This window comes from Nesoenas mayeri (assembly GCF_963082525.1).
Source record: "Nesoenas mayeri genome assembly, chromosome: 2".
In the NCBI taxonomy this organism is placed as follows: Eukaryota; Metazoa; Chordata; class Aves; order Columbiformes; family Columbidae; genus Nesoenas; species Nesoenas mayeri.
The window spans coordinates 2,145,958-2,217,647 of NC_137543.1; the positions used below are offsets into that span (position 1 = coordinate 2,145,958).

Genomic DNA, 71,690 nt, shown 5'->3' on the forward strand with positions numbered 1-71,690 from the left:
AACACACCCTCCTCATTCCTGGCCAGGCTGTGGCATCAGACAGCTGCTGGCTGCAAAATGCCGCCATGCGCAAAGCCTGTCCCGCCCCTCGGGGACCGGCATAAAAGCCGGCCCAGCGCCTCTCTCCCTCACACACTCTCCTGACGCCTTCTCCTCCCTCCGCGCTCCACAAGGTGAGCCTCAAGCCCCTTCCCCTCCTTCTCCTGCCCCGCCTGGCCCCTCTCTTCCAGCACGCTCTGCCCCCAGCCTCAGCAGCCCTCACGCCTCCCCACCGCCACGCTCCCCACAGCCCCACACCAGCCTCCCCACTCCCTCGCCCTCCTGCAGCACCGCTCCTCGCACCCTCAGACCCCTGCGCTTGCTCTACAGCCTCTCGTCCCTTCCAGGGCCCCTCCACACCACACACATGGCCTGCTACGACGCCTGCCGCCCCTGCGGACCCACCCCGCTGGCCAACAGCTGCAACGAGCCCTGTTCCCTGCAGTGCCAGGACTCCCGCGTCGTCATCCAGCCTTCCGCCGTGCTGGTCACGCTGCCAGGACCCATCCTCACCTCCCACCCCCAGAGCACCGCCGTCGGATCCTCCGCATCGGCTGCCGTGGGCAACGAACTCGGTGCCCAGGGAGTTGCCATCAACTCCGGTGCCTTCGGCTACGGCAACGGCTATGGCTTTGGAGGCCTGGGTGGGTTCGGAGGCCTGGGCTGCTTCGGTGGCAGAAGGAGCCGCTACATCTGCTAAGGGCCCTCGCCACCACCCCTGATGCCAACCACACACACCCTGGAAGCCACAGCACGGATTGAGGATACACAACTCTAGGCCCTTCCTGGCCTATGGACCTGCTGTCCATGGCTCCTCCTCTCCCAGCATCAGGCATGGAAGCAGGGAAAGGGCCAGCCTGAGCTGCCTTGAGACATGGCCAAAGGACCTTCTCCTTTTCTCCCACATCTGTCTTTGCACCTCAGACTTGCTCTCTTCCACTTGGTACTCCTACTTTTGCACTCTTTTTGCTCCTCAATAAAGTTCTCTTGCATGCCACCCAGAGACGCCTCTTCTTGCTTTCTTCTGCCACGATTTGTCTAATCTGACTGAGTGTCCTGGTTTTGTTAAAAACAAGTTTCTCTTTCAGTGAATTTTGCCTGTCAGCTAAAGCCTTCATATTAACTGCATTTTCCTGGAGAACCAGACACATGTTTTGGTAAAACTTAGCAATGGAATGCAAACTTATTGATAAGCATGGATGGACATCTCGCGAGAGGGGCGACGAGGAACAACTGACCAACTGTGTATAACATTCCATTCACGTGAATACTTCATATAAAATGGGAGATCACAAGGATCTCGGCCCTTTTTCCTTTTTTCCCTATGGCCGACATTAGGAGAGGACCTTGCTAGTCGTCCCTGCGAACTGAGGCCTAGTGACAGACTGAATCCAGCTCTGGTTGGCTGTGGAGTCTAATCCAGGACTTTGGGTGCTGGCTCTGCAGTTGCTGAGACTTTCAAGATTGGTTTTGTATATTTTGTATTATTTTCTCTATTCTTATTAGTAGCATTAGTAAAACATCTTTAATTTTTCCAACTCTCTTCTCTCTGTCCTTCTTTTTCTCTTCCGATCGCCTGTCCCGAGTGGAAGGGGGGAGAGGGAGGGGCAAAAGGGGGAAAGTGGGGGGAAGAGGGGGTTAACAATACATCTGCCAGGGTTTTATTGTCACCCCGCAATCTTAACCCTCGACAGATAATTGGCGCCCAACGTGGGACTAGAGAAAGGGGTAAATCTGGAGATTTTTGGCTTTTCTGCTGCTCTGACGTACCTTTCAATTTTCTTGGCACGGTGCCAACTCATAGAGTTGTGATACTCGCGTGTCTGTTTGCTTCGGATATTATTTAGTGGTATTAAGGCAAAGTGAATTACACTGATTTAAAGATGTTATGGCATAAGTTGTATCAGTTATTTTCTACATTGTGCTCACTGATTCCATATCTGTGTTGGGCTTTCTTTTTAAATCGAAGTATTCATTATATAACAACAAGGAACTGGACAATGCTCATGATGATACTGTGTGGTTTGTCACTGGTTTATTTCATTATACTGCAGCCGCTAATGAATTTCTACTCGCTTCTGCTTTACCTTGAAAAGCCTCCAGGAGAGATTAAAGAGCCGTACGGCTCTGTGTTTGCTAATTGGTCAAGTGAACCTTTAGAAAGGCTGACTAACAATACTTTCGTTTTTTCGCTAGGACAGTTCGCAAATGTTTTAGAGAGCTTTGAATATCCTTGGAGTTTTGATAGAACTGTGATGGTGTTATCTGGTTTGCTGAATGTGTGTCAGTTTGTGCTTCTGTTAAGAGAAATGGCGTTTAACAGGAGGTTTGCGTCTCTTTTTAGTCCTGAGATTTGCGGTGCGTCTTCGGAAGCTTTAGCAAAAAGCACTCCTGGCCGCTCGAGAAAGAGCAAAACAGTGAAAGCTGCCGTTGCAGCTGCTGCCCCCGCCACGGCGGCTTCGCAGGCTGAAGGTACAGCTCCTACACAGAGTTCTTCTGCCAAGGTCACTTCTGATAACACTAATTCTGCAGCCTTAAAGGCAGCCCCCCCTTCTTCACACACTGGGCACTGTTGCTGCTGTAACCATAGCGATCCCTGTGACAGTCATTCAGACTCTGGGAATGAATCAAATGATGGTAAACCCATATCAGCATCAGTTGCTGGTTGTAAGAAAGTCACTAGAAAGACTACCCGTGCAGCAGATGATGGCACAGGGCCAACATCAACTCAAGGGGCACCATCAGGACAGGGAGGAGATGAAGTGACCACCACTCGGTCCTTTTCTCCAGGTGAGCTGAGAGATCTGCGAAAAGACTTTAGTCGTCGTGAAGGCGAGAATATTTTAACCTGGCTGCTCCGATGCTGGGACAATGGGGCAGATACAATTGAACTGGAAGGTGGTGAAGCCAGGCAGCTGGGATCTCTGTCAAGAGATTCCACCATTGATAGGGCAATTTCAAGAGAGTCTAACGCCACTACTCTCTGGACCCGACTCTTGGCAGCTATGAAAATAAGATTTCCCTACAAGGAAGATTGTATATCCAGGTTAGGGAAATGGAATACCATGGAGAAAGGTATTCAGTTCCTGAGAGAATTAGCTGTGCGAGAGATCATCTATTTTGGACCAAACAGCCAAGAGGGAACAGATCCAGATAGAATCAATTGTTCACGACCTCTGTGGCGCAGATTTGTACAAAGTGCATCACCTGCATATGCTAAGTCATTGGCAGGAATGCTCTGGTCGTCTAGAGTTGGACAAGATATTACTGAAGTGATTGAGCAGCTCCGTGAGTTTGAGGACAGCCTTGCTGGTTCTCTACGGGCTTGTGTCTCTGCCGTAGAGAGACTGTGTGAAAAATCTGGTGACCGGTTTGAAAAGCTATTGCAAGAAATCAAAGAACTCAGAGAGGACACATACCATTCACGACCTGCACAAACCTATGTTTCAGCTGTTAGGAAAAGGCATTTCCAATCTCGAGAGAGAGGACAGAGGCAGCCCACAAAAAGAGGTTCACTGTGGTTCTTCCTGCATGAGCAGGGAGAAAACATGAATAAGTGGCATGGGAGGCCTACCTCAGAACTTCAAGAACGAGTACGTGAGATCAAAGGAAAAACTCCTAGGAAGGTGGCTGCTCCAGTTTACAAAAGGAGCAGAAGAGATTCTGATGCTCTTGAAGGAACCTCTAATTCACACCCAGAGACTGTGCAAAACAGAAATTAGAGGTGCCCTGCCTCCAACCAGGTGGAGGAAAGGGATAACAGAGTTTATTGGACTGTACAAATACGATGGCCTGGTACAACACACCCCCAGGAGTACAAAGCTTTAGTGGACACTGGTGCACAGTGCACAATAATTCCTTCTAATTATAAAGGAACGCAATCCATCAATATTGTTGGAGTGACTGGGGGATCCCAGGAACTGACTGTTGTAGAGGCTGAAATGAGCCTAACTGGAAAAAACTGGGAAAAGCATCCCATTGTGACTGGTCCAGATGCTCCATGCATCCTTGGCATAGACTACCTCAAGAGAGGGTATTTTAAGGACCCAAAAGGGTATAGGTGGGCATTTGGTATAGCAGCTGTGGACACTGAGAAAATTGAACAGCTGTCTGATTTGCCTGGTCTTTCAGATGATCCTTCTGTTGTAGGACTGCTGATGGTTGACGATCAGCAGGTGCCAACTGCTACCACGACAGTGCATCGCCGGCAATATCGCACCAATCGAGACTCTTTGATTCCTATCCAGAAGCTGATCCGTCAATTGGAAAGCCAGGGTGTGATCAGTAAGACTCGCTCACCTTTTAACAGCCCAGTCTGGCCAGTGCGTAAGTCTAGTGACGAGTGGAGACTAACTGTGGACTATCGTGGCCTGAATGAAGTTACGCCACCACTGAGTGCTGCTGTGCCTGACATGCTAGAACTGCAATTTGAACTGGAGTCAAAGGCAGCTAAGTGGTATGCTACAATTGACATTGCTAATGCATTTTTCTCTATTCCTGTAGCAGCAGAGTGCAGGCCGCAGTTTGCTTTCACCTGGAGAGGCATCCAGTACACGTGGAATCGCTTGCCCCAGGGGTGGAAACACAGTCCTACCATCTGCCATGGACTGATCCAGACCACACTGGAGCAAGGTAAAGCTCCAGAACACTTGCAGTATATTGATGACATCATCGTATGGGGCGACACAGCGAAAGAAGTCTTCGAGAAAGGTGAGAGAATAATTCAGATTCTTTTGGATGCTGGTTTTGCCATAAAACGAAGCAAGGTCAAGGGACCTGCACGAGAGATCCAGTTTTTAGGAATAAAATGGCAAGATGGCCGTCGTCAGATCCCAATGGATGTGATCAACAAAATTGCTGCAATGTCTCCACCTACTAATAAAAAGGAGACACAGACTTTCTTGGGCGTTGTAGGTTTTTGGAGAATGCATATTCCTGACTACAGCCAGATTGTGAGCCCTCTCTATCGAGTGACTCGTAAAAAGAACCAATTTGAGTGGGGCCCTGAACAACGACAAGCCTTTGAACAAATTAAGCGTGAGATAACTCATGCGGTGGCCCTTGGACCAGTTCGGACTGGACTAGATGTTAAAAATGTGCTCTACACTGCAGCCAGAGATAATGGACTTACCTGGAGCCTTTGGCAGAAAGCACCAGGAGAAACCCGAGGTCGACCCTTAGGTTTTTGGAGTCGAGGATACAAAGGATCTGAGGCCAACTATACTCCAACTGAAAAAGAGATACTGGCAGCATATGAAGGAGTTCGAGCTGCTTCAGAAGTGATCGGTACTGAAGCACAGCTCCTCCTAGCACCTCGACTGCCGGTGCTGAGCTGGATGTTCAAAGGGACAGTTCCCTCTCCACATCATGCAACCGAAGTTACGTGGAGTAAATGGATTGCATTGATCACGCAACGAGCTCGAATTGGAAGTCCCAACCGTCCAGGAATCTTAGAAGTGATTACAGACTGGCCAGAAAGTAAAGACTTTGGGATGTCTCCAGATGAGGAGGAAGTAAAACGTGCTGAAGAAGCACCACCGTATAATACGCTTTCAGAGACTGATAAGCAGTATGCACTGTTCACTGATGGATCCTGTCGTCTTGTAGGAAAACATCGAAGGTGGAAAGCTGCTGTGTGGAGTCCCACACGACAAGTTACAGAAGCCACTGAAGGACAAGGTGAATCTAGTCAATTTGCAGAAGTGAAAGCCATCCAGCTGGCTTTGGACATTGCTGAACGAGAGAAGTGGCCAATACTTTATCTCTATACTGACTCATGGATGGTAGCAAATGCCTTGTGGGGGTGGCTACAGCAATGGAAGAAAAGTAACTGGCAGCGCAGAGGTAAACCCATTTGGGCTGCCACACTGTGGCAAGACATTGCTGCTCGGCTAGAGAGCCTGCCTGTGAAAGTTCGTCATGTAGATGCTCATGTGCCTAAAAGTCGAGCCACCGAGGAACATCTAAACAACCAACAAGCAGATCAAGCTGCTAAGATTAAAGTAGCTGAGGTGGACTTGGAGTGGCAACATAAAGGTGAACTTTTCCTAACTCGGTGGGCCCATGATGCTTCAGGGCATCAAGGTAGAGATGCAACATATAAATGGGCTCGCGATCGAGGGGTGGATTTAACTATGGACACTATTTCACAGGTTATTCATGAATGTGAAACTTGCGTCGAAATCAAACAAGCAAAACGGTTAAAGCCTGTATGGTATGAGGGGCGATGGTTAAAGTATAAGTATGGAGAAGCTTGGCAAATTGATTATATTACACTTCCACAAACACGTCAAGGTAAGCGTTATGTACTTACAATGGTGGAAGCAACCACAGGATGGTTGGAAACATATGCTGTACCTCATGCTACAGCCCGAAATACTATCTTGGGCCTTGAAAAGCAAGTCCTTTGGCGACATGGTACGCCAGAAAGAATTGAATCAGACAATGGTACTCATTTCAAAAACAGTATTATAGACAATTGGGCCAAAGAACATGGTATTGAGTGGGTATATCATATTCCATATCATGCACCAGCCTCTGGGAAAATTGAAAGGTACAATGGTTTGCTAAAAACTACACTAAAGGCACTTGGTGGTGGAACCTTTAAAAACTGGGATTCACATTTAGCAAAAGCCACTTGGTTGGTCAACACCAGGGGAACAACCAATCGAGCCGGGCCTGCTCAATCAGAAATTCTACAGACTGTAGAAGGAGATAAAGTCCCTGTAGTACACATGAAAAATATGTTAGGAAAGGCAGTCTGGGTTACTCCTGCCTCAGGCAAAGGCAAGCCCATTCGTGGGATTGTTTTTGCCCAGGGACCTGGCAGCACCTGGTGGGTGATGCTTAAGGATGGAGAAGTTCGGTGTGTACCTCAAGGGGATTTGAGCTTAGGCGAAAATATTCAATACTGAACTGCATGATGTGAATTGTCGTACTAACAGTATTTAATAAGTGTCTTTCAGATCAAGACAGCGATGATGAAACTAGAGCTAGCTTCTTCGAGTGGCGCCTGACAACTTCTTCAAAGTTGATGTCTTTAACCCACAAACAGTGGTCATGAAATGCACTTGTACCATTTTTCCTGCCCTGGGAGACTGTTGTGACAAAATGAACTTAATGAACTTTTTAAAGGATGGTCCACTGATTAAGATTAATTACTCCTGGGTATATATGTACATATGTATATATATATATATAGTAGTAGTGATTCATTAGATTGTATTGATAGATTGTATTGATAAGGTCTAAGCATTCAGTGAATGGCATATTATAAGGGGTGGAATGTCCTGGTTTTGTTAAAAACAAGTTTCTCTTTCAGTGAATTTTGCCTGTCAGCTAAAGCCTTCATATTAACTGCATTTTCCTGGAGAACCAGACACATGTTTTGGTAAAACTTAGCAATGGAATGCAAACTTATTGATAAGCATGGATGGACATCTCGCGAGAGGGGCGACGAGGAACAACTGACCAACTGTGTATAACATTCCATTCACGTGAATACTTCATATAAAATGGGAGATCACAAGGATCTCGGCCCTTTTTCCTTTTTTCCCTATGGCCGACATTAGGAGAGGACCTTGCTAGTCGTCCCTGCGAACTGAGGCCTAGTGACAGACTGAATCCAGCTCTGGTTGGCTGTGGAGTCTAATCCAGGACTTTGGGTGCTGGCTCTGCAGTTGCTGAGACTTTCAAGATTGGTTTTGTATATTTTGTATTATTTTCTCTATTCTTATTAGTAGCATTAGTAAAACATCTTTAATTTTTCCAACTCTCTTCTCTCTGTCCTTCTTTTTCTCTTCCGATCGCCTGTCCCGAGTGGAAGGGGGGAGAGGGAGGGGCAAAAGGGGGAAAGTGGGGGGAAGAGGGGGTTAACAATACATCTGCCAGGGTTTTATTGTCACCCCGCGATCTTAACCCTCGACACTGAGCAACAAAACAGGGCTTAAGGGCAGTGAGTGGAAAACGGCCACAGTATCACGATATCACGCTATGTTTGGGATTGGAAGGGACCTCAAAAGATCATCTAGTCCAATCCCCCTGCTGGAGCAGGAACGCCCAGGTGAGGTCACACAGAACATGTCCAGGCGGGTTGGAATGTCTTCAGAGAAGGAGAATCCACAACCCCCCTGGGCAGCCTGGGCCAGGCTCTGTCACCCTTACTGAGAAGAAGTTTCTTCTCAAATTTAAGTGGAACCTCTTGTGTTCCAGCTTGATCCCATTACCCCTTGTCCTATCATTGTTTGCCAACGAGAAGAGCCTGGCTCCATCCTCGTGGCACTCACCCTTTACATATTTATAAACATTAATAAAGTCACCCCTCAGTCCCCTCTTCTCCAAACTAAAGAGACCCAGCTCCCTCAGCCTTTCCTCATAAGGGAGGTGCTCCACTCCCTTAATCATCTTTGTTGTCCTACGCTGGACCCTCTCCAGCAGTTCCCTGTCCTTCTGGAACTGAGGGGCCCAGAACTGGATACAATCTTCCAGATGTGGTCTCACCAGGGCAGAGTAGAGGGGAAGGAGGACCTCTCTTGATCTACTAACCACCCCCCTTCTAATACACCCCAGGATGCCATTTGCCTTCCTGTCCACAAGGGCACAGTGCTGGCTCATGGTCATCCTGTTGTCCACCAGGACCCCCAGGTCCCTTTCCCCTACACTGCTCTCTAATATGTAATTTCCCAACCTAAACAAGAACCTGGGGTTGTTCCTGCCCAGATGCAGGACTCTACACTTTTCCTTGTTAAATTTCATTAGGTTATTCCCTGCCCAACTCTCCAGCCTGTCCAGGTCTCTGATGGCAGCACAGTCTCTGGCGTGTCAGCCACCCCTCCCAGCTTGGTGTCATCAGCAAACTTGCCGATAGTGCACTCTATTCCCTCGTCCAAATCGTTAATGAATATATTGAATAATACCGGCCCCAGTACTGACCCCTGAGGCACTGCACTAGATACTGGCCTCCAACTAGACTCCGCACCATTGACTACCACTCTCTGGCTTCTCTCCTTAAGCCAGTTTGTAACTCACCTCACTACTCTATTGTCTAGACCAAACCCCCTCAACTTGGCAACTAGGATGCTGTGGGAGACTGTGTCAAAGGCTTTACTGAAGTCAAGGTAGACCACATCCACCGCTCTGCCATCATCCATACACCTTGTTACATTCTCATAAAAGGCTATGAGGTTGGTCAAGCATGACTTACCCTTGGTAAAGCCATGCTGACTGCCCCTAATAACCCTCTTATCCTTGATATGCCTTGAGATGGCATCGAGGATAAGCTGTTCCATTACTTTCCCAGGGACAGAGGTGAGGCTGACCGGTCTATAATTACCTGGGTCCTCCTTCTTGCCCTTTTTGAAGACTGGAGTGACATTTGCTTTCCTCCAGTCCTCGGGCACCTCTCCCGTTTCCCAAGACTTGGCAAAGATGATGGAGAGAGGTCCAGCAATGACCTCAGCCAGCTCCCTCAGCACCTGTGGATGCATCCCATCCGGACCCATGGATTCATGGATGTCCGGACTATTTAATTGCTCCTTAACCCAGTCCTCATCGACTAAAGCAAACTCCTCCATTGACCTGGCTTCACCCGGGGTCTCAGGGGTACAGGGCTCCCCAGGACAGCCTCCGGCAGAGTAGACAGAGACAAAGAATCATTCAGTAATTCTGCCTTCTCTGTATCTTCTGCCACCAGGGCACCCACCTCATTCCTGAGTGGGCCTACATTGCCTCTGGTATTAGTTTTATCCGCTATGTATTTGAAAAAGTTCTTTTTGCTGTCCTTGGCCCCTCTCACCAGCTGTAATTCTAAGGAGGCCTTGGCTATCCTACCTGCCTTCCTACATCCTCTAACAGCAGCCTTATATTCTTCCCAAGTGGCCAGCCCCTGCTTCCATGACCTGTAAACTCTCCTCTTCTGCTTGAGCATACCCAACAGATCCCTATTCAACCACACAGGCCTCCTGGCTCCCTTCCTTGACTTCCTACGTGTGGGGATGCTCTGATCCTGAGCGTGGAAGAAGCAATCTCTGAATGCAATCCAGCTCTCTTGGGCCCCTTTTCCTTCAAGCAGTCTTGCCTATGGGATTTCCCCCAACAATTACTTGAAAAGGCCAAAGTTGCCCTGCTAAAGTCCAGGGTTGCAATTCTACTCGCTATTCTGTTCCTGCCACACAAGATGCCGAACTCCACCATCTCGTGGTCACTGCAACCCAGGCAGCCCTCAACCTTTACTGCTTCGACCAGACCCTCCTTGTTAGTGAGGATGAGATCCAGCAGTGCACCTCTCCTAGTCGGCTCCTCCACCATCTGCATGAGGAAGTTCTCATCAATGCACTGGAGGAACCTCCTGGACTGTGGCTGGCTGGCTGAATGGTCCTTCCAGCAAACATCAGGGAAGTTAAAATCACCCACAACAACCAGGGCCTGTGACTGTGAGGCCACTCTCAGCTGCCCATAGAAGGCCTCATCAACTTCCTCAGCCTGATCGGGTGGCCTGTAACAGACGCCCACAACAGTGTCACCCCTGCCAGCCTGCCCCTTGATTCTGACCCATACACTCTCAACTCGCTCATCATCCACTCCTGGGCAGAATTTAGTACATTGTAGTTGCTCTCTCACATAGAGAGCAACTCCAACACCACCCCTGGCCGGCCTGTCTTTTCTGAAAAGGGCATAGCCATCCATGACCCCATTCCAGTCATGTGAACTGTCCCACCATGTTTCTGTAATTGCCACCAGATCATAATCTCCCGACCGAACACAGGATTCTAACTCCTCCTGCTTATTCCCTCATGTCAGAGAAGGAGATCAGGTTGGTCAAGCAGGACCTGCCTTTCATCACCCCATCCTGACTGGGCCTGATCGCCTGGTTGTCCTGTACGTGCTGCATAATGTCACTCAACATGATCTGCTCCATGACCTTCCCTGTCACCAAGGTCACACTGACAGGTCTGCAGATCCTTGGATCCTCCTTCTGTCCCTTCTTCTTACATAAGCAGCACATTTGCCAACCTCCAGCCAACTGGGACCTCCCTGCTGAGCCAGGACTGCAGATAAATGATGCAAAGTGGCTTGGTGAGCACCTCTGCCAGCTCCCTCAGTACCCTTGGCTGGATCCCATCAGGCCCCATAGATTTGTGAGTGTCCAACTGGTGTAGGAGGTTTCCAACCATTTCCCCTTGGATTCTGGGGGCTTCGTTCTGCTCCCTGTCTTCTACATCACAGGCTTGGTGTTCAGAGAACAACTGGTCTTATTAGAAAGACTGAGATGAAGAAAGCATTAAAGCATTTTCCTCATCCTTTGCCCTGTAATTGCCCCCACATCCAGTAAAAGATGGAGATTCTCATTAGCACTCCTTTTGCTGATAATGTATGTCTAGAATCAATTTATTGTATTTAGCAACAGTACTTGGATCACGTTGTAGTAGCACTTCCGCAATTCTAATTTTCCCCCTGTACAACCTCACGACATCCCTGTAGTACTCCTGAGTTATCTGCCCCTTCCTGCAAAATTAATAACCTCTCTTTGTTATCCCGAGATCCAGCTAACGTTCTCTGTTTAGTCAGGATGCTCTTATTCCCCACAGCTTCATACTTTCACACATGCAGACTCTCTTTCGCACGTGACCGAATGTTCTGGAACCTTATCTCAGAAAGCACGCCTGCAGCTCTCTTGCTCCAAAACTTTGTGAAGTATAACAAATCCACCCAGCTACAAGCTTAAAAGAAGGATGGGCACCAAGGCATGCACAAAGTAAACCCAATCTGGAAGCCAGGCCTAAAGACATGATAAGAGACATATTAGCAAAGAGAAACCGAACACCATATAGGAGGCAGGTCCTCAAGCCTGGCACAGCTCCAAAGCCCAGACCAGCCTGATGGAGCTACAAGGAAATCCAGCTCTGTGCTCACAATGCACCTGCAAACCACACTAGTGCCATGGGATGACCTCACTGACGACACCCCACCTCTGCTACGCCATGGCCGCGTTCTCTGCCCACTTAACATGCGCCATCAAAGTCAACTCTTCAGCCTCTAATGCTCGCACTTCAAAGCTGCCGCCAGGGCCAAGTGGACACGTCCTCAAGACAAGCACAAGAAATTGGAGCATTGCGGGAAGGAAAACACACCCTCCTCATTCCTGGCCAGGCTGCGGCATCAGACAGCTGCTGGCTGCAAAATGCGGACATGCGCAAAGCCTGTCCCGCCCCTCGCGGACCGGCATAAAAGCCGGCCCAGCGCCTCTCTCCCTCACACACTCTCCTGACGCCTTCTCCTCCCTCCGCGCTCAATAAGGTGAGCCTCAAACCCCCTTGTCCTCCTTCTCCTGCCCCGCCTGGCCCCTCTCTTCCAACACGCTCTGCCCCCAGCCTCAGCAGCCCTCACGCCTCCCCACCGCCACGCTCCCCACAGCCCCACACCAGCCTCCCCACTCCCTCGCCCTCCTGCAGCACCGCTCCTCGCAACCTCAGCCCCCTGTGCTTGCTCAACAGCCTCTCGTCCCTTCCAGGGCCCCTCCACACCACACACATGGCCTGCTACGACGCCTGCCGCCCCTGCGGACCGACTCCGCTGGCCAACAGCTGCAACGAGCCCTGTTCCCTGCAGTGCCAGGACTCCCGCGTCGTCATCCAGCCTCCCGCCGTGGTGGTCACCCTGCCAGGACCCATCCTCACCTCCCACCCCCAGAGCACCGCCGTCGGATCCTCCGCATCGGCTGCCGTGGGCAACAACCTCGGTGCCCAGGGAGTTGCCACCAACTCTGGCGCCTTTGGCTACGGCTTTGGCTATGGCTTTGGAGGCCTGGGCTGCTTTGGCGGCAGAAGGGCTGGATACATCTGCTAAGGGCCCTTGCCACCTCCCCTGACGCCAACCACACAGACCCTGGAAGCAACGGAATGGATTGAGGACACGCACCTCTGGGCCCTTGCAGGCACATGGACCTGCTGTCCATGGCTCCTCCTCTCCGGGCACCCAGCACCGAAGCAATGAAGGGGACAGCCTGGGCTGCCTTCATTCCTTGCCAAAGGACCTTCTCCTCTTCTCCCATCTCTTTCTCTGTACCTCAGACTTGCTCTCTTCCACTTGGTACTCCTACCTTTGCACTCTTTTTGGTCCCAAATAAAGTTCTCTTGCACTCCAGCCTGAGATGTCTCCTCTTCTTTTTTTCTGCCATGGTTCATCCAATCTGACAGAGCAACAAAACAGGGCTCAAGGGGCCATCAAGCTGGTGGGTGGAAAATGGCCACAAGACTTCTCTTAGCAAGTAAGTCTTCAGGAACATCACTCACGTGCATTTGGTGGCCTTCCAATTTGTCATACAAGCCCTTCACTTACTCCAGAAAAAGGCTTGGAAAGTGTCATGCCCTTCTACCCTGGCCTCTCGCCCAAGCTCCTCGTGGCAGCAGCTACTTCTCCAAATCACTTCCTCAGCACCACTCGCTGCCCATCACAGCAAACAGAATCATCGAGTGCACAAGGAACCTCTGGAGACCATCTCCTTCAAACCAACCTGCTCAAGTATGGTCAGCACGATGAGGCTGTCCATGCAACGTCCAATGAGGTGCTGAGTATCTCCAAGGATGGAGGCTTCACTATCTGACTATGCAACTAGTTCCACTGTTTGACCACCCTCTCACTGAAAAATCATTGCCTCTCCTCCAAGGAAACAGCACAGCTTCTCTGCTTTCTCCATTCTTCCATGGCCTGGCTGTGGGCACCAATGACAAGAGTCACATTCACTTGTCCTTGTTCCCTTTGACTTCTACCTATGCTGCCTTGTCTCCTGTCTTAAAAACCTCATCTACACGTCTTTTAATTACCTCCAGGGATGGTGACTTCACCACTTCCCTGAGCACCCTCTTCCAATGCCCGACAACCCTTCCTGGGAGACATTTTTCTTAATAGCCAATCTACACCTCCAATGGCACTACTTGAAGCCACTTCTTCACCTCTTAGTTTTTGCTACTTGAGAGAAGAGAACAACATCCTCCTCTCTACACCCTCCTTTCAGGCAGTTGCAGAGAGAAAGAAGATCTCCCTTAAGCCTCCTGTTCTCCTGGCAAAACACCCCCAGATCCCTCAGCTTCTCCCCATCCCACTTGTGCTCCAGATCCTTCAACAGATTCGTTGCCCTTCTCTGAACCCCCTCCAGCTCCTCAAAGGTCGTTCTTGTCATGATGGGCTCAAAAGTGAACGCCAGATTCTAGGTGCAGCCTCACCAGCACCAAATACAGGGGGATGCTCACTGCCCTGCTCCTGCTGGCCACACCAGTGATGACACAGGCCAGAATGCTGTTGGCCTTCTTGGACACACGCTGGCTCATGTTCTGCCAGCTGGTCACCAGTAGCCCAGGTTCTTTTCCAACAGGCAGCTTTACAAACTGTCTTCCACCAAGCCTCCAGTGTTGCTTAGCGTGGTGGTGATGCAGCTGCAGAACCCGACACTTGGCCTTGTTGAACCTCAGACAATTGCCATCTTATCATCGATCCAGCCTGCCCAGATCCTTCTCTAGAGAATTCTTAGTGTCCAGCAAATCAATCTTCCTGCCCAACTTGATGTCATCTGCAAACGTACTGAGGATGCACTCCATCCCCTTGTCCAGATCATGGACAAAGATATCAAACAGAACTGGACCCAGTACTGAACCTCAGGGAACCCCTCTTGTGAGCGGCCACCAACTGCATTTAACTTCAGTTACCACAACTCTTTGGGCCCAGTGATCCAGCCAGTGTTTTAGCCGGTGAAGATTATGCCCGTCTAAGCCATGAGAAGACACTTTCTTTAGGAGAAACAGTATAAAGACTCTACTAAAGTCTAGGTAGACAACTTGGACAGCCATTCCCTCATGCACTAAGCAGGTCATCCTGTCATGGCAAGGGTCAGGTTAGTCAGGCACAACTTGTCTTCCATAAACACACGCTGACTGGGCCTGATCTCCTGCTTGTTCTCTGCGTGCGGCGTGATGGCACTCAGCTTATCTTTTCCATAAACTTCCCTGGCACTGAGGTCAGACTGACAGGACTGTAGTTTCCCAGATCCTTCTTCCAGCCCTTCTTCTATATAAGTCTTACATTTGCCAATGTCCAGTCAACAGGGACCTCCTCAGTGAGTCAGAACTGCTGATAAATGATGGAAAGTGGCTTGGTGAGCACCTCCATCAGCTACCTCCGTACACTAGGGTGGATCCCATCAGGCCCAACAGACTGGTGCGTGTCTAACTGGTGGAGCAGGTCACCAACCATTTGTCTTAGATTCCTGGGGCTTCGTTCAGCTGCCCATCCCTCTCTTCCACCCCATGGAGTTGTGTAACTGGAGAACAACTCCTTCTACAATTAAGTGCTAAGGCAAAAAAGGCACTAAGGCATTTTCTTCATCCTTTGTCATTGTGTTTCCCCCTACCACTGCTAAAGAAAGGAGATTGTGTTTAGCCTACCTTTTGGTTCTAATTTCTCTGTACCAACTGTATTCATTGTCTTTTACGTCACTGAAGAGACTAGATTCTAGATGGGCTTCGGCATTTACAGTTTTCACAATAAAAACTTCACAACATCTTTCTGGTCCTCATGAGGCCAGGCCTAAAGACAGGCATAGCAAGGTGACAGGCAGGGAGGGAGTGACTACGGTACAACCAGGAGCCCTCATGCCTGAGAACACTGCAAAGCCACGACCAGGCTGCCAGGGCAGCAAGGAAATGAGGCTTCCTCTTCACAACGCATCCACAAACCACAGCCAGGCAGCTTTCCAGCCACTCCTCCACAAGCCTGTAGCGTTCACGGGATTGTGGTGACCCAACTGCAGGGCCCAGAACTTGGCCTTGTTGAATCTCACGTAATTGGTCTCGACCCATTCATCCAGCCTGTCCAGGGGCCTCTGTAGAGCCCTCCTACCCTCCAGCAGATCAACACTCCCACCTCACTTAGTGGAGTCTGAAAAAAAGGGCACACCTGATAGATCCCTTCATCCAGGTAATGGAGAAAGATATTCAACAGAAATGGGTCAAGTAGGTAGCCCTGGTGAACACCCCTTGTGACCAGCTGCCGACTGGCTTAACTCAAGTTTCCACAACTCTTCAGCCTCAGCCATCCAGCCAGTGGTTTAGCCCGAGTAGAGGATGACCGTGCAAGCCATGAGCAGCCACTTTCTTTGGAGGAAATAGTGTCAAAGATCTTAATAAAGTCTTGGTAGACAAAATCCACAGCCATTCCATAATCCACTAAGCGAGTCCCCTTGTCATAGAAGGAGGTCAGGTTAGTCAGGCAGGACCTGCCTTTCATAAACACACACTGACAGGGCCTGATCACCTGCTTGCTTCTCCTGTACATGGAAGCTAATGGCACTCAGCATGATCAGCTCCATGACCTTCCATAGCACCAAGGTCGGACTGACAGAGCTGTAGTTTCCCAGATCCTCCTTCCAGTCTGTCTTCTAGATAAGCATCACATTTGCCAAGAGGCCTGTGACCCTGCTCTGCTGGCAAGATGGGGTTCTGGGCTGGGTTGACCTTGGCTGGATGGCAGGTGCCCACCAAGCTGATTTATCACTCCCTCTCCTCAATTGGATGCAAAAAGAAAATATGAGAAAGGGCTCCTGAGTCAAGGACAAGAAGATCATTCAGCAATTACTGTCACGGACAAAAAAGACACATCTAACTTTTCCAGCATCAGGTCCTCCACAGCCCGCAGGGGATCAACCACTGATGAGCAAAGATATTTATCACAGGAGGCAGGGGAATATCTGCTCTGGTGCCTGGGGCACCTCCTGCCTCTCTTTCTTCTCTGACCTTGCAGTCTCTAGACTCCTAGATTCTCATTTCTTTCTTCAAGTTATAGGGTCAGTCTTTCTTCCCCTTCTTAAATAAATTCTCATAGGGGTAACACCACCATGGGCGATTAGCTCTGAAACAGCCAGCAAAAAGTCTCTCTGGAAACCAAGTGGCACTGGCCCTACTGAACAAGCTGGAAGCTTCTGGAAACTTCTCAGATAAGCAACCACTGTAACTCCTTTGCTACCAAAGACTTTCCATGTAAAACAAGTATATCCAGCTAAAAGCTTACATGTGAGAAAGAACTAAAATACCCACAGACAACACTCAAGAGGAAAAGCCAGGTTTAAATACAAGCTTAGCAAGAAGACAGCAATGCAGAAGCCAAGCAAACACCACAGAAGGTACACCCACTAACACCCGGCACACATCCAAACTCAGACCAGCCCGCCAGAAATGGGAAGAAACAGTGCCTCCTCTTCATAAAGTAGCCGCAAGCCACATGAGTGCCCTGGGATGACCTCACTGACGACACTCCACCTCTCCTGCGCTTTGGCTGCATCCTCTGCCCGCCCTGACACGCGCCATCAATGCCATATCATGGTCATGTTTTAAAGCAGTAGGCAGATGAAGTTCTCATTGAGCTTTGGCCCTTCTAGTGTTCTCCCTGCAGAAACTCAAAAGACCCATGTAGTCCTTCTAAGTTGCCTGCCCTGTCTTACAGAGGTCATAAACTCTCTTTTCCTGAGTTCCAGCCAGTCTTCTAACCCACTAGGTCATCTTTCTGCAGCTCAGGACTCTGTTTCACGCATAGGGAAACTTCTGCAAGCTTCTGACAGAGAACAACCAAGCAGCTCCCTTGCAACCCAAACCGTGCCATGTAAGCCCAGTACACTCAGCTACAAGCTTGCAGCAAGAGGTGCAACAAGACACCCAGAAAGGAAACGCAGAGGGATAGGCCAGGCCTAAAGAAAGGCTTAGCGAGATGCTAGCAAGAAAGGGAGTGAAAGGACAATGGAAGTGGTAGCCCTCATGACTACAAAAGCTCAAAAGCCAGGATCAGCCTGTCAGGGCTGTGAGGAACTGGGACCCCCTCTTCACAAGGCAACCGCAAACCACATGAGTGCCATGGGATGATCTCACTGACGACACCCCACCTCTGCTACGCCTTGGCCGTGTTCTCTGCCCGCCCTGACACGCGTCATCAACGCCAAGTCTTTGGCCTCTAACGCCAGCACTTCAAAGCTGCTGCCAGGGCCAAGTGGACACGTCCTCAAGACAAGGACAAGAAATTGGAGCATTGCGGGAAGGAAAACACACCCTCCTCATTCCTGGCCAGGCTGTGGCATCAGACAGCTGCTGGCCGCAAAATGCCGCCATGCGCAAAGCCTGTCCCGCCCCTCGGGGACCGGCATAAAAGCCGGCCCAGCGCCTCTCTCCCTCACACACTCTCCTGACGCCTTCTCCTCCCTCCGCGCTCCACAAGGTGAGCCTCAACCCCCTTCCCCTCCTTCTCCTGCCCCGCCTGGCCCCTCTCTTCCAGCACGCTCTGCCCCCAGCCTCAGCAGCCCTCACGCCTCCCCACCGCCACGCTCCCCACAGCCCCACACCAGCCTCCCCACTCCCTCATCCTCCTGCAGCACCGCTCCTCGCACCCTCAGCCCTCTGCACTTGCTCTACAGCCTCTCGTCCCTTCCAGGGCCCCTCCACACCACACACATGGCCTGCTACAACGCCTGCGGATCCTGGGGACCCACCCCGCTGGCCAACAGCTGCAACGAGCCCTGTTCCCTGCAGTGCCAGGACTCCCGTGTCCTCATCCAGCCTTCCGCCGTGGTGGTCACCCTGCCAGGACCCATCCTCACCTCCCACCCCCAGAGCACCGCCGTCGGATCCTCCGCATCGGCTGCCGTGGGCAATGAACTCGGTGCCCAGGGAGTCGCCGTCAACTCCGGCGCCTTCGCCTTCGGCTACGGCAACGGCTATGGCTTCGGAGGCCTGGGCTGCTTTGGCGGCAGAAGGGCTGGATACATCTGCTAAGGGCCCTCGCCACCACCCCTGATGGACCACACCTACCGCATTGAAGCTACGGCATGGATTATCGACTCACCTCTGGACCCTTCTTGGCACGTGGACCTGCTGTCCATGGCTCTTCCTCTAAAGGAGCAAGGAAGATCTTGGTGCTCTGGCAAGATCTATGTCACAGAAGCAACCTCCAGCTGACGCTCACCCTACCTGCAGCTTATACTTGTCACCGCCTACTTGGTGCTCCTGCCTTTTCACTCTTGTCTTTCCTCAATAAAGGTCTCTTGCATCCCAGCCTGAGATATCTCGTTTTACTTTCTTCTCTCAAGGCTCTTCCAACCTCACCCAGCACAAAGCCAGGGCTCAGAAAGCAAACTGGACAGGGGGGAAAAAGGCCACAAGACTTCTCCCAGGAAATATGTCACCACCTATACCACCAAGAACACAGACCAGAATCTGGGGGTCTTCCACAACATCATACAAGCCCATCACTGCACCAAAGCAAGAATTTGACACGAGAACACTCTCCTCAACATGCCTCTGGTGAGACCTCCCTAGGACAACACACACTTGACCATCTTCCTTCCCCAGCATCACTCTCCGGCTCCACCAGGAGCACAATCACAGAATCATTTGGGATTTAGACTTTCCTCACGGGTTCACGGGTCCTGACAATTCTGTGGTCCAACACAGGCTTCCTACAGGGTCACACCTCCTGTGTGTGCATCCACCTGCTCCAGTGTCAGCTCCTCTACGGGCTCCAGGTGGTCATCTCCTCCACTGTGGACAACCCTTGTCTGGGAAGAAAATTTTCCTAATATCCAATCTAAACGTTCCCTGGCACAACTTAAGGCCATTTCCTCTTGTCCTGTCACTTGGTACTTGGGAAAAGAGACTGAATCCCTTCCTCACTACAACCTCCTTTCAGGTAGTTGCAGACACACAGGAGCTCTCCCCTCACTTTTCTTTTCTCCAGGCTATACAGCCCAAAACCCAAAGTGGGTCCTCCATCACAGTTGTGCTCCAACTTTTCACAAGTTTTGTTCTCCTTCTTTGAAATGGCTTAGGCGCTTGAAGGTCTTTCTTTCCCTCAGGGGCCCAAAACTGAACACACCATTCAAGGTGTGGCCTCACCAGTGCCAAGAATAGGGCATGGTCACCGTCCTGCTCCTGCTGGCCACACCAGTGCTGACACAAGCCAAGACGCCGGTGGTCGTCACAGTCACACACGCTGGCTCATATGTAGCCGCTGTCGACCCACACCCTCCAGGTCCTTGACCACCGGGCAGCTTTCCAGACACTCTTCCACAGCTCTTGACAATTACTGGAGTCTTGATGGCGTTGTGGTGACCCGAGTGCACGACCCGACACTTGACTTTGTTGAACGTCATGCAATTGCTCTCAGACCATTAATCCAGCTTTTCCAGGGCCATCTGTAGAACCTTCTAGCTCCAAGTGGCTCAACGCTCCTGCCTGTACTTGGTGTCATCTGCAGATGTACTGAGGGTGCACTCGATCCCCTCGTCCAGATCAAGAAGAAAGATTATTAAACAGAACTGGCCCCAGTATTTAACCAGGGGGAAAAGCACTTGTGAGTGGTCACCAAATGGATTTCACTCCAGTACCACAACTCTTTGGGCTCTGCCATCCAGCCAGTTTTTCAGCCATCAATGACTATGGTAGCCCAAGACATCAACACCCACTTTCTCTGGGAGAAACATGGTCAGCTAGTTGTCTACACACTAACACTGTCTATGTACCATGAGTAAACTTCCAGAACCTCTGCTCAGCTTCCAACTGTGTAGCTCCTCCTGACTAAAATCTGAAAAAATAAACCCTGCACACCCAGCTCATACGCAAGACACACACCAAGACCCCCAGAGATCGTAAGGAGCGTGGAAGGAAAGGATTATTCAGATGCAAGCAAGCCACACAGGGATCCTATTCCATGGAAGAGACAATTCCTCAAGGCCAGCACAGCTCCAAAGCCCAGAGCAGATTGTCAGCGTTGCAAGCAAATGAGGCCCCCTCCACACAATGCAACCGCAAACCACACGAGTGACATGGCATGACCTCAATGATGACACTCCACCTCTCCTGCGCTTTGGCTGCATCCTCTGCCCGCCCTGACACGTGCCATCAATGCCATGTCATGGTCATGTTTTAAAGCAGTAGGCAGATGAAGTTCTCATTGAGCTTTGGCCCTTCTAGTGTTCTCCCTGCAGAAACTCACAACACCCATGTAGTCCTTCTAAGTTGCTTGCCCTGTCTTACAGAGGTCATAAACTCTCTATTCCTGAGTTCCAGCCAGTCTTCTACCCCACTAAGTCATCTTTCTGCAGCTCAGGATTCTGTTTCACGCATAGGGAAACTTCTGCAAGCTTCTGACAGAGAACAACCAAGCAGCTCCCTTGCAACTCAAACCGTGCCACGTAAGCCCAGTACACCCAGCTACAAGCTTGCAGCAAGAGGTGCAACAAGACACCCATAAAGGAAACGCAGAGGGATAGGCCAGGCCTAAAGAAAGGCTTAGCGAGATGCTAGCAAGAAAGGGAGTGAAAGGACAATGGAAGTGGTAGCCCTCATGACTACAAAAGCTCAAAAGCCAGAATCAGCCTGTCAGGGCTGTGAGGAACTGGGACCCCCTCTTCACAAGGCAACCGCAAACCACACGAGTGCCATGGGATGACCTCACTGACGACACCCCACCTCTGCTACGCCCTGGCCGTGTTCTCTGCCCGCCCTGACACGCGCCATCAACGCCAAGTCTTTGGCCTCTAATGCTTGCACTTCAAAGCTGCTGCCACGGCCAAGTGGACACGTCCTCAAGACAAGAACAAGAAGTTGGAGCATTGCGGGAAGGAAAACACACCCTCCTCATTCCTGGCCAGGCTGTGGCATCAGACAGCTGCTGGCTGCAAAATGCTGCCATGCGCAAAGCCTGTCCCGCCCCTCAGGGACCGGCATAAAAGCCGGCCCAGCGCCTCTCTCCCTCACACACTCTCCTGACGCCTTCTCCTCCCTCCGCGCTCAACAAGGTGAGCCTCAACCCCCTTCCCCTCCTTCTCCTGCCCCGCCTGGCCCCTCTCTTCCAGCACGCTCTGCCCCCAGCCTCAGCAGCCCTCACGCCTCCCCACCGCCACGCTCCCCACAGCCCCACACCAGCCTCCCCACTCCCTCACCCTCCTGCACCACCGCTCCTCGCACCCCCACACTCTTGCGCTTGCTCAACAGCCTCTCGTCCCTTCCAGGGCCCCTCCACACCACACACATGGCCTGCTACGACATCTGCCGCCCCTGCGGACCCACCCCGCTGGCCAACAGCTGCAACGAGCCCTGTTCCCTGCAGTGCCAGGACTCCCGCGTCGTCATCCAGCCTCCCGCCGTGCTGGTCACCCTGCCAGGACCCATCCTCACCTCCCACCCCCAGAGCACCGCCGTCGGATCCTCCGCATCGGCTGCCGTGGGCAATGAACTCGGTGCCCAGGGAGTCGCCGTCAACTCCGGCGCCTTCGGCTACGGCAACGGCTATGGCTTTGGAGGCCTGGGCTGCTTTGGCGGCAGAAGGGCTGGATACATCTGCTAAGGGCCCTCGCCACCACCCCTGATGGACCACACCTACCGCATTGAAGCTACGGCATGGATTATCGACTCACCTCTGGACCCTTCTTGGCACGTGGACCTGCTGTCCATGGCTCTTCCTCTAAAGGAGCCAGGAAGATCTTGGTGCTCTGGCAAGTTCTCTGTCACAGAAGCAACCTCAGCTGATGGTCGCCCTATGTGCAGCTTTATATTTCTCGTCTTGTTCTTGGTGCTCCTGCTTTTTCACTATACTTTTTCCTCAATAAAGATCTCTTGCATCGCAGCCTGAGATGTCTCACTTTACTTTCTTCTCTCAAGGCTCTTCAAATCCCACCCAGCACAAAGCCAGGGCTCAGGAAGCAAACTGGATAGGAGGGAAAAGGGCCACAAGACTTCTCCCAGGAAATATGTCACCACCTATACCAGCAAAAACACAGAACAGAATCTGGGGGTCTTCCACAACATGATACAAGCCCGTCACAGGATCAAAAACACACAAGAACACTTTCATCAACATGCCTCTGGTGAGACCTCCCTAGGACAACACACACTTGACCATCCTTCTTCCCCAGCATGACTCTCCGGCTCCACCAGGAGCAGAATCACAGAATCATTTAGTATTTAGACTTTCCTGATGGTTTCAGAGGTCCTGCCAATTCTGTGGTCCAACACAGGCTTCCTACAGGGTCACACCTCCTGTGTGTGCACCCACCTGCTCCAGCGTCATGTCCTCTATGGGCTTCAGGTGGTCATCTCCTCCACTCTGGACAACCCTTTGCTGGGAAGAAAATTTTCCTAATATCCAGTCTAAACCTCTCCTGGTGCAACTTGAGGCCATGTCCTCTTGTCCTGTCACTTGGTACACTGGAAAAGAGACTGAATCCCTTCCTCACTACAACCTCTTTTCAGGCAGTTGCAGACAGACAGAAGGTCTCCCCTGACTTTCCTTTTCTCCAGGCTATACGCCCCCAGGTCCCAAAGTGGGTCCTCCATCACACCTGTGCTCCCAACTTTTCACAAGTTCCATTCCCCTTCTCTGAAATTCCTACCTTTCTCTTGTTTGTATCCTGAGTTCCAACCAAACCACTCCCTTCAGACAGGCTGGTCTTCTTCCCTGCCAGATCGTCTGCTACACACAGACACTGTCTATTTAACATGAGGAACCTTCCGGAACCTCATCACAGCTTCCAACTCTGTAGCTCCTTCCCTGCTAAAACCTTGACACATGAACCCTGCACACTCAGCTCATGAGGAAAACACACACCAAGACACACACCTGGAGATTTTTCTTTTTGTTAAGGTCCCAAAACTGCACCCACGATTCAAGGTGTGACCTCACCAGTGCCAAGAACAGGGGGTGGTCACTGTTCTGCTCCTGCTGGACACACTAGAGCTGACACAAGCCAGGACGCTGGTGGCCGTCACGGCCACACACACTGGCTCATATTCAGCCACTGTCGACCCACACCCCCAGGTCATTGACCACCGGGCAGCTTTCCAGACACTCTTCCACAAGCCTGTAACAGTCATGAGGGTGTGGTGACCAAAGGGCATGACTCAACACTTGGCCTTGTTGAACCTCATGCAACTGGTCTCAGCCCATTGATCCAGCCTGTCCAGAGCCATCTGTAGAGCCTTCATAGCTTCAAGTGGGTCAACGCTCCTGAATAAATTGGTGTCAACTGCACATGTACTGAGGGTACACTCAATTCCCTCAACCAGATCAAGAAGAAAGATATTAAACACAACTGTCCCATGGACTGAGCCCTGGGGAACAGCCCTTGTGAGTCCCCACCAACTGCATTTTACTCCAGTCCCCATAAACCTTTGGGTCCAGCCATCCAGCTAGTTTCTCAGCCATCAAAGACTAAGGCTGTCCAAGCCAGAAGCATCCACTTTCTCTGGGAGAAACAGTATCAAAGGCGTTACTAAAGTCTTGGTAGACGAAATTCATAGCAATTCTCTCACCCACCAAGTGGTTCTACTTGTCAGAGAAGAGATCAGGTTAGTCAGACAGGACCTGCCTTTCATAACCATACACAGACTGGGCCTGACCACCTCCTGGGTTGTCCTGTACGTGCGGCATGATGACACTCAGCATGATCTGCTCCATGACCGTCCCTGGCAGCAAGCTCAGACTGAAAGGGCTCTAGTTTCTCACATACTCCTTCCAGCCCTTCTTGCAGAAGAGCCTCACATTTGCCATCCTCCAGTCAACTGAGACTTCCCTGGGGAGCCAGGACTGCTGAGAAATGGTGCCAAGTGGCTTGGTGAGCATGTCCGTCAGGTCTCTCAATACCCTTGGCTGGATACCATCTTGTCCCATGTCCAACTGGTGTAGCAGGTTACCAACCATTTCCCCTTGGATTCTGGTGCTTCATTCTGTTCTTCATCCCTGTCTTCCAGCCCAGGGGGCGGAGCAGCCACAGAACTGTGGAATGTCTTACAGAGAGTCACCTTGAGTTACTGGAACGACCTTGACCAAAATGGAATGAGGAACCAAAATGTGTTTGTACAAGAAAAAACATTTACAACGTGTTAGCCAAATTGCCAGAGTGCCTGCAAGATGAAGTAAACCAATCACATGATAATTTTAAGCGCGTGAACATCTAGCGTAAGCCAATCAACACAGAAAGTTAAACGCGTGTACAACAGCAAGTAGCTATATGTGTAAGCGTCTTGCCTAAATAAAGAGTCTTTTGGCTCACCTGCATCACAAGTCTTTGTCATCAAGCCCTTCAGAGAACAACAGGTTTTGCAATTAAAGACTGAGGCAATGAGGACACTAAGCATTTTCCTCATCTTTTGTCTCTGTGTTTTCTTCCTGCGGCAAATAAATGAGGGAAATTCTCCTTAGCCCTCTGTTGCTGATCATGTATGTACAGAAACAATTTTAATGTGTTTTACAAAAGTGGCAGATCAACATCTAGATGGGCTTTGGCAATTCTAATGTGCTGCCTGCATAACCTCTCAACATCCTTGCAAAGCTCCTGAGTACCCTGCACCTTCTTCCAGAATTCCTACCTTTCTCTTGTTTGTATCCTGAGTTCCAACCAAACCTCTCCCTTCAGACAGGCTGGTCTTCTTCCCTGCCAGCTCGTCTGCTACACACAGACACTGTCTATTTAACATGAGGAACCTTCTGGAACCTCGTCACAGCTTCCAACTGTGTAGCTCTTTCACTGCTAAAACCTTGACACATGAACACTGCACACCCAGCTCATGAGGAAAACACACACCAAGACACCCACAGAGCTCAACAGGCGTGGAAGGAAAGGCTTAGTGAGATGGAAGCAAAGAAGGCTGGGAAGAAACACCATCCAGAGGCAATTTTTCAAGCCTGGGTCAGCTCCAAAGCCCAGACCGGCCTGCAAGGCTTGGACGAAAGGGGTCTCCCTTTACAAAGCAGCTGTAAACCACATGGGTGCCATGGGATGACCTCACTGACGACACCCCACCTCTCCTACGCTGTGGCCGCGTCCTCTGCACACCCTGACATGCGCAATCAACGTCAAGTATTCGGCCTCTAATTAACGGACTTCAAAGCTGCTGCCAGGGCCAAGTGGACACGTCCTCAAGACAAGCACAAGAAGTTGGAGCATTGTGGGAAGGAAAACACACCCTCCTCATTCCTGGCCAGGCTGTGGCATCAGACAGCTGCTGGCTGCAAAATGCCGCCATGCGCAAAGCCTGTCCCGCCCCTCGGGGACCGGCATAAAAGCCGGCCCAGCGTCTCTCTCCCTCACACACTCTCCTGACGCCTTCTCCTCCCTCCGCGCTCAACAAGGTGAGCCTCAACCCCCTTCCCCTCCTTCTCCTGCCCCCCTGGCCCCTCTCTTCCAGCACGCTCTGCCCCCAGCCTCAGCAGCCCTCACGCCTCCCCACCGCCACGCTCCCCACAGCCCCACACCAGCCTCCCCACTCCCTCACCCTCCTGCAGCACCGCTCCTCCCACCCTCAGCCCCCTGCGCTTGATCAACAGCATCTCGTCCCTTCCAGGGTTCCTCCACACCACACACATGGCCTGCTACGACGTCTGCCGCCCCTGCGGACCCACCCCGCTGGCCAACAGCTGCAACGAGCCCTGTTCCCTGCAGTGCCAGGACTCCCGCGTCGTCATCCAGCCTCCCGCCGTGCTGGTCACCCTGCCAGGACCCATCCTCACCTCCCACCCCCAGAGCACCGCTGTCGGATCCTCTGCATCGGCTGCCGTGGGCAATGACCTCGGTGCCCAGGGAGTTGCCATCAACTCCGGTGCCTTCGGCTACGGCAACGGCTATGGCTTTGGAGGCCTGGGTGGGTTCGGAGGCCTGGGCTGCTTCGGGGGCAGAAGGGGCCGCTACATCTGCTAAGGGCACTCGCCACCACCCCTGATTTGAACTACACACACCCTGGGAGCCAGGCAACGGATTGAGGATACGCAACTCTAGGCCCTTCCTGGCCTATGGGCCTGCTGTCTATGGCTCTTCCTCTAAACGAGCCAGGAAGATCTTGGTGCTCTGGCAAGATCTATGTCACAGAAGCAACCTCAGCTGACGCTCACCCTACCTGCAGCTTATAGTTACCACCGCCGACTTGGTGCTCCTGCTTTTCACTCTTGTCTTTCCTCAATAAAGGTCTCTTGCATCCCAGCCTGAGATATCTCGCTTTACTTTCTTCTCTCAAGGCTCTTCCAACCTCACCCAGCACAAAGACAAGGCTCAAGAAGCAAACTGGATAAGGGGATAAAGGGCCACAAGACTTCTCCCAGGAAATATGTCACCACCTATACCACCAAGAACACAGACCAGAATCTGGGGGTCTTCCACAACATCATACAAGCCCATCACTGCACCAAAGCAAGAATTTGACACGAGAACACTCTCCTCAACATGCCTCTGGTGAGACCTCCCTAGGACAACACACACTTGACCATCTTCCTTCCACAGCATCACTCTCCGGCTCCACCAGGAGCACAATCACAGAATCATTTGGGATTTAGACTTTCCTCACGGGTTCACGGGTCCTGACAATTCTGTGGTCCAACACAGACTTTCTACAGGGTCACACCTCCTGTGCGTGCACCCACCTGCTCCAGCGTCAGCTCCTCTACGGGCTCCAGGTGGTCATCTCCTCCACTGTGGACAACCCTTGTCTGGGAAGAAAATTTTCCTAATATCCAATCTAAACGTTCCCTGGCACAACTTAAGGCCATTTCCTCTTGTCCTGTCACTTGGTACTTGGGAAAAGAGACTGAATCCCTTCCTCACTACAACCTCCTTTCAGGCAGTTGCAGACACACAGGAGCTCTCCCCTCACTTTTCTTTTCTCCAGGCTATACAGCCCAAAACCCAAAGTGGGTCCTCCATCACAGCTGTGCTCCAACTTTTCACAAGTTTCCTTCTCCTTCTTTGAAATGGCTTAGGCACTTGAAGGTCTCTCTTTCCCTCAGGGGCCCAAAACTGAACACACCATTCAAGGTGTGGCCTCACCAGTGCCAAGAATAGGGCATGGTCACCGTCCTGCTCCTGCTGGCCACACCAGTGCTGACACAAGCCAAGACGCCGGTGGCTGTCACGGCCACACACGCTGGCTCATAAGTTGCCGCTGTCAACACACACTCCCAGGTCCTTGACCACCGGGCAGGTTTCCAGCCACTCTTCCACAGCTCTTGACAGTTACTGGAGTCTTCATGGCGTTGTGGTGACCCGAGTGCACGACCCGACACTTGGCTTTGTTGAACCTCATGCAATTGCTCTCAGGCTATTGATTCAGCCTTTCCAGGGCCATCTGTAGAGCCTTCTAACTCCAGGTGGCTCAACGCTCCTGCCTGTACTTGGTGTCATCTGCAGATGTACTGAGGGTGCACTCGATTCCCTCGTCCAGATCAAGAAGAAAGATTATTAAACAGAACTGGCCCCAGTATTGAGCCCTGGGGAAAAGCACTTGTGAGTGGTCACCAAATGGATTTCACTCCAGTACCACAACTCTTTGGGCTCTGCCATCCAGCCAGTTTTTCAGCCATCAATGACTATGGTAGCCCAAGACATCAACACCCACTTTCTCTGGGAGAAACATGGTCAGCTCGTTGTCTACACATGAACACTGTCTATGTAGCATGAGTAAACTTCTAGAACCTCTGCTCAGCTTCCAACTGTGTAGCTCCTCCTGACTAAAATCTGAAAAAATAAACCCTGCACACCCAGCTCATACGCAAGACACACACCAAGACCCCCAGAGATCGTAAGGAGCGTGAAAGGAAAGGATTATTCAGATGCAAGCAAGCCACACAGGGATCCTATTCCATGGAAGAGACAATTCCTCAAGGCCAGCACAGCTCCAAAGCCCAGAGCAGATTGCCAGCGCTGCAAGCAAATGAGGCCCCCTCCACACAATGCAACCGCAAACCACACGAGTGCCATGGCATGACCTCAATGATGACACTCCACCTCTCCTGCGCTTTGGCTGCATCCTCTGCCCGCCCTGACACGCGCCATCAATGCCATTTCATGGTCATGTTTTAAAGCAGTAGGCAGATGAAGTTCGCATTGAGCTTTGGCCCTTCTAGTGTTCTCCCTGCAGAAACTCACAACACCCATGTAGTCCTTCTAAGTTGCCTGCCCTGTCTTACAGAGGTCATAAACTCTCTTTTCCTGAGTTCCAGCCACTCTTCTACCCCACTAGGTCATCTTTCTGCAGCTCAGGACTCTGTTTCACGCGTAGGGAAACTTCTGCAAGCTTCTGACAGAGAACAACCAAGCAGCTCCCTTGCAACCCAAACCGTGCCACCTAAGCCCAGTATACCCAGCTACAAGCTTGCAGCAAGAGGTGTAACAAGACACCCATAAAGGAAACCCAGTGGGATAGGCCAGGCCTAAAGAAAGGCTTAGCGAGATGCTAGCAAGAAAGGGAGTGAAAGGACAATGGAAGTGGTAGCCCTCATGACTACAAAAGCTCAAAAGCCAGGACCAGCGTGTCAGGGCTCTGAGGAACTGGGGTCCTCTCTTCACAAGGCAACCGCAAACCACACAAGTGCCATGGGATGACCTCACTGACGACACCCCACCTCTTCTACGCCCTGGCCGCGTTCTCTGCCCGCCCTGACACGCGCCATCAACGCCAAGTCTTTGGCCTCTAATGCCAGCACTTCAAAGCTGCTGTCACCGCCAAGTGGACACGTCCTCAAGACAAGCACAAGAAATTGGAGCATTGCGGAAAGGAAAACACACCCTCCTCATTCCTGGCCAGGCTGTGGCATCAGACAGCTGCTGGCTGCAAAATGCCGCCATGCGCAAAGCCTGTCCCGCCCCTCGGGGACCGGCATAAAAGCCGGCCCAGCGCCTCTCTCCTTCACACACTCTCCTGACGCCTTCTCCTCCCTCCGCGCTCAACAAGGTGAGCCACAATTCCCTTCCCCTCCTTCTCCTGCCCCGCCTGGCCCCTCTCTTCCAGCACGCTCTGCCCCCAGCCTCAGCAGCCCTCACGCCTCCCCACCGCCACGCTCCCCACAGCCCCACACCAGCCTCCCCACTCCCTCGCCCTCCTGCAGCACCGCTCCTCACACCCCCACACTCTTGCGCTTGCTCAACAGCCTCTTGTCCCTTCTAGGGCCCCTCCACACCACACACATGGCCTGCTACAACGTCTGCGGATCCTGGGGACCCACCCCGCTGGCCAACAGCTGCAATGAGCCCTGTTCCCTGCAGTGCCAGGACTCCCGTGTCCTCATCCAGCCTTCCACCGTGCTGGTCACCCTGCCAGGACCCATCCTCACCTCCCACCCCCAGAGCACCGCCGTCGGATCCTCCGCATCGGCTGCCGTGGGCAACGAACTCGGTGCCCAGGGAGTCGCCGTCAACTCCGGCGCCTTCGGCTACGGCTACGGCTATGGCTTCGGAGGCCTGGGCTGCTTTGGCGGCAGAAGGGCTGGATACATCTGCTAAGGGCCCTCGCCACCACCCCTGATGGACAGCACCTACCGCATTGAAGCTACAGCATGGATTATCGACTCACCTCTGGACCCTTCTTGGCATGTGAACCTGCTGTCCATGGCTCTTCCTCTAAAGGAGGCAGGAAGATCTTGGTGCTCTGGAAGATCTATGTCACAGAAGCAACCTCAGCTGACGCTCACCCTACCTGCAGCTTATACTTGTCACCGCCTACTTGGTGCTCCTGACTTTTCACTCTTGTCTTTCCTCAATAAAGGTCTTTTGCATAACAGCCTGAGATATCTCGCTTTACTTTCTTCTCTCAAGGCTCTTCCAACCTCACCCAGCACAAAGACAGGGCTCAAGAACAAAACTGGGTAGGGGGGAAAAGGGCCACAAGACCTGCCCAAGGAAATCTGTCACCACCTATATCACCAAGAACACAGACCAGAATCTCGGGGTCTCCCACAATATGATACAAGCCCATCACTGGATCAAAGAAAGACTTTCACACAAAAACACTTTCATCAACATGCCTCTCGTGAGACCTCCCTATGCCAACACACACTTAACCATCCTTCTTCCCAGCATCACTCTCCGGCTCTACCAGAAGCAGAATCACAGAATCATTTACTATTTAGACTTTCCTCACGGCTCCCTCAATAAAGTTCTCCTTCATCCCAGCTTGAGATGCAGCCTATTGTCTTTTTCTCCCACGGCTCGTTCAACTTCACTTGAGAAAAAACAGGACTCAATAGTCCATCATGGTGGGTGGAAAAGAATAACACGACCTCTCCCAGGAAATATGCCACCACCAACACCAGCTCCCAGTGGCTTCCAGGTTGTGACACAAGCCCATCACTGGCTCAAACAGAGCCTTCCGCATGAGAACGCTTCCCTGCGCTCAACCCATATACAGGACCACACATGGGACGTCACCAGTGCTGAGGAGAGAAGAACAGCCACCTTCCTTCACCTCCTGTCAAGACTTTTCTTAATGCTGCACTGGACACTGGTGGCTCCTTTTGTGTCAAGGGTTCATTGCCACCTTAGGGCCCATTTCTTCTCCACCAAAACCACAAGACCCTTCTATGCCAAGCTGTTTTCTGTTCAACTCTCCCCCAGTCATCCCTTTTGCAAGCTCTGAGTCCTGCCCAGAACAGCACTTGGCCTCTTCCCTTGCTCAGTTCCATGAGATTCCACTGTGTCCAAGGAAATCAGGAAGCTCCATCGGCAATCGTCTGTTCAAACCACCTTTCCCCATGGACTTATGCACACCCAGATACACAACCACCTTTTGGAGGGCAGACGTGAGTCCACCTGACTCAGCGGCACCCCCAGCCCAGCCCTGCACTGGCCCAACCTGCCTCTTGCCTGCCAGGCGCTCCAGCACCATCAACACACACGCACAGAGACCCTTCCTGCCCCACCTCATCTTCCTCACCAACAAACACTGCTCATGCGGTGAACAACCCTCACCACACTCACCTCCACTGAATTCAGCCAGGTCTGGGGAGGCCAGAGATGTTCTCACTCACTGCAAGCCAGCCAACGTTATTCCAGTTTGTAAAAAGGGTGTGAGTGAAGAGCCAGGAATCTGCAGACCTGTTAGTCTGACCACAGTACCTGGAAAATTATGCAGAAGATCCAACTGAGCACTGCTGGAAGGCATTTAAGGACAATGTAATCATCAGGTACACTCAACAGGGGTTCACTAAGGGAAAGTCCTGTGTAACTGATTTCCTTCCTTCTACGATAAGGTCACCTGCCTCGTGGATGAAGGGAAGCTGGTGGACACAGCTTTACTGGATTATAGCAAAGCTTTTGATCTATCCGCATGGGAGGAGTATTGTGAGCTGTTATGGGGTGCACAACTTAAGAAGAATGTCAAAGTACTTGAGAGCACCCACAGGGGGGCAAGAGAGCTGGAGAAAGATCTGGAATGCGTGTCCTAGACGACCAGCTGAGGACACTGGACTCATCAAATTTGGATAGAAAGAGGCTGAGGGGTGACCTCATTGCTCTCTGCAGCTTCCTGAGGAGGGGACGTGGAGAGGGAGGTGCTGAGCTCTTCTCCATCAGATCCAGTGACAGGACACATGGCAATGGATCAAAGCTGCACGACTGGAGGTTTAAACTTGACATTCGGAAACATTTATTTACAGGGACAGTGGTCAAACACTGCAACAGGCTTCCTAGAGAGGTGATCGATACCCCAAGCCTGTCAGTCTTCCAAAGTCATTTTGACAATACCTTTAATTCCATGCTCACTTTTCCTCAGCCCTGAAGTGCTCAGGCAGTGGGACCAGATGGTCACTGTAGGTCACTTCACCTGGACTGCTCTAGTCCCGTCTTTTCTGCTTCCCCAACCCTTTCCCATGCAAACATCCCCTCGAGGTTCTCAGCTTCACAGCCCCGCGCACCACACACGCCTCCCATTGCCCCTGCACTACGCCCAGTCCCACTCTGGCTCCACAAACACTGCACACAGAAATGGCCTCACCCCTCGGCGCTCACCCCACATTCACCCCCCAAAGCCGTCACTCACCAGCCTCCCCTGCCTGCCGGTCCCGCTCCCCTGGGCCTCTCACCGGCCTCACCAGCTCTCCCAGAGCTCACCAGCCTCAGCCCCTAGTCGCAGCCTCCCCTCCCCATACCAGGCACTGCCTCAGCACTCACTGACCAGCCAGTCAGGGCGCAGGTAGCAACCTGACCATCAGGCAGCAGGTAACAACCTGCCAATCAGGGGGGCGGTTACAGCTGCTACAGAAGCACCTGGAAGGTTCCAGAATGCACCTTTCAGGACCCCAAAATCAACACCTCTGGTACAATAAATAAGATAATCCTCCCCAAAAGGCCCCAAAACAACTGCAGGAGGGTGAATGAGGCAATAAATGAGTACAATGATGTCAAAAACCAAACCAAGGCCTCAGACAAGAGTAGTTGAGGGGACTTGGAAGGGTGAACGAGGGAATGAATGAGTACAAAGGATGTCAAAAACCAAATTAAATACCTCAGACAAGAGTAGTTGGGGTTATTTGGAAGGGCAAGATGCAGGGAAATTGTCCTGATTAAATAACACACTCAAAAAACTCTAATCAGTAAATACATCAACAGACCCTGCACTTCTTGTCTGTGCTGCAGGTGTCAGGGCACCCATGTGGGGTCCCTGTCATGGCCCCCCTTGCTGTGCTCCCCAGCCCAACCACCTGGCAGTGCCCATGACACCATCTTCACTCATGGTCAGGTTCCAGGGACAAAAACACAGAGTCCTGTATCCTGTGTCCCCTTGCTGCCAGGATCCCAGGGCAACACAGGCTGGGTGTGCAGGTCACCCCCCCCTTGCTGTGGGATCCTCAGCTGACCCAAGTGTGGGTCCTTGTTGAACTGTCCACCTGGCTGCATGGTTCCCGTTTCACCTACACAGGAGTCCCCAGACCACGGTCTCACCTTGCTGTGGGGTCCACAAATGATCCCTTGGTGAGGAAGATCCCCAGGACACAATCCACTCTGCACTGCAAAGCCCCACAGAGACCCATGCCGAGGGTCTATGGACCACCAGCCTCCCTGCTGCAGGGTCCATGGAGCACCAGTGCAGGGGACACCAAGCAACCGTCCCTGTGCTCTGAGGTCACACAGAAAGCCCCTTTGTGAGGTCACCGTCCTCCTCAGTGTGGGGTCCCTGAGGCACAGCCTGGGGCCCTGAGGACCAGGAGCAGGAACGAGCCTGTGACCCTGCTCTGCTGGCAAGATGGGGCTCTGGGCTGGGTTGGCCTTGGCTGGATGGCAGGTGCCCACCAAGCTGCTCTATCACTCCCCCTCCTCAACTGCATGAGGGGAGAAAATCTGAGGAAAGGCTCCTGAGTCTCTGTAAGGACAAGGAGACCTCCAGAGGCTGCAGTGGGACAATCTGCTCCAGCGTGGGGTTCACAACGGGCTGCAGGGGAATCTCTGCTCCAGCACCAGGAGCTCATCCTGCACCTCCTTCTTCACTGACCTTGCTGTCTGTAGACATTTTTCTCTCACATATATGCCCCCTCTCTAACAGTTAGAATTTTGCAATCGTTTTTACCCCTTCTCTAAAGATGTTCACACATTTGTGCTACCACCATTGCTGGTTGGCTCAGGTTTCACCAGCAACCAGTCTGGTTGGAGCTGGCTGGTGCCATTGAATAGAATCAAATACTTGTTTCAGGTACAAAAGACCTTTAAGATCATCAAACCCAACTGTTAACCAACCAATACCAAGGTCGCCACTAAACCATGTCCCCAAGCACCACATCTACACATCTTTTAAACACCTCCAGAGATGACGACTCCACCACTACCTTGGGCAGTCCATTCCAGTGCTTCACAACACTTCTGGTGAACAGATTTCCCTAATATCCAATGTAAATCTCCCCTGGTGCAGCTTGAGGCCATTTTCTCTTGTCCTGATGCTTCTTCCTTGAGAAAGACATTGACACCTCCCTCACTAAAACCTCCTTTCAGGTAGTTGTAGAGAGCGAGAAAGTCTCCCCTCTGCCTCCCTTTCTCCAGGCTACGCTTACCGAGGGTCCACTCGATCCCCTCATCAGACTGTGGAGACAGATATTAAACAGAACTGGCCCCAGCACTGAGCCCTGGGGAACACCACTTGTGAGCAGCCACCAACTGCATTTAACTCCAGTCACCACAGCTATTTGGGCCCAGTCATTCAGCCAGGTTTTTTGCCAGTGAAGAATACACCTGTCCAAGCCATGAGCAGCCACTTTCTCCAGTTGAATCAGTGTCAAAGGCTTTAATAAAGTCCAGGTGGACAAGATCCACAGCTATTCCCTCATCCACTAAGTGTGTCACCTCGTCAGAGAAGGAGATCAGGTTGGTCAAGCAGGACCTGCCTTTCATCACCCCATCCTGACTGGGCCTGATCGCCTGGTTGTCCCGTACGTGCTGCGTGATGTCACTCAAAATGATCTGCTCCATGACCTTCCCTGGCACCAAGGTCAGACTGACAGGTCTGCAGATCCACAGATCCTCCTTTTGTCCCTTCTTCTTACATAAGCAGCACATTTGCCAATGTCCAGCCAAGTGGGACCTCCCTGCTGAGCCAGGACTGCAGATAAATGATGCAAAGTGGCTTGGTGAGCGCCTCCGCCAGCTCCCTCAGTACCCTTGGCTGGATCCCATCAGGCCTCATAGATCAGTGAGTGTCCAACTGGTGTAGGAGGTTTCCAACCATTTCCCCTTGTATTCTGGGGGCTTCGTTCTGCTCCCTGTCTTCTACATCACAGGCTTGGTGTTCAGATAACAACTGGTCTTATTAGAAAGACTGAGGTGAAGAAAGCATTAAAGCATTTTCCTCATCCTTTGTCCTGCAATTGCCCCCACATCCAGTAAAAGATGGAGATTCTCATTAGCACTCCTTTTGCTGATAATGTATGTCTAGAATCAATTTATTGTATTTAGCAACAGTACTTGGATCACGTTGTAGTTGCGCTTCCGCAATTCTAATTTTCCCCCTGTACAACCTCACGACATCCCTGTAGTCCTCCTGATTTACCTGCCCCTTCCTGCAAAATTAATAACCTCTCTTTGTTATCCCGAGATCCAGCTAACGTTCTCTGTTTAGTCAGAATGCTCTTATTCCCCACAGCTTCATATTTTCACACATGCAGACTCTCTTTCGCACGTGACCGAATGTTCTGGAACCTTATCTCAGAAAGCATCCCTGCAGCTCCCTTGCTCCAAAACTTTGTGAAGTATAACAAATCCACCCAGCTACAAGCTTAAAAGAAGGATGGGCACCAAGGCATGCACAAAGTAAACCCAATCTGGAAGCCAGGCCTAAAGACATGATAAGAGACATATTAGCAAAGAGAAACCGAACACCATATAGGAGGCAGGTCCTCAAGCCTGGCACAGCTCCAAAGCCCAGACCAGCCTGACGGAGCTACAAGGAAATCCAGCCCCGTGCTCACAATGCACCTGCAAACCACACTAGTGCCACGGGATGAGCTCACTGACGACACCCCACCTCTGCTACGCCATGGCCTCAGACTCTGCCCACCTAACATGTGCCATCAATGCCAACTCTTCAGCCTCTAATGCTCGCACTTCAAAGCTGCTGCCAGGGCCAAGTGGACACGTCCTCAAGAAAAAAACAAGAAACTGGAGCATTGCGGGAAGGAAAACACACCCTCCTCATTCCTGGCCAGGCTGTGGCATCAGACAGCTGCTGGATGCAAAATGCCGCCATGCGCAAAGCCTGTCCCGCCCCTCCGGGACCGGCATAAAAGCCGGCCCAGCGCCTCTCTCCCTCACACACTCTCCTGACGCCTTCTCCTCCCTCCGCGCTCAACAAGGTGAGCCTCAACCCCCTTCCCCTCCTTCTCCTGCCCCGCCTGGCCCCTCTCTTCCAGCACGCTCTGCCCCCAGCCTCAGCAGCCCTCACGCCTCCCCACCGCCACGCTCCCCACAGCCCCACACCAGCCTCCCCACTCCCTCGCCCTCCTGCAGCACCGCTCCTCGCACCCCCACACTCTTGCGCTTGCTCAACAGCCTCTCGTCCCTTCCAGGGCCCCTCCACACCACACACATGGCCTGCTACAACGCCTGCCGCTCCTGGGGACCCACCCCGCTGGCCAACAGCTGCAACGAGCCCTGTTCCCTGCAGTGCCAGGACTCCCGCGTCGTCATCCAGCCTCCCGCCGTGCTGGTCACCCTGCCAGGACCCATCCTCACCTCCCACCCCCAGAGCACCGCCGTCGGATCCTCCTCATCCGCTGCCGTGGGCAACGAACTCGGTGCCCAGGGAGTTGCCATCAACTCTGGCGCCTTTGGCTATGGCAACGGCTATGGCTTCGGAGGCCTGGGCTGCTTTGGCGGCAGAAGGGCTGGATACATCTGCTAAGGGCTCTCACCATCGCCCCTGATGCCAACTACACACACCCTGGAAGCCACAGCATAGATTCAGGACACGCAGCTCTAGGCCCTTCCTGGAACATGGTCCTACTGTCCATGGCTCCTCCTCTCAGGGTTCCAAGTATGGAAGCAGGGAAGGGGCCAGCGTGGTCTGCCTGCAAATGTGGCGAATGGTCTTTCTCCTCTAGTCCCACATCTTTCTTTGAACCTCAGACTTGCGCTGTTCCACTTGGCACTCCTGCCTTTTCATTTTTCTCCCTCAATAAAATTCTCCTTCATCCCAGCTAGAGATGCAGCCTATTGTCTTTTTCTCCCACGGCTCGTCCAAATTCACGTAAGAAAAAACAGGACTCAGTAGCCTATCAGGGTGAGTGCAAAAGGGAAACAATACCTCTCCCAGGAAATATGCCACTAAGAACACCGGTGCCCAATGTCTTCCAGGATGTGACACAAGCCCATCACTCGCTCAAACAGAGCCTTCCGCATGAGAACGCTTCCCTATGCTCATCTTGGACAAGATCTCTCCCAAGTCAGCACACACATGAATAACTCTCTTTCCCAGCATGACTCTCCAGCCCTCCCAGCAGACAGACTTCATTACATCCCCTCAGAAATTTCCACATTGATAACATCGCCCATGTGCTCTTTGCCTCCTCGCTAAATCATCCCAGCTCTCTCAGCCTCTGCTCAGGTAGAAGATGTTCCAGACCCTTTAGTATCTTCCTGTACTTGCACGTCTCCTGCACTAATACATCCATGTCCTTCTTCCTCTGGGGAGCTCAGACCTGCACACAGGACCTCACATGGGATGTCACCAGTGCTGAGGAGACAGGAACGGTCACCTCCTTAAACCTCCTGCCAACGTTTTTCCTAGTGCTGCCCTGGAGACTGGTGGCTCCTTTTGCCTCAAGGTTTCATTGTCACCTCCAGGTCCATTTGTTCTCCACCAGGGCCACAAGGCCCTTCTGTGCCAAGAGGCTTTAAATCCAGATAGCCCCCAGCCTTTTCTATTAGCAGTGCTGAGTCCTCCCCAGAAACAGGACTTGGCCTCTCACCTTTTGCTCAGCTCCATGACATTCCTCTGCATCCACTTCAAGGAAATCAGGAAGCTTCTTCAGGAATCGTTTGTTTAAACCACCTTTCCCCATGGACTTATGCACATCCAGATACACAACCCCCCCTTTCTTGGGGGCAGACTTTAGTCCACCTGACTCACCAGCACCCCGAGCCCAGCCCTGCACTGGCCCAACCTGCCTCTTGCCTGCCAGGCGCTCCAGCACCATCAACACACACGCACAGAGACCCTTCCTGCCCCACCTCATCTTCCTCACCAACAAACACTGCTCATGCGGTGAACAACCCTCACCACACTCACCTCCACTGAATTCAGCCAGGTCTGGGGAGGCCAGAGATGTTCTCACTCACTGCAAGCCAGCCAACGTTATTCCAGTTTGTAAAAAGGGCGTGAGTGAAGACCAGGAATCTGCAGACCTGTTAGTCTGACCACAGTACCTGGAAAATTATGGAGAAGATGCAGCTGAGCGCTGCTGAAAGGCATTTAAGGACAATGTAATCATGAGGTACACTCAACAGGGGCTCACTAAGGGAAAGTCCTGTTTCACTGACTTCCTGTCCTTCTACAATAAGGTCACCTGCCTAGTGGATGGAGGGAAAGTGGTGGACATTGCTTTTCTGGATATTAGTAAAGCTTTTGATCCGTCTGCAACAGGGAAGAACTGTGAGCTGTCCTGGGTTGCACAATTAAAGAAAAATGTCAAGGTACTTGACAGCACCCACAGGAGGGCAACAAACGTGATGAAAAGGCTGGAAAGCTTGTCCTAAAGGAGCAACTGAAGACAGTTGGTTTGTGTAGTTTGGACAGAAGTCGGCTGAGGGGTGACCTCATTGCTCTCTGCAGCTTCCTGAGGAGGGAACGTGGAGAGGGAGGTGTGAGCTCTTCTCCATCAGATCCAGTGACAGGACACATGGGAATGGATCAAAGCTGCATCACTGGAGGTTTAAACCAGATATGAGGAAACATTTATTTACAGGTGGGTGGTCAAACACTGGAACAGGCTGCCTAGAGAGGTGATTAATACCCCAAGCCTGTCAGTGTTTCTGAGGCATTTGGACACTGATTTTAAAAACATGATTTCAATTATACTCAGTCCTGAAGTGCTCAGGCAGTGGGACTAGATGGTCACTGCTGGTCCCTTCCAACTGGACTGCTCTAGGCCCATCTGTTCTGCTTCCCCAACCCTCTCCCATGCAAACATCCCCTCAACGTTCTCAGGTGCACAGCCCCGCGCACCACACACGCCTCCCATTGCCCCTGCACTACGCCCAGTCCCACTCTGGCCCCACAAACACTGCACACAGAAATGGTCTCACCTCTCGGCGCTCACCCCACATTCACCCCCCAAAGTCGTCACTCACCAGCCTCCCCTGCCTGCCGGTCCCGCTCCCCTGGGCCTCTCACCGGCCTCACCAGCTCTCCCAGAGCTCACCAGCCTCAGCCCCCAGTCGCAGCCTCCCCTCCCCACACCAGGCACTGCCTCAGCACTCACTGACCAGCCAATCAGGGCGCAGGTAACAACCTGACCATCAGGCAGCAGGTAACAACCTGCCAATCAGGAGGGTGGTTACAGCTGCTACAGAAGCACCTGGAAGGTTCCAGAATGCACCTTTCGGGACCCCAAAATGAACACCTCCGGTACAATAAATAAGATAATCCTCCCCAAAAGGCCCCAAAACAACTGCAGGAGGGTGAAAGAGGGAATGAATGAGTAGAAATGCTGCCAAAAACCAAACCAAAGGCCTCAGACAACAGTACTCGGGGGATTTGGAAAAGTAAGATGGAGGGAAAATGTGCTGATTAAATAACATCCCCAAAGAGATGTAATCACTAACTGTGTCAAGAGACCCTGCACTTCTTGCCTGTGCTGCAGGTGTCAGGGCACCCATGGGGAGTCCCTGTCATGGCCCCCCTTGCTGTGGTCCCCAGCCCAACCACCTGGCAGTGCCCATGACACCATCTTCACCCACGATCAGGTTTGGGACAAAACCACGAAGTCCTGTATCCTGTGTCCCCTTGCTGCCAGGACCCTGGGCAACACATGCTGGGTGCCCAGGTCACCACCCCCTTGCTGTAGGGTCCTCAGCAGATCCAAGTGTGGGTCCTTGTTGCACTGTCCACCTGGCCGCATGGTCCCCATTCCACCTACGCAGGAGTTCCCAGACCACGGTCTCACCTTGCTGTGGGGTCCACAAATGATCCCTTGGGGGAAACCCCAGGCCAGCATCCCCTCTTCTCTGCAGGCTCCACAGTGGCCCATGCAGATGAGGGGAGAAAATCTGAGGAAAGGCTCCTGAGTCTTTGTAAGGACAGGGAGACCTCCAGAGGCTGCAGTGGGACAATCTGCTCCAGCGTGGGGTTCACAACGGGCTGCAGGGGAATCTCTGCTCCAGCACCAGGAGCTCATCCTGCACCTCCTTCTTCACTGACCTTGCTGTCTGTAGAAATTTTTCTCTCACATATATGCCCCCTCTCTTCCAGTTAGAATTTTGCAATCGTTTTTACCCCTTCTCTAAAGATGTTCACACATTTGTGCTACCACCATTGCTGGTTGGCTCAGGTTTCACCAGCAACCAGTCTGGTTGGAGCTGGCTGGTGCCATTGAAGAGAATCAAAGAATTGCTTCAGGTACAAAAGACCTTTAAGATCATCAAATCCAAGTGTTAACCAAGCAATACTAAGGTCACCACTAAACCATGTCCCAAGCACCACATCTACACATCTTTTAAACACCTCCAGGATGATGACTCCACCACTACCCTGGGCAGTATAAGTGCTCGACAACAATTTTGGTGAATAGATTTCCCTAATATCCAATGTAAAATCTTCTCGGTGCAGCTTGAGGCCATTTTCTCTCATCCTGATGATTCTTCCTTGGGAAAGACACTGACACCTACCTCACTAAAACCTCCTTTCAGGTAGTTGTAGAAAGCGAGAAAGTCTCCCCTCTGCCTCCCTTTCTCCAGGCTGCGCTTACTGAGGGTCCACTCGATCCCCACATCAGACCATGGAGACAGATATTAAACAGAACTGGCCCCAGCACTGAGTCTTGGGGAACACCACTTGTGAGCAGCCACCAACTGCATTTAACTCCAGTCACCACAGCTATTTGGGCCCAGTCATTCAGCCAGGTTTTTTGCCAGTGAAGAATACACCTGTCCAAGCCATGAGCAGCCACTTTCTCCAGTTGAATCAGTGTCAAAGGCTTTAATAAAGTCCAGGTGGACAACATCCACAGCCATTCCCTCATCCACTAAGTGTGTCACCTCGTCAGAGAAGGAGATCAGGCTGGTCAAGCAGAACCTGCATTTCATCACCCCATCCTGACTGGGCCTGATCACCTGGTCATCCCATATGTGCTGCATGATGACACTCAACATGATCTGCTCCATGACCTTCCCTGGCACCAAGGTCAGACTGACAGGTCTGCAGATCCTCAGATCCTCCTTCTATCCATTCTTTTATACATAAGCAGCACATTTGCCAACCTCCAGGCAAGTGGGACCTCCCTGCTGAGCCAGGACTGCAGATAAATGATGCAAAGTGACTTGGTGAGCGCCTCCGCCAGCTCCCTCAGTACCCTTGGCTGGATCCCATCAGGCCCCATAGATTTGTGAGTGTTCAACTGGTGTAGGAGGTTTCCAACCATTTCCCCGTGGATTCTGGGCGTTTGTTCTGTTCCCTGTCTTCTACATCAGAGGCTTGGTGTCCAGAGAACAATTGGTCTTATTAGAAAGACTGAGACAAAGAAAGTATAAAGAATTTTCCTCATCCTTTGCTCTGCGTGAGTGCCCCCACATCCAGTGTAGGATGGAGATTCTCATTAGGCCTCCTTTGTTGATAATGTATGTCTGGAAAAAATTTCTTGTATTTTACAGCAGTACCCAGATTACGTTGTAGTTGCACATTCCCAATTCTAATTTTCCCCCTGCATGATCACATGACGTCCCTGTAGGCCTCCTGAGATACCTGCCCCTTCCTGTAAAAGTCATAAACTCTCTTTGTTTTCCCCGAGATCCAGCTAAAGTTCTCTGTTTAACCTGGATGGTATTCTTCCCCACAGCTTCATATTTCTGCACATAGGTACTGTCTATGAATATTACAGAACCTTTGAGAACCTTACCTCAGAAACCACACCTGCAGGTCTTTTGCGGCAGAACCTTGTGTCATATAACAAATCCACACAGTTACAAGTTTAAATGCAAGACGGGCACCAAGAAACGAACAGATCAAACCCAGTCATGGAAGGCAGGCCTAAAGACAGGCTTAGAGAGATGTTAGCAAAGAAGGGAGAGACCAAAGACCACGTAAGAGGCAGCTCGTCATGCCCGGCACTGCTCCAGAGCCCAGACCAGCCCACCAGGGCTGTGAGGAAATGAGGCGCCATCCACACAATGCAACCGCAAACCACACGAGTGCCATGGCATGACCTCACTGACGACACTCCACCTCTCCTGCGCTTTGGCTGCATCCTCTGCCCGCCCTGACACGCGCCATCAATGCCATGTCATGGTCATGTTTTAAAGCAGTAGGCAGATGAAGTTCTCATTGAGCTTTGGCCCTTCTAGTGTTCTCCCTGCAGAAACTCACAACACCCATGTAGTCCTTCTAAGTTGCCTGCCCTGTCTTACAGACGTCATAAACTCTCTTTTCCTGAGTTCCAGCCACTCTTCTACCCCACCAGGTCATCTTTCTGCAGCTCAGGACTCTGTTTCACGCATAGGGAAACTTCTGCAAGCTTCTGACAGAGAACAACCAAGCAGCTCCCTTGCAACCCAAACCGTGCCACGTAAGCCCAGTACACCCAGCTACAAGCTTGCAGCAAGAGGTGCAACAAGACACCCATAAAGGAAACCCAGTGGGATAGGCCAGGCCTAAAGAAAGGCTTAGTGAGATGCTAGCAAGAAAGGGAGTGAAAGGACAATGGAAGTGGTAGCCCTCATGACTACAAAAGCTCAAAAGCCAGGACCAGCCTGCCAGAGCTGTGAGGAACTGGGGCCCCCTCTCCACAAAGCAACCGCAAACCACACGAGTGCCATGGGATGACCTCACTGACGACACCCCACCTCTGCTACGCCCTGGCCGTGTTCTCTGCCTGCCCTGACACACGCCATTAATGCCAAGTCGTTCGCCTCTAATGCTCGCACTTCAAAGCTGCTGCCAGGGCCAAGAGGACACGTCCTCAAGACAAGGACAAGAAATTGGAGCATTGCGAAAAGGAAAACACACCCTCCTCATTCCTGGCCAGGCTGTGGCATCAGACAGCTGCTGGCTGCAAAATGCCGCCATGCGCAAAGCCTGTCCCGCCCCTCGGGGACCGGCATAAAAGCCGGCCCAGGTCTCTCTCCCTCACACACTCTCCTGACGCCTTCTACTCCCTCTGCGCTCAACAAGGTGAGCCTCAACCCCCTTCCCCTCCTTCTCCTGCCCCGCCTGGCCCCTCTCTTCCAGCACGCTCTGCCCCCAGCCTCAGCAGCCCTCACGCCTCCCCACTGCCATGCTCCCCACAGCCCCACACCAGCCTCCCCACTCCCTCACCCGCCTGCAGCACCACTCCTGGCACCCCCACACTCCTGCGCTTGCTCAACAGCCTCTCGTCCCTTCCAGGGCCCCTCCACACCACACACATGGCCTGCTACAACGCCTGCGGATCCTGGGGTCCCACCCCACTGGCCAACAGCTGCAACGAGCCCTGTTCCCTGCAGTGCCAGGACTCCCGTGTCCTCATCCAGCCTTCCACCGTGGTGGCCACCCTGCCAGGACCCATCCTCACCTCCCACCCCCAGAGCACCGCCGTCGGATCCTCCGCATCGGCTGCCGTGGGCAACAAACTCGGTGCCCAGGGAGTTGCCGTCAACTCCGGTGCCTTCGGCTATGGCTACGGTTTCAGAGGCCTGGGTGGCTTCGGAGGCCTGGGCTGCTTCGGCGGCAGATGTGGCCGCTACATCTGCTAAGGGTCTTTGCAACCACACCTGATGGACACCACCTACCTCGGTCAAGCTACGGCATGGATTCTGGCTCACCTCTGGACCCTTCTTGGCATGTGGACCTGCTCTCCATGGCTCTTCCTCTAAAGGAGCCAGGAAGATCTTGGTGCTCTGGCAAGATCTATGTCACAGAAGCAACCTCAACTGATGGTCACCCTATGTGCAGGTTATTCTTGTTACCTCCTACTTGGTGCTCCTGCCTTCTCCTCCTTCTTTTTTTTCAATAAAGTTCTCTTGCATCCCAGCCTGAGACATCTCACTCTACTTCCTTCTCTCAAGACTCTTCCAACCTCACTCAGCACAAAGACAGGGCTCAAGAAGCAAACTGGATAGGGGGGAAAAGGGCCACAAGACTTCTCCCAGGAAATATGTCACCACCTATACCACCAAGAACACAGACCAGAATCTGGGGGTCTTCCACAACATCATACAAGCCCATCACTGGATCAAAGAAAGACTTTGACACAAGAACACTCTCCTCAACATGACTCCGGTGAGATCTCCCTATGACAACACACATTTGACCATCTTTCTTCCCCATCATGACTCTCCAGCTCTTCCAGAAGCAGAATCACAGAATCATTTCGGATTTAGACTTTCCTCATGGGTTCACGGGTCCCACCAATTTTGTGGTGCAACACAGGCTTCCTACAGGGTCACACCTCCTGTGCGTGCTCCCACCTGCTCCAGCGTCAGCTCCTCTACGGGCTCCAGGTGGTCATCTCCTCGACTCTGGACAACCCTTTTCTGGGAAGAAAATTTTCCTAATATTCAATCTAAACCTCCCCTGGCACAACTTAAGGCCATTTCCTTTGCCACAACCAAACAATGGCTTGGACAAACCAGCCAAACCTCCTTGCTAAGGCCGGGCCAGTCTTCTTCCCCAACGGTTTGTCTTTCAGCAAATGGGGACTCTCCCAACACACATGGGGCAATCACAGAATCGCAGAGTTACCTGGGTTCGAAAAGACCTGGGAGAGCATCAAGTGCAACCCTTGGTCCAACTTCAGTCCATACCTTCTCACAGAAGACAAACCTGAAGCTCTTATCATACCAAAACCTTGCCATGAAAACCCAATACACCCAGCTACAAGTTTACAAACAAGAGGGTAACAAGACACACACGAGGCACAATACAGGGGAAAGGCCAGGCCTAAAAACGGACTTAGTAAGATGGCAGCAAGGCGGGCAGTCACTGAACGTGATAGAGGCAGCAGCTGTCATGCGTGGCACAGCTCCAAAGACCAGACCAGCCTTTCAGGGCTGCAAATACTTGGGGCCCCTTCTGTACAACGCACCTTCTAAGCACACCATACAAGAGCATGGTCTCACCTTGCTGTGAGGTGTTCAACTGATCCCTTGGCGAGGGAGATCCCCAGGACACCATCCACTCTTCACTGCAGAGCCCCACAGTGACGCATGCAGGGCGCCTCTGCACCACCAGCCTCCCTGCTGCGGGGTCCATGGAGCACCAGTTCAAGGGACACCAAGCAACCGTCCCTGTGCTCTGACATCACACAGAAAGCCCCTTTGTGAGGTCAACGTCCTCCTCAGAGTGGGGTCCCTGAGGCACAGCCTGGGGCCCTGAGGACCAGGAGCAGGAACAAGCCTGTGACCCTGCTCTGCTGGCAAGATGGGGCTCTGGGCTGGCTTGACTTTGCCTGGATGGCAGGCGCCCACCAAGCTGCTCTATCACTCCCTCTCCTCAATTGGATGCAAAAAAAAAAGTATGAGAAAGGGCTCCTGAGTCAAGGACAAGAAGATCATTCAGCAATTACTGTCACGGACAAAAAAGACACACCTAACTTTTCCAGCATCAGGTCCTCCACAGCCTGCAGGGGATCAACCTGTGATGAGCAAAGATATTTATCACAGGAGGCAGGGGAATCTCTGCTCTGGTGCCTGGGGCACCTCCTGCCGCTCTTTCTTCTCTGACCTTGCAGTCTCTAGACTCATAGATTCTCATTTCTTTCTTCAAGTTATAGGGTCAGTCTTTCCTCCCCTTCTTAAATAAATTCTCATAGGGGTAACACCGCCATGGCTGATTAGCTCTGAAATGGCCAGCAAAAAGTCCCTCTGGAAACCAGGTGGCACTGGCACTACTGAACAAGCTGGAAGCTTCTGGAAACTTCTCAGAGAAGCAACCACTGTACCTCCTTTTCTACCAAAGACTTTCCAAAAAAACCAAGTATATCCAGCTAAAACCTTGCATGCAAGAAAGAACAAAAACACCCACAGACAACACTCCAGAGGAAAAGCCAGGCCTAAATACAAGCTTAGCAGGAAGATAGCAATGCAGAAGCCAAGCAAACACCATAGAAGGTGCAGCCGCTAACACCCGGCACAGATACAAACTCAGACCAGCCTGCCAGAAATGGGAGGAAGTGGTGCCCCCTCTTAGTAACACACCTGCAAATTACAGAGTGCCTTGGGACGACCTCACTGAAAACACTCTACCTCTGCTACGCTTTGGACATGTCCTCTGCCTGCTCTGACGTGCACCATCAATACATCTGGTAAGGGCCCTCGCCACCACCCCTGACGGACACCACCTACCGCATTGAAGCTACGGCATGGATTATCGACTCACCTCTGGACACTTCTTGGCACGTGGACCTGCTGTCCATGGCTCTTCCTCTAAAGGAGCCAGGAAGATCTTGGTGCTCTGGCAAGACCTATGTCACAGAAGCAACCTCAGCTGACGCTCACCCTACCTGCAGCTTATACTTGTCACCGCCTACTTGGTGCTCCTGCCTTTTCACTCTTGTCTTTCCTCAATAAAGGTCTCTTGCATCCCAGCCTGAGATATCTCGCTTTACTTTCTTCTCTCAAGGCTCTTCCAACCTCACCCAGCACAAAGACAGGGCTCAGGAACCAAACTGGATAGGGGGGAAAAGGGCCACAAGACCTGCCCAAGGAAATCTGTCACCACCTATATCACCAAGTACACAGACCAGAATCTGGGGGTCTCCCACAATATGATAGAAGCCCGTCACAGGATCAAAGAAAGACTTTCACACAAGAACACTTTCATCAACATGCCTCTCGTGAGACCTCCCTATGCCAACACACACTTAACCATCCTTCTTCCCAGCATCACTCTCCGGCTCTACCAGAAGCAGAATCACAGAATCATTTACTATTTAGACTTTCCTCATGGCTCCCTCAATAAAGTTCTCCTTCATCCCAGCTTGAGATGCAGCCTATTGTCTTTTTCTCCCACGGCTCGTTCAACTTCACTTGAGAAAAAACAGGACTCAATAGTCCATCATGGTGGGTGGAAAAGAATAACACGACCTCTCCCAGGAAATATGCCACCACCAACACCAGCTCCCAGTGGCTTCCAGGTTGTGACACAAGCCCATCACTGGCTCAAACAGAGCCTTCCGCATGAGAACGCTTCCCTGCGCTCATCTTGGACAAGTTCTCTCCCATGTCAGCACACACATGAATAACTCTCTTCCCCAGCATGACTCTCCAGCCCTCCCAGCAAACACACTCCATTCCCTCCACTCTGAAATTTCGATGCATTGATAACATCCTCCATGTGCTCTTTGCCTCCCAGCCAAAACATCCCAGCTCTCATAGTCTTGTCAGGTGGAACATGTTCCAGACCCTTTAGCATCTCTGTGAACCTGCACTTCTCCTGTACTAATACATCCACATCCTTCTTCTACTGTGGATCAGACCCGTATACAGGACCACACATGGGACGTCACCAGTGCTGAGGAGAGAAGAACAGCCACCTTCCTTCACCTCCTGTCAAGACTTTTCTTAATGCTGCACTGGACACTGGTGGCTCCTTTTGTGTCAAGGGTTCATTGCCACCTTAGGGCCCATTTCTTCTCCACCAAAACCACAAGACCCTTCTCTGCCAAGCTGTTTTCTGTTCAACTCTCCCCCAGTCATCCCTTTTGCAAGCTCTGAGTCCTGCCCAGAACAGCACTTGGCCTCTTCCCTTGCTCAGTTCCATGAGATTCCACTGTGTCCAAGGAAATCAGGAAGCTCCATCGGCAATCGTCTGTTCAAACCACCTTTCCCCATGGACTTATGCACACCCAGATACACAACCACCTTTTGGAGGGCAGACATGAGTCCACCTGACTCAGCGGCACCCCCAGCCCAGCCCTGCACTGGCCCAACCTGCCTCTTGCCTGCCAGGCGCTCCAGCACCATCAACACACACGCACAGAGACCCTTCCTGTCCCACCTCATCTTCCTCACCAACAAACACTGCTCATGCGGTGAACAACCGTCACCACACTCACCTCCACTGAATTCAGCCAGGTCTGGGGAGGCCAGAGATGTTCTCACTCACTGCAAGCCAGCCAACGTTATTCCAGTTTGTAAAAAGGGTGTGAGTGAAGAGCCAGGAATCTGCAGACCTGTTAGTCTGACCACAGTACCTGGAAAATTATGCAGAAGATCCAACTGAGCACTGCTGGAAGGCATTTAAGGACAATGTAATCATCAGGTACACTCAACAGGGGTTCACTAAGGGAAAGTCCTGTGTAACTGATTTCCTTCCTTCTACGATAAGGTCACCTGCCTCGTGGATGAAGGGAAGCTGGTGGACACAGCTTTACTGGATTATAGCAAAGCTTTTGATCTATCCGCATGGGAGGAGTATTGTGAGCTGTTATGGGGTGCACAACTTAAGAAGAACGTCAAAGTACTTGAGAGCACCCACAGGGGGGCAAGAGAGCTGGAGAAAGATCTGGAATGCGTGTCCTAGACGACCAGCTGAGGACACTGGACTCATCAAATTTGGATAGAAAGAGGCTGAGGGGCAACCTCATTGCTCTCTGCAGCTTCCTGAGGAGGGGACATGGAGAGGGAGGTGCTGAGCTCTTCTCCATCAGATCCAGTGACAGGACACATGGCAATGGATCAAAGCTGCACGACTGGAGGTTTAAACTTGACATTCGGAAACATTTATTTACAGGGACACTGCAACAGGCTTCCTAGAGAGGTGATCGATACCCCAAGCCTGTCAGTCTTCCAAAGTCATTTCGACAATACCTTTAATTCCATGCTCACTTTTCCTCAGCCCTGAAGTGCTCAGGCAGTGGGACCAGATGGTCACTGTAGGTCACTTCACCTGGACTGCTCTAGTCCTGTCTTTTCTGCTTCCCCAACCCTTTCCCATGCAAACATCCCCTCGAGGTTCTCAGCTTCACAGCCCCGCGCACCACACACGCCTCCCATTGCCCCTGCACTACGCCCAGTCCCACTCTGGCCCCACAAACGCTGCACACAGAAATGGCCTCACCCCTCGGCGCTCACCCCACATTCACCCCCCAAAGCCGTCACTCACCAGCCTCCCCTGCCTGCCGGTCCCGCTCCCCTGGGCCTCTCACCGGCCTCACCAGCTCTCCCAGAGCTCACCAGCCTCAGCCCCCAGTCGCAGCCTCCCCTCCCCACACCAGGCACTGCCTCAGCACTCACTGACCAGCCAATCAGGGCGCAGGTAGCAACCTGACCTTCAGGCAGCAGGTAACAACCTGCCAATCAGGGGGGCTGTTACAGCTGCTACAGAAGCACCTGGAAGGTTCCAGATCGCACCTTTCAGGGCCCCAAAATCAACACCTCTGGTAAAATAAATAAGATAATCCTCCCCAAAAGGCCCCAAAACAACTGCAGGAGGGTGAACAAGGGAATGAATGAGTACAAAGGATATCAAAAACCAAACCAAGGCCTCGGACAAGAGTAATTGAGGGGACTTGGAAGTGTGAACACGGGAATGAATGAGTAGAAATACTTCCAAAAAACAAACCAAATACCTCAGACAAGAGTAGTTGGGGTTATTTGGAAGGGCAAGATGCAGGGAAATTGTCCTGATTAAATAACACACTCAAAAAACTCTAATCAGTAAATACATCAACAGACCCTGCACTTCTTGCCTGTGCTGCAGGTGTCAGGGCACCCATGTGGGGTCCCTGTCATGGCCCCCCCTTGCTGTGGTCCCCAGCCCAACCACCTGGCAGTGCCCATGACACCATCTTCACCCACGATCAGGTTTGGGACAAAACCACGGAGTCCTGTATCCTGTGTCCCCTTGCTGCCAGGACCCTGGGCAACACATGCTGGGTGTGCAGGTCACCACCCCCTTGCTGTGGGATCCTCAGCTGACCCAAGTGTAGGTCCTTGTTGAACTGTCCACCTGGCTGGATGGTTCCCGTTTCACATACACAGGAGTCCCCAGACCACGGTCTCACCTTGCTGTGGGGTCCACAAATGATCCCTTGGTGAGGAAGATCCCCAGGACACAATCCACTCTGCACTGCAAAGCCCCACAGAGACCCATACAGGGGGTCTATGGACCACCAGCCTCCCTGCTGCAGGGTCCATGGAGCACCAGTGCAGGGGACACCAAGCAACCGTCCCTGTGCTCTGAGGTCACACAGAAAGCCCCTTTGTGAGGTCACCGTCCTCCTCAGTGTGGGGTCCCTGAGGCACAGCCTGGGGCCCTGAGGACCAGGAGCAGGAACGAGCCTGTGACCCTGCTCTGCTGGCAAGATGGGGCTCTGGGCTGGGTTGGCCTTGGCTGGATGGCAGGTGCCCACCAAGCTGCTCTATCACTCCCCCTCCTCAACTGCATGAGGGGAGGACATCTGAGGAAAGGCTTCTGAGTCTTTGCAAGGACAGGGAGATCTCCAGAGGCTGCAGTGGGACAATCTGCTCCAGCGTGGAGTTCACAACGGGCTGCAGGGGAATCTCTGCTCCAGCACCAGGAGCTCATCCTGCACCTCCTTCTTCACTGACCTTGCTGTCTGTAGACATTTTTCTCTCACATATATACCTCCTCTCTTCCAGTTAGAATTTTGCAGTTGTTTTTTCCCCTTCTTAAAGATGTTCACACATTTGTGCTACCACCATTGCTGGTTGGCTCAGGTTTCACCAGCAACCAGTCTGGTTGGAGTTGGCTGGTGCCATTGAATAGAAGCAAATACTTGTTTCAGGTACAAAAGACCTTTAAGATCATCAAATCCAAGTGTTAACCAAGCAATGCCAAGGTCGCCACTAAACCATGTCCCCAAGCACCACATCTACACATCTTTTAAACACCTCCAGGGATGTGACTCCATCACTACCTTGGGCAGTCCATTCCAGTGCTTCACAACACTTTTGGTGAATAGATATCCCTAATATCCAATGTAAATCTCCCCTGGTGCAGCTTGAGGCCATTTTCTCTTGTCTTAATGCTTCTTCCTTGGGAAAGACACTGACACCTACCTCACTACAATCTCGTTTCAGGTAGTTGTAGAGAGCGATAACATCTCCCCTCTGCCTCCCTTTCTCCAGGCTACGCTTACCGAGGGTCCACTCGATCCCCTCATCAGACTGTGGAGACAGATATTAAACAGAACTGGCCCCAGCACTGAGCCCTGGGGAACACCACTTGTGAGCAGCCAACAACTGCATTTAACTCCAGTCACCACAGCTATTTGGGCCCAGTCATCCAGCCAGGTTTTTTCCCAGTGAAGGATACACCTGTCCAAGCCATGAGCAGCCACTTTCTCCAGTTGAATCACTGTCAAAGGCTTTAATAAAGTCCAGGTGGACAACATCCACAGCCATTCCCTCATCCACTAAGTGTGTCACCTCGTCAGAGAAGGAGATCAGGTTGGTCAAGCAGGACCTGCCTTTCATCACCCCATCCTGACTGGGCCTGATCGCCTGGTTGTCCTGTACGTGCTGCGTGATGTCACTCAACATGATCTGCTCCATGACCTTCCCTGGCACCAAGGTCAGACTGACAGGTCTGCAGATCCTCAGATCCTCCTTTTGTCCCTTCTTCTTACATAAGCAGCACATTTGCCAATGTCCAGCCAAGTGGGACCTCCCTGCTGAGCCAGGACTGCAGATAAATGATGCAAAGTGGCTTGGTGAGCGCCTCCGCCAGCTCCCTCAGTACCCTTGGCTGGATCCCATCAGGCCCCATAGATCAGTGAGTGTCCAACTGGTGTAGGAGGTTTCCAACCATTTCCCCTTGGATTCTGGGGGCTTCGTTCTGCTCCCTGTCTTCTACATCACAGGCTTGGTGTTCAGAGAACAACTGGTCTTATTAGAAAGACTGAGATGAAGAAAGCATTAAAGCATTTTCCTCATCTTTTGTCCTGCAATTGCCCCCACATCCAGTAAAAGATGGAGATTCTCATTAGCACTCCTTTTGCTGATAATGTATGTCTAGAATCAATTTATTGTATTTAGCAACAGTACTTGGATCACGGTGTAGTAGCGCTTTCGCAATTCTAATTTTCCCCCTGTACAACCTCACGACATCCCTGTAGTCCTCCTGATTTACCTGCCCCTTCCTGCAAAATTAATAACCTCTCTTTGTTATCCCGAGATCCAGTTAACGTTCTCTGTTTAGTCAGGATGCTCTTATTCCCCACAGCTTCATATTTTCACATATGCAGACTCTCTTTCGAACGTGACAGAATGTTCTGGAACCTTATCTCAGAAAGCATCCCTGCAGCTCTCTTGCTCCAAAACTTTGTGAAGTATAACAAATCCACCCAGCTACAAGCTTAAAAGAAGGATGGGCACCAAGGCATGCACAAAGTAAACCCAATCTGGAAGCCAGGTCTAAAGACATGATAAGAGACATATTAGCAAAGAGAAACCGAACACCATATAGGAGGCAGGTCCTCAAGCCTGGCACAGCTCCAAAGCCCAGACCAGCCTGACGGAGCTACAAGGAAATCCAGCTCTGTGCTCACAATGCACCTGCAAACCACACTAGCGCCACGGGATGAGCTCACTGACGATACCCCACCTCTGCTACGCCATGGCCTCAGACTCTGCCCACCTAACATGCGCCATCAACGCCAACTCTTCAGCCTCTAATGCTCACACTTCAAAGCTGCTGCCACGGCCAAGTGGACACGTTCTCAAGACAAGAACAAGAAATTGGAGCATTGCGGGAAGGAAAACACACCCTCCTCATTCCTGGCCAGGCTGTGGCATCAGACAGCTGCTGGCTGCAAAATGCCGCCATGCGCAAAGCCTGTCCCGCCCCTCGGGGACCGGCATAAAAGCCGGCCCAGCGCCTCTCTCCCTCACACGCTCTCCTGACGCCTTCTCCTCCCTCCGCGCTCAACAAGGTGAGCCTCAACCCCCTTCCCCTCCTTCTCCTGCCCCGCCTGGCCCCTCTCTTCCAGCACGCTCTGCCCCTAGCCTCAGCAGCCCTCACGCCTCCCCACCGCCACGCTCCCCACAGCCCCATACCAGCCTCCCCACTCCCTCGCCCTCCTGCAGCACCGCTCCTCGCACCCTCAGCCCCCTGCGCTTGATCAACAGCCTCTCGTCCCTTCCAGGGCCCCTCCACACCACACACATGGCCTGCTACAACGCCTGCGGATCCTGGGGACCCACCCCGCTGGCCAACAGCTGCAACGAGCCCTGTTCCCTGCAGTGCCAGGACTCCCGCGTCGTCATCCAGCCTCCCGCCATGCTGGTCACCCTGCCAGGACCCATCCTCACCTCCCACCCCCAGAGCACCGCCGTCGGATCCTCCGCATCGGCTGCCGTGAGCAACAACCTCGGTGCCCAGGGAGTTGCCATCAACTCTGGTGCCTTTGGCTACGGCAATGGCTATGGCTTTGGAGGCCTGGGCTGCTTTGGCGGCAGAAGGGCTGGATACATCTGCTAAGGGCCCTCGCCACCACCCCTGATGGACACCTCCCCTGACGCCAACCACACAGACCCTGGAAGCAACGGAATGGATTGAGGACACGCACCTCTGGGCCCTTGCAGGCACATGGACCTGCTGTCCATGGCTCCTCCTCTCCGGGCACCCAACACCGAAGCAAGGAAGGGGACAGTCTGGGCTGCCTTCATTCCTTGCCGAAGGACCTTCTCCTCTTCTCCCACCTCTTTCTCTGTACCTCAGACTTGCTCTCTTCCACTTGGTACTCCTACCTTTGCACTCTTTTTGGTCCCAAATAAAGTTCTCTTGCACTCCAGCCTGAGATGCCTCCTCTTGCTTTCTTCTTCCATGGTTCATCCAATCTGACAGAGCAACAAAACAGGGCTCAAGGGGACATCAAGCTGGTGGGTGGAAAATGGCCACAAGACTTCTTTTAGCAAGTAAGTCTTCAGGAACACCACCCACGTGCATTTGGTGGCCTTCCAGGCTGTCACACAAGCCCTTCACTTACTCCAGAAAAAGGCTTGGAAAGTGTCATGCCCTTCTACCCTGGCCTCTCGCCCAAGCTCCTTGTGGCAGCAGCTACTTCTCCAAATCACTTCCTCAGCACCACTCGCTGCCCATCACAGCAAACAGAATCATCGAGTGCGCAAGGAACCTCTGGAGACCATCTCCTTCAAACCAACCTGCTCAAGTATGGTCAGCACGATGAGGCTGTCCATGCAACGTCCAATGAGGTGCTGAGTATCTCCAAGGATGGAGGCTTCACTATCTGACTATGCAACTAGTTCCACTGTTTGACCACCCTCTCACTGAAAAATCATTGCCTCTCCTCCAAGGAAACAGCACAGCTTCTCTGCTTTCTCCATTCTTCCATGGCCTGACTGTGGGCACCAATGACAAGAGTCACATTCACTTGTCCTTGTTCCCTTTGACTTCTACCTCTGCTGCCTTGTCTCCTGTCTTAAAAACCTCATCTACACGTCTTTTAATTACCTCCAGGGATGGTGACTTCACCACTTCCCTGAGCACCCTCTTCCAATGCCCGACAACCCTTCCTGGGAGACATTTTTCTTAATAGCCAATCTACACCTCCAATGGCACTACTTGAAGCCACTTCTTCACCTCTTAGTTTTTGCTACTTGAGAGAAGAGAACAACATCCTCCTCTCTACACCCTCCTTTCAGGCAGTTGCAGAGAGAAAGAAGATCTCCCTTAAGCCTCCTGTTCTCCTGGTAAAAAACACTCCCAGATCCCTCAGCTTCTCCCCATCCCACTTGTGCTCCAGATCCTTCAACAGATTCGTTGCCCTTCTCTGAACCCCCTCCAGCTCCTCAAAGGTCGTTCTTGTCATGATGGGCTCAAAAGTGAACGCCAGATTCTAGGTGCAGCCTCACCAGCACCAAATACAGGGGGATGCTCACTGCCCTGCTCCTGCTGGCCACACCAGTGATGACACAGGCCAGAATGCTGTTGGCCTTCTTGGACACACGCTGGCTCATGTTCTGCCAGCTGGTCACCAGTAGCCCAGGTTCTTTTCCAACAGGCAGCTTTACAAACTGTCTTCCACCAAGCCTCCAGTGTTGCTTAGCGTGGTGGTGATGCAACTGCAGAACCCGACACTTGGCCTTGTTGAACCTCAGACTATTGCCATCTTATCATCGATCCAGCCTGCCCAGATCCTTCTCTAGAGAATTCTTAGTGTCCAGCAAATCAATCTTCCTGCCCAACTTGATGTCATCTGCAAACGTACTGAGGATGCACTCCATCCCCTTGTCCAGATCATGGACAAAGATATTAAACAGAACTGGACCCAGTACTGAACCTCAGGGAACCCCTCTTGTGAGCGCCCACCAACTGCATTTAACTTCAGTTACCACAACTCTTTGGGCCCAGTGATCCAGCCAGTGTTTTAGCCGGTGAAGATTATGCCCGTCTAAGCCATGAGAAGACACTTTCTTTAGGAGAAACAGTATAAAGACTCTACTAAAGTCTAGGTAGACAACTTGGACAGCCATTCCCTCATGCACTAAGCAGGTCATCTTGTCATGGCAGGGGTCAGGTTAGTCAGGCACAACTTGTCTTCCATAAACACATGCTGACTGGGCCTGATCTCCTGCTTGTTCTCTGCGTGCGGCGTGATGGCACTCAGCTTATCTTTTCCATAACCTTCCCTGGCACTGAGGTCAGACTGACAGGACTGTAGTTCCCCAGATCCTTCTTCCAGCCCTTCTTCTATATAAGTCTTACATTTGCCAATGTCCAGTCAACAGGGACCTCCTCAGTGAGTCAGAACTGCTGATAAATGATGGAAAGTGGCTTGGTGAGCACCTCCATCAGCTCCCTCCGTACACTAGCGTGGATCCCATCAGGCCCAACAGACTGGTGCGTGTCTAACTGGTGGAGCAGGTCACCAACCATTTGTCTTAGATTCCTGGGGCTTCGTTCAGCTGCCCATCCCTCTCTTCCACCCCATGGAGTTGTGTAACTGGAGAACAACTCCTTCTACAATTAAGTGCTAAGGCAAAAAAGGCACTAAGGCATTTTCTTCATCCTTTGTCATTGTGTTTCCCCCTACCACTACTAAAGAAAGGAGATTCTGTTTAGCCTACCTTTTGGTTCTAATTTCTCTGTACCAACTGTATTCATTGTCTTTTACGTCACTGAAGAGACTAGATTCTAGATGGGCTTCGGCATTTACAGTTTTCACAATAAAAACTTCACAACATCTTTCTGGTCCTCATGAGGTCAGGTCTAAAGACAGGAATAGCAAGGTGACAGGCAGGGAGGGAGTGACTACGGTACAACCAGGAGCCCTCATGCCTGAGAACACTGCAAAGCCACGACCAGGCTGCCAGGGCAGCAAGGAAATGAGGCTTCCTCTTCACAACGCATCCACAAACCACAGTCAGGCAGCTTTCCAGCCACTCCTCCACAAGCCTGTAGCGTTCACGGGATTGTGGTGACCCAACTGCAGGGCCCAGAACTTGGCCTTGTTGAATCTCACCTAATTGGTCTCGACCCATTCATCCAGCCTGTCCAGGGGCCTCTGTAGAGCCCTCCTACCCTCCAGCAGATCAACACTCCCACCTCACTTAGTGGAGTCTGAAAAAAAGGGCACACCTGATAGATCCCTTCATCCAGGTAATGGAGAAAGATATTCAACAGAAATGGGTCAAGTAGGTAGCCCTGGTGAACAGCCCTTGTGACCAGCTGCCGACTGGCTTAACTCAAGTTTCCACAACTCTTCAGGCTCAGCCAGCCAGCCAGTGGTTTAGCCCGAGTAGAGGATGACCGTGCAAGCCATGAGCAGCCACTTTCTTTGGAGGAAATAGTGTCAAAGATCTTAATAAAGTCTTGGTAGACAAAAACCACAGCCATTACATCATCCACTAAGCGAGTCCCCTTGTCATAGAAGGAGGTCAGGTTAGTCAGGCAGGACCTGCCTTTCATAAACACACACTGACAGGGCCTGATCACCTGCTTGCTTCTCCTGTACATGGAAGCTAATGGCACTCAGCATGATCAGCTCCATGACCTTCCATAGCACCAAGGTCGGACTGACAGAGCTGTAGTTTCCCAGATCCTCCTTCCAGTCTGTCTTCTAGATAAGCATCACATTTGCCAACAGGCCTGTGACCCTGCTCTGCTGGCAAGATGGGGTTCTGGGCTGGGTTGAACTTGGCTGGATGGCAGGTGCCCACCAAGCTGATTTATCACTCCCTCTCCTCAATTGGATGCAAAAAGAAAATATGAGAAAGGGCTCCTGAGTCAAGGACAAGAAGATCATTCAGCAATTACTGTCACGGACAAAAAAGACACATCTAACTTTTCCAGCATCAGGTCCTCCACAGCCCGCAGGGGATCAACCACTGATGAGCAAAGATATTTATCACAGGAGGCAGGGGAATCTCTGCTCTGGTGCCTGGGGCACCTCCTGCCCCTCTTTCTTCTCTGACCTTGCAGTCTCTAGACTCATATATTGTCATTTCTTTCTTCAAGTTATAGGGTCAGTCTTTCTTCACCTCCTTAAATAAATTCTCATAGGGGTAACACCACCATGGGCGATTAGCTCTGAAACAGCCAGCAAAAAGTCTCTCTGGAAACCAGGTGGCACTGCCACTACTGAACAAGCTGGAAGCTTCTGGAAACTTCTCAGAGAAGCAACCACTGTAGCTCCCTTGCTACCAAAGACTTTCCATGTAAAACAAGTATATCCAGCTAAAAGCTTACATGTGAGAAAGAACTAAAATACCCACAGACAACACTCAAGAGGAAAAGCCAGGTCTAAATACAAGCTTAGCAAGAAGACAGCAATGCAGAAGCCAAGGAAACACCATAGAAGGTGATGCCACTAACACCCAGAACAGATTCAAATTAAGACCAGCCCACCAGAAATGGAAGGAAATGGTGCCCCCTCTTCATAAAGCAGCCACAAGGCACATGACTGCCATGGGATGACATCACTGATGACACCCTACCTCTGCCACGCCCTGGCCGCGTTCTCTGCCCGCTCTGACACGCGCCATCAACGCCAAGTCTTTGACCTCTAATGCGACATTTCCTTCTCGATCCCCTCGTCCAGATCAAGAAGAAAGATTATTAAACAGAACTGGCCAAAGTATTGAGCCAGGGGGAAAAGCACTTGTGAGTGGCCACCAAATGGATTTCACTCCAGTACCACAACTCTTTGGGCTCTGCCATCCAGCCAGTTTTTCAGCCATCAATGACTACGATAGCCCAAGACATCAACACCCACTTTCTCTGGGAGAAACAGGGTCAGCTTGTTGTCTACACATGAACACTGTCTATGTACCATGAGTAAACTTCCAGAACTTCTGCTCAGCTTCCAACTGTGTAGCTCCCCCTGACTAAAACCTTAAAAAATAAACCCTGCACACCCAGCTCATACACAAGACACACACCAAGACCCCCAGAGATCGTAAGGAGCGTGGAAGGAAAGGATTATTCAGATGCAAGCAAGCCACGCAGGGATCCTATTCCATGGAAGAGACAATTCCTCAAGGCCAGCACAGCTCCAAAGCCCAGAGCAGATTGCCAGCGCTGCAAGCAAATGAGGCCCACTCCACACAATGCAACCGCAAACCACACGAGTGCCATGGCATGACCTCACTGATGACACTCCACCTCTCCTGCGCTTTGGCTGCATCCTCTGACCGCCCTGACACGTGCCATCAATGCCATGTCATGGTCATGTTCTAAAGCAGTAGGCAGATGAAGTTCTCATTGAGCTTTGGCCCTTCTAGTGTTCTCCCTGCAGAAACTCACAACACCCATGTAGTCCTTCTAAGTTGCCTGCCCTGTCTTACAGAGGTCATAAACTCTCTTTTCCTGAGTTCCAGCCACTCTTCTACCCCACTAGGTCATCTTTCTGCAGCTCAGGACTCTGTTTCACGCATAGGGAAACTTCTGCAAGCTTCTGACAGAGAACAACCAAGCAGCTCCCTTGCAACCCAAACGGTGCCATGTAAGACCAGTACACCCAGCTACAAGCTTGCAGCAAGAGGTGAAACAAGACACCCAGAAAGGAAACCCAGAGGGATAGGCCAGGCCTAAAGAAAGGCTTAGTGAGATGCTAGCAAGAAAGGGAGTGAAAGGACAATGGAAGTGGTAGCCCTCATGACTACACAAGCTCAAAAGCCAGGACCAGCCTGCCAGGGCTGTGAGGAACTGGGGCTCTCTCTCCACAAGGCAACCGCAAACCACACGAGTGCCATGGGATGACCTCACTGACGACACCCCACCTCTGCTACGCCCTGGCCGCGTTCTCTGCCCGCCCTGACACGCACCATCAACGCCAAGTCTTTGGCCTCTAATGCTCGCACTTCAAAGCTGCTGCCAGGGCCAAGTGGACACGTCCTCAAGACAAGCACAAGAAATTGGAGCATTGCGGGAAGGAAAACACACCCTCCTCATTCCTGGCCAGGCTGTGGCATCAGACAGCTGCTGGCCGCAAAATGCCGCCATGCGCAAAGCCTGTCCCGCCCCTCGGGGACCGGCATAAAAGCCGGCCCAGCGCCTCTCTCACTCACACACTCTCCTGACGCCTTCTCCTCCCTCCGCGCTCAACCAGGTGAGCCTCAAGCCCCTTCCCCTCCTTCTCCTGCCCCGTCTGGCCCCTCTCTTCCAGCACGCTCTGCCCCCAGCCTCAGCAGCCCTCACGCCTCCCCACCGCCACGCTCTCCACAGCCCCACTCCAGCCTCCCCACTCCCTCGCCCTCCTGCAGCACTGCTCCTCGCACCCCCACACTCTTGCGCTTGCTCAACAGCCTCTCGTCCCTTCCAGGGCCCCTCCACACCACACACATGGCCTGCTACAACGCCTGCGGATCCTGGGGACCCACTCCGCTAGCCAACAGCTGCAATGAGCCCTGTTCCCTGCAGTGCCAGGACTCTCGTGTCCTCATCCAGCCTTCCACCGTGGTGGTCACCCTGCCAGGACCCATCCTCACCTCCCACCCCCAGAGCACCGCCGTCGGATCCTCCGCATCGGCTGCCGTGGGCAACGAACTCGGTGCCCAGGGAGTCGCCGTCAACTCTGGCGCCTTCGGCTACGGCAACGGCTATGGCTTCGGAGGCCTGGGCTGCTTTGGCGGCAGAAGGGCTGGATACATCTGCTAAGGGCCCTCGCCACCAACCCTGATGGAACACACCTACCGCATTGAAGCTACGGCATGGATTATCGAATCACCTCTGGACCCTTCTTGGCACGTGGACCTGCTGTCCATGGCTCTTCCTCTAAAGGAGCCAGGAAGATCTTGGTGCTCTGGCAAGATCTATGTCACAGAAGCAACCTCAGCTGACGCTCACCCTACCTGCAGCTTATACTTATCACCGCCTACTTGGTGCTCCTGCCTTTTCACTCTTGTCTTTCCTCAATAAAGGTCTCTTGCATCCCAGCCTGAGATATCTCGCTTTACTTTCTTCTCTCAAGGCTCTTCCAACCTCACCCAGCACAAAGCCAGGGCTCAGAAAGCAAACTGGATAGGGGGGAAAAAGGCCACAAGACTTCTCCCAGGAAATATGTCACCACCTATACCACCAAGAACACAGACCAGAATCTGGGGGTCTTCCACAACATCATACAAGCCCATCACTGCACCAAAGCAAGAATTTGACACGAGAACACTCTCCTCAACATGCCTCTGGTGAGACCTCCCTAGGACAACACACACTTGACCATCTTCCTTCCCCAGCATCACTCTCCGGCTCCACCAGGAGCACAATCACAGAATCATTTGGGATTTAGACTTTCCTCACGGGTTCACGGGTCCTGCCAATTCTGTGGTCCACCACAGGCTCCCTACAGGGTCACACCTCCTGTGTGTGCACCCACCTGCTCCAGCGTCAGCTCCTCTACGGGCTCCAGGTGGTCATCTCCTCCACTCTGGACAACCCTTGTCTGGGAAGAAAATTTTCCTAATATCCAATCTAAACGTTCCCTGGCACAACTTAAGGTCGTTTCCTCTTGTCCTGTCACTTGGTACTTGGGAAAAGAGACTGAATCCCTTCCTCACTACAACCTCCTTTCAGGCAGTTGCAGACACACAGGAGCTCTCCCCTCACTTTTCTTTTCTCCAGGCTATACAGCCCAAAACCCAAAGTGGGTCCTCCATCACAGTTGTGCTCCAGCTTTTCACAAGTTTTGTTATCCTTCTTTGAAATGGCTTAGGTGCTTGAAGGTCTTTCTTTCCCTCAGGGGCCCAAAACTGAACACACCATTCAAGGTGTGGCCTCACCAGTGCCCAGAATAGGGCATGGTCACCGTCCTGCTCCTGCTGGCCACACCAGTGCTGACACAAGCCAAGACGCCGGTGGTCGTCACAGTCACACACGCTGGCTCATAAGTAGCCGCTGTCGACCCACACCCCCAGGTCCTTGACCACCGGGCAGCTTTCCAGACACTCTTCCACAGCTCTTGACAATTACTGGAGTCTTGATGGCGTTGTGGTGACCCGAGTGCACGACCCGACACTTGGCTTTGTTGAACCTCATGCAATTGCTCTGAGATCATTAATTCAGCTTTTCCACGGCCACCTGTAGAACCTTCTAGCTCCAAGTGGCTCAACGCTCCTGCCTTTACTTGGTGTCATCTGCAGATGTACTGAGGGTGCACTCGATCCCCTCGTCCAGATCAAGAAGAAAGATTATTAAACAGAACTGGCCCCAGTATTGAGCCAGGGGGAAAAGCACTTGTGAGTGGCCACCAAATGGATTTCACTCCAGTATCACAACTCTTTGGGCTCTGCCATCCAGCCAGTTTTTCAGCCATCAATGACTACGATAGCCCAAGACATCAACACCCACTTTCTCTGTGAGAAACAGGGTCAGCTCGTTGTCTACACACTAACACTGTCTATGTACCATGAGTAAACTTCTAGAACCTCTGCTCAGCCTCCAACTCTGTAGCTCCTCCTGACTAAAATCTGAAAAAATAAACCCTGCACACCCAGCTCATACGCAAGACACACACCAAGACCCCCAGAGATCGTAAGGAACGTGAAAGGAAAGGATTATTCAGATGCAAGCAAGCCACACAGGGATCCTATTCCATGGAAGAGACAATTCCTCAAGGCCAGCACAGCTCCAAAGCCCAGAGCAGATTGCCAGCGCTGCAAGCAAATGAGGCCCCCTCCACACAATGCAACCGCAAACCACACGAGTCCCATGGCATGACCTCACTGATTACACTCCACCTCTCCTGCGCTTTGGCTGCATCCTCTGCCCGCCCTGACACGCGCCACCAATGCCATTTCATGGTCATGTTTTAAAGCAGTAGGCAGATGAAGTTCTCATTGAGCTTTGGCCCTTCTAGTGTTCTCCCTGCAGAAACTCACAACACCCATGTAGTCCTTCTAAGTTGCCTGCCCTGTCTTACAGACGTCATAAACTCTCTTTTCCTGAGTTCCAGCCACTCTTCTACCCCACTAGGTCATCTTTCTGCAGCTCAGGACTCTGTTTCACGCATAGGGAAACTTCTGCAAGCTTCTGACAGAGAACAACCAAGCAGCTCCCTTGCAACCCAAACCGTGCCACGTAAGCCCAGTACACCCAGCTACAAGCTTGCAGCAAGAGGTAAAAGAAGACACCCATAAAGGAAGCCCAGTGGGATAGGCCAGGCCTAAAGAAAGGCTTAGCGAGATGCTAGCAAGAAAGGGAGTGAAAGGACAATGGAAGTGGTAGCCCTCATGACTACAAAAGCTCAAAAGCCAGGACCAGCCTGCCAGGGCTGTGAGGAACTGGGGCTCCCTCTCCACAAGGCAACCGCAAACCACACAAGTGCCATGGGATGACCTCACTGACGACACCCAACCTCTGCTACGCCCTGGCCATGTTCTCTGCCTGCCCTGACACGCACCATCAACGCCAAGTCTTTGGCCTCTAATGCTCGCACTTCAAAGCTGCTGCCACGGCCAAGTGGACACGTCCTCAAGACAAGCACAAGAAATTGGAGGATTGCGGGAAGGAAAACACACCCTCCTCATTCCTGGCCAGGCTGTGGCATCAGACAGCTGCTGGCCGCAAAATGCCGCCATGCGCAAAGCCTGTCCCGCCCCTCGGGGACCGGCATAAAAGCCGGCCCAGCGCCTCTCTCCCTCACACACTCTCCTGACGCCTTCTCCTCCCTCCGCGCTCAACAAGGTGAGCCTCAACCCCCTTCCCCTCCTTCTCCTGCCCCGCCTGGCCCCTCTCTTCCAGCACGCTCTGCCCCCAGCCTCAGCAGCCCTCACGCCTCCCCACCGCCACGCTCCCCACAGCCCCACACCAGCCTCCCCACTCCCTCGCCCTCCTGCAGCACCGCTCCTCGCACTCTCGGCCCCCTGCGCTTGCTCAACAGCCTCTCGTCCCTTCCAGGGCCCCTCCACACCACACACATGGCCTGCTACAACGCCTGCGGATCCTGGGGACCCACCCCGCTGGCCAACAGCTGCAACGAGCCCTGTTCCCTGCAGTGCCAGGACTCCCGCGTCGTCATCCAGCCTCCCGCCGTGCTGGTCACCCTGCCAGGACCCATCCTCACCTCCCACCCCCAGAGCACCGCCGTCGGATCCTCCGCATCGGCTGCCGTGGGCAACGAACTCGGTGCCCAGGGAGTTGCCATCAACTCTGGCAGCTTTGGCTATGGCAACGGCTATGGCTTTGGAGGCCTGGGCTGCTTTGGTGGCAGAAGGGCTGGATACATCTGCTAAGGGCTCTCACCATCGCCCCTGATGCCAACTACACACACCCTGGAAGCCACAGCATAGATTGAGGACACGCAGCTCTAGGCCCTTCCTGGAACATGGTCCTACTGTCCATGGCTCCTCCTCTCAGGGCTCCAAGCACGGAAGCAGGGAAGGGGCCAGCGTGGTCTGCCTGCAAATGTGGCGAATGGTCTTTCTCCTCTAGTCTCACATCTTTCTTTGAACCTCAGACTTGCGCTGTTCCACTTGGCACTCCTGCCTTTTCATTTTTCTCCTTCAATAAAATTCTCCTTCATCCCAGCTAGAGATGCAGCCTATTGTCTTTTTCTCCCACGGCTCGTCCAAATTCACATAAGAAAAAACAGGACTCAGTAGCCTATCAGGGTGAGTGCAAAAGGGAAACAATACCTCTCCCAGGAAATATGCCACTTAGAACACCGGTGCCCAATGTCTTCCAGGATGCGACACAAGCCCATCACTGGCTCAAACAGAGCCTTCCGCATGAGAACGCTTCCCTGTGCTCATCTTGGACAAGATCTCTCCCAAGTCAGCACACACATGAATAACTCTCTTTCCCAGCATGACTCTCCAGCCCTCCCAGCAGACAGACTTCATTACATCCCCTCAGAAATTTCCACATTGATAACATCGCCCATGTGCTCTTTGCCTCCTCGCTAAAACATCCCAGCTCTCTCAGCCTCTGCTCAGGTAGAAGATGTTCCAGATCCTTTAGTATCTTCCTGTACTTGCACGTCTCCTGCACTAATACATCCATGTCCTTCTTCCTCTGGGGAGCTCAAACCTGCACACAGGACCTCACATGGGATGTCACCAGTGCTGAGGAGACAGGAACGGTCACCTCCTTAAACCTCCTGCCAACGTTTTTCCTAGTGCTGCCCTGGAGACTGGTGGCTCCTTTTGCCTCAAGGTTTCATTGCCACCTCCAGGTCCATTTGTTCTCCACCAGGGCCACAAGGCCCTTCTGTGCCAAGAGGCTTTAAATCCAGATAGCCCCCAGCCTTTTCTATTAGCAGTGCTGAGTCCTCCCCAGAAACAGGACTTGGCCTCTCACCTTTTGCTCAGCTCCATGACATTCCTCTGCATCCACTTCAAGGAAATCAGGAAGCTTCTTCAGGAATCGTTTGTTTAAACCACCTTTCCCCATGGACTTATGCACATCCAGATACACAACACCCTTTTTTAGGGGCCAGACAGGAGTCCATCTGACTCATCACCCCCCACCACCCAGCCCTGCACTGGCCCAACCTGCCTCTTGCCTGCCAGGCGCTCCAGCACCATCAACACACACGCACAGAGACCCTTCCTGCCCCACCTCATCTTCCTCACCAACAAACACTGCTCATGCGGTGAACAACCGTCACCACACTCACCTCCACTGAATTCAGCCAGGTCTGGGGAGGCCAGAGATGTTCTCACTCACTGCAAGCCAGCCAACGTTATTCCAGTTTGTAAAAAGGCCGTGAGTGAAGAGCCAGGAATCTGCAGACCTGTTAGTCTGACCACAGTACCTGGAAAATTAGGGAGAAGATCCAACTGAGCGCTGCTGAAAGGCACTTAAGGGTAATGTAATCAGCAGGTACAGTCAACAGGGGTTCACTAAGGGAGAGTCCTGTTTCACTGACTTCCTGTCCTTCTACAATAAGGTCACCTGCCTAGTGGTTGGAGGGAAAGTGGTGGACGTAGCTTTTCCAGATATTAGCAAAGCTTTTGATTGATCTGCAATAGGGGAGAACTGTGAGCTGTTATGGGTTGCACAATTAAAGAAAAATGTCAAGGAACTTGAAAGCACCCACAGGAGGGCAACAAAGGTGATGAAAAGGGTAGAAAGCTTGTCCTAAAGGAGCAACTGAAGACAGTTGGTTTGTGTAGTTTGGACAGAAGGAGGCTGAGAGGCGACCTCATTGTTCTCTGCAGCTTCCTAAGGAGGGAACATGAAGAGGGAGGTGTGAACTCTTCTCCATCAGATCCAGTGACAGGACACATGGGAATGGATCAAAGCTGCAGCACTGGAGGTTTAAACCAGATATGAGGAAACATTTATTTACAGGTGGGTGGTCAAATACTGGAACAGGCTTCCTAGAGAGGTGATTGATACCCCAAGCCTGTCAGTGTTTCTGAGGCATTTGGACACTGCTCTTAACACCACGCTTTAACTTTTGCTCACCCCTGAAGTGCTCAGGCAGTGGGACTAGATGATCACTGCTGGTCCCTTCCAACTACAGTCTCATCTGTTCTGCTTCCCCAACCCTTTCCCATGCAAACATCCCCTCGAGGTTCTCAGGTGCACAGCCCCGCGCACCACACACGCCTCCCATTGCCCCTGCACTACGCCCAGTCCCACTCTGGCCCCACAAACACTGCACACAGAAATGGCCTCACCCCTCGGCGCTCACCCCACATTCACCCCCCAAAGCCGTCACTCACCAGCCTCCCCTGCCTGCCGGTCCCGCTCCCCTGGGCCTCTCACCGGCCTCACCAGCTCTCCCAGAGCTCACCAGCCTCAGCCCCCAGTCGCAGCCTCCCCTCCCCACACCAGGCACTGCCTCAGCACTCACTGACCAGCCAATCAGGGCGCAGGTAGCAACCTGACCATCAGGCAGCAGGTAACAACCTGCCAATCAGGGGGGCGGTTACAGCTGCTACAGAAGCACCTGGAAGGTTCCAGAACGCACCTTTCAGGGCCCCAAAATCAACACCTCTGGTAAAATAAATAAGATAATCCTCCCCAAAAGGCCCCAAAACAACTGCAGGAGGGTGAACAAGGGAATGAATGAGTACAAAGGATATCAAAAACCAAACCAAGGCCTCAAACAAGAGTAGTTGAGGGGACTTGGAAGTGTGAACACGGGAATGAATGAGTAGAAATGCTTCCAAAAAACGAACCAAATACCTCAGACAAGAGTAGTTGGGGTTATTTGGAAGGGCAAGATGCAGGGAAATTGTCCTGATTAAATAACACACTCAAAAAACTCTAATCAGTAAATACATCAACAGACCCTGCACTTCTTGCCTGTGCTGCAGGTGTCAGGGCACCCATGTGGGGTCCCTGTCATGGCCCCCCTTGCTGTGGTCCCCAGCCCAACCACCTGGCAGTGCCCATGACACCATCTTCACTCACGGTCAGGTTTGGGACAAAACCACGGAGTCCTGTATCCTGTGTCCCCTTGCTGCCAGGACCCTGGGCAACACATGCTGGGTGCCCAGGTCACCACCCCCTTGCTGTGGGATCCTCAGCTGACCCAAGTGTGGGTTCTTGTTGAACTGTCCACCTGGCTGCATGGTTCCCGTTTCACCTACACAGGAGTCGCCAGACCACGGTCTCACCTTGCTGTGGGGTCCACAAATGATCCCTTGGTGAGGGAGATCCCCAGAAAACAATCCCCACTTCACTGCAGAGCCCCACAGAGACCCATGCCGAGGGTCTATGGACCACCAGCCTCCCTGCTGCAGGGTCCATGGAGCACCAGTGCAGGGGACACCAAGCAACCGTCCCTGTGCTCTGAGGTCACACAGAAAGCCCCTTTGTGAGGTCACCGTCCTCCTCAGTGTGGGGTCCCTGAGGCACAGCCTGGGGCACTGAGGACCAGGAGCAGGAACAAGCCTGTGACCCTGCTCTGCTGGCAAGATGGGGCTCTGGGCTGGGTTGGCCTTGGCTGGATGGCAGGTGCCCACCAAGCTGCTCTATCACTCCCCCTCCTCAACTGCATGAGGGGAGAACATCTGAGGAAAGGCTCCTGAGTCTTTGTAAGGACAGGGAGATCTTCAAATGCTGCAGTGGGACAATCTGCTCCAGCGTGGGGTTCACAACGGGCTGCAGGGGAATCTCTGCTCCAGCACCAGGAGCTCATCCTGCACCTCCTTCTTCACTGACCTTGCTGTCTGTAGACATTTTTCTCTCACATATATACCTCCTCTCTTCCAGTTAGAATTTTGCAGTCGTTTTTTCCCTTTCTCTAAAGATGTTCACACATTTGTGCTACCACCATTGCTGGTTGGCTCAGGTTTCACCAGCAACCAGTCTGGTTGGAGCTGGCTGGTGCCATTGAATAGAATCAAATACTTGTTTCAGGTACAAAAGACCTTTAAGATCATCAAACCCAACTGTTAACCAACCAATACCAAGGTCGCCACTAAACCATGTCCCCAAGCACCACATCTACACATTTTTTAAACACCTCCAGAGATGACGACTCCACCACTACCTTGGGCAGTCCATTCCAGTGCTTCACAACACTTCTGGTGAATAGATTTCCCTAATATCCAATGTAAATCTCCCCTGGTGCAGCTTGAGGCCATTTTCTCTTGTCCTGATGCTTCTTCCTTGGGAAAGACATTGACACCTCCCTCACTAAAACCTCCTTTCAGGTAGTTGTAGAGAGCGATAACGTCTCCCCTCTGCCTCCCTTTCTCCAGGCTACGCTTACTGAGGGTCCACTCGATCCCCTCATCAGACTGTGGAGACAGATATTAAACAGAACTGGCCCCAGCACTGAGCCCTGGGGAACACCACTTGTGAGCAGCCACCAACTGCATTTAACTCCAGTCACCACAGCTATTTGGGCCCAGTCATCCAGCCAGGTTTTTTCGCAGTGAAGAATACACCTGTCCAAGTCATGAGCAGCCACTTTCTCCAGTTGAATCAGTGTCAAAGGCTTTAATAAAGTCCAGGTGGACAACATCCACAGCCATTCCCTCATCCACTAAGTGTGTCACCTGGTCAGAAAAGGAGATCAGGTTGGTCAAGCAGGACCTGCCTTTCATCACCCCATCCTGACTGGGCCTGATCGCCTGGTTGTCCTGTACGTGCTGCGTGATGTCACTCAACATGATCTGCTCCATGACCTTCCCTGGCACCAAGGTCAGACTGACAGGTCTGCAGATCCACAGATCCTCCTTCTGTCCCTTCTTCTTACATAAGCAGCACATTTGCCAACCTCCAGCCAAGTGGGACCTCCCTGCTGAGCCAGGACTGCAGATAAATGATGCAAAGTGGCTTGGTGAGCGCCTCCGCCAGCTCCCTCAGTACCCTTGGCTGGATCCCATCAGGCCCCATAGATCAGTGAGTGTCCAACTGGTGTAGGAGGTTTCCAACCATTTCCCCTTGGATTCTGGGGGCTTCGTTCTGCTCCCTGTCTTCTGCATCAGAGGCTTGGTGTCCAGAGAACAACTGGTCTTATTAGAAAGACTGAGATGAAGAAAGCATTAAAGCATTTTCCTCATCCTTTGTCCTGCAATTGCCCCCACATCCAGTAAAAGATGGAGATTCTCATTAGCACTCCTTTTGCTGATAATGTATGTCTAGAATCAATTTATTGTATTTAGCAACAGTACTTGGATCACGGTGTAGTAGTGCTTCCGCAATTCTAATTTTCCCCCTGTACAACCTCATGACATCCCTGTAGTCCTCCTGATTTACCTGCCCCTTCCTGCAAAATTAATAACCTCTCTTTGTTATCCCGAGATCCAGCTAGCGTTCTCTGTTTAGTCAGGATGCTCTTATTCCCCACAGCTTCGTATTTTCACACATGCAGACTCTCTTTCGAACGTGACAGAATGTTCTGGAACCTTATCTCAGAATCCACCCCTGTAGCTCCCTTGCTCCAAAACTTTGTGAAGTATAACAAATCCACACAGCTACAAGCTTAAAAGAAGGATGGGCACCAAGGCATGCACAAAGTAAACCCAATCTGAAAGCCATGCCTAAAGACATGATAAGAGACATATTAGCAAAGAGAAACCATATAGGAGGCAGGTCCTCAAGCCTGGCACAGCTCCAAAGCCCAGACCAGCCTGATGGAGCTACAAGGAAATCCAGCTCTGTGCTCACAATGCACCTGCAAACCACACTAGTGCCATGGGATGAGCTCACTGACAACACCCCACCTCTCCTACGCCATGGCCTCAGACTCTGCCCACCTAACATGCGCCATCAACGCCAACTTTTCAGCCTCTAATGCTCACACTTCAAAGCTGCCGCCAGGGCCAAGTGGACACGTCCTCAAGAAAAAAAACAAGAAACTGGAGCATTGCGGGAAGGAAAACACACCCTCCTCATTCCTGGCCAGGCTGTGGCATCAGACAGCTGCTGGCTGCAAAATGCCGCCATGCGCAAAGCCTGTCCCGCCCCTCGGGGACCGGCATAAAAGCCGGCCCAGCGCCTCTCTCCCTCACACACTCTCCTGACACCTTCTCCTCCCTCCGCGCTCAACAAGGTGAGCCTCAACTCCCTTCCCCTCCTTCTCCTGCCCCGCCTGGCCCCTCTCTTCCAGCACGCTCTGCCCCCAGCCTCAGCAGCCCTCACGCCTCCCCACCGCCATGCTCCCCACAGCCCCACACCAGCCTCCCCACTCCCTCGCCCTCCTGCAGCACCGCTCCTCGCACCCTCAGCCCCCTGCGCTTGCTCAACAGCCTCTCGTCCCTTCCAGGGCCCCTCCACACCACACACATGGCCTGCTACGACGCCTGCCGCCCCTGCGGACCCACCCCGCTGGCCAACAGCTGCAACGAGCCCTGTTCCCTGCAGTGCCAGGACTCCCGCGTCGTCATCCAGCCTCCCGCCGTGGTGGTCACCCTGCCAGGACCCATCCTCACCTCCCACCCCCAGAGCACCGCCGTTGGATCCTCCGCATCGGCTGCCGTGGGCAACGACCTCCGTGCCCAGGGAGTTGCCATCAACTCTGGCGCCTTTGGCTACGGCAACGGCTATGGCTTTGGAGGCCTGGGCTGCTTTGACGGCAGAAGGGCTGGATACATCTGCTAAGGGCCCTTGCCACCTCCCCTGACGCCAACCACACAGACCCTGGAAGCAACGGAATGGATCGAGGACACGCACCTCTGGGCCCTTGCAGGCACATGGACCTGCTGTCCATGGCTTCTCCTCTCCGGGCACCCAACACCGAAGTAAGGAAGGGGCCAGCCTGGGCTGCCTTCATTCCTTGCCGAAGGACCTTCTCCTCTTCTCCCACGTCTTTCTCTGTACCTCGGACTTGCTCTTTTCCACTTGGTACTCCTACCTTTGCACTCTTTTTGGTCTCAAATAAAGTTCTCTTGCACTCCAGCCTGAGATGCCTCCTCTTCTTTTTTTCTGCCATGGTTCATCCCATCTGACAGAGCAACAGAACAGGGCTCAAGGGGCCATCAAGCTGGTGGGTGGAAAATGGCCTCAAGGCTTCTCTTAGCAAGTAAGTCTTCAGGAACACCACCCACGTGCATTTGGTGGCCTTCCAGGCTGTCACACAAGCCCTTCACTTACTCCAGAAAAAGGCTTGGAAAGCGTCATGCCCTTCTACCCTGGCCTCTCGCCCAAGCTCCTCGTGGCTGCAGCTACTTCTCCAAATCACTTCCTCAGCACCACTCGCTGCCCATCACAGCAAACAGAATCATCGAGTGCACAAGGAACCTCTGGAGACCATCTCCTTCAAACCAACCTGCTCAAGCATGGTCAGCACGATGAGGCTGTCCATGCGACGTCCAATGAGGTGCTGAGTATCTCCAAGGATGGAGGCTTCACTATCTGACTATGCAACTA

General features: G+C 52.3%; 4 protein-coding genes across 4 annotated transcripts; all 4 read left to right on the top strand.

The window, feature by feature from the left end:
* Positions 1-12,567: 12,567 nt before the first annotated feature.
* Positions 12,568-12,882, top strand: LOC308037335 (feather beta keratin-like; the record flags this gene model as incomplete). Its single annotated transcript, XM_080339056.1, has 1 exon — positions 12,568-12,882. The coding sequence occupies one exon, from the start codon at positions 12,568-12,570 to the stop codon at positions 12,880-12,882; it is 315 nt and encodes a 104-aa protein (XP_080195182.1).
* A 9,216-nt stretch (positions 12,883-22,098) lies between these two features.
* On the top strand, positions 22,099-22,413 carry LOC308037608 (feather keratin-like; the record flags this gene model as incomplete). The annotated part of the gene is made up of 1 exon (XM_080339496.1): positions 22,099-22,413. The coding sequence occupies one exon, from the start codon at positions 22,099-22,101 to the stop codon at positions 22,411-22,413; it is 315 nt and encodes a 104-aa protein (XP_080195622.1).
* Positions 22,414-26,428: 4,015 nt separating this feature from the next.
* On the top strand, positions 26,429-26,761 carry LOC308037176 (feather keratin 1-like; the record flags this gene model as incomplete). Its single annotated transcript, XM_080338732.1, has 1 exon — positions 26,429-26,761. One exon carries the CDS (start codon positions 26,429-26,431, stop codon positions 26,759-26,761), a length of 333 nt encoding a protein of 110 aa, XP_080194858.1.
* Positions 26,762-70,607: 43,846 nt separating this feature from the next.
* LOC308037769 (feather keratin-like) lies at positions 70,608-70,922 on the top strand (the record flags this gene model as incomplete). The annotated part of the gene is made up of 1 exon (XM_080339766.1): positions 70,608-70,922. The coding sequence occupies one exon, from the start codon at positions 70,608-70,610 to the stop codon at positions 70,920-70,922; it is 315 nt and encodes a 104-aa protein (XP_080195892.1).
* Between the last annotated feature and the right edge of the window lie 768 nt (positions 70,923-71,690).